The following is a 72,089-nucleotide window of genomic DNA, read 5'->3' on the forward strand; positions in this document are numbered from 1 at the left end:
TCTTGCCAATTTTCTCTAACAGGGTAAAGGGCATCCATCAGTAGGAGTAAAAGTAGTAAAGAGAGCAAAAGCCATAGTCATTGTACCAATTCAAAAACATTTCTTGAATGTCTATGATGGGGAATTTGCTATGCTAGGTTTTTGGTCTACAAAAAGACATGGTACCAAGATCAAATCAATTATAATATGTTAAGTAATATATATATATATATATATATATATATATATATATATATATATATATATACATATATATATATATCTGTAGCTGGGTGGTATAGTGAGTAGAGTATCAAGTCTGGAGACAGGAAGACCAATCTTCCTAAGGTCAAATATGACTTCAGTAGCTGTGAGACCCTTAGTCACAACCCTTTTGCCTCAGTACCTCTCTGTAAAATGAATTGGAAATGGCACACCACTTCAGTATCTGTCCCAAAAAAGTTCATATTATACTTTTCTAACCTCTCCCTGATGTTATTGTTGTTGTTGTCCATTTGTGTCCAACTTTTTGTGGTTTGGGAGTCATTAGAGGGTTTTCTTGGCAAATTTCCTTTTCCAGATCATATAGATAAGGGAAGTAAGGCAGACAGGACTAAGTGACTTGCCCAGAGTCATACAGCTATTAAATGTCTGACCAGAATTGGTCAGAAACATGAGTCTTCTTGGCTCCAGGTTACTATTTCCACCACTTGTACCTAGCTGCCCTTGTATCATAAAAAAGTTAGAAATTTCCCTCTACATATGACCTAAAAGCTAAACTATAATTTTTTTCTCCAGGGCAATAGGGAATATAATAAGTAAAAGAAAATAGGGATGTAATAAGTCAAAGAAAATAAGAAAAGTAGGACAACCTTTCTTCTAGATGGTCTAGCTCCCCTATGACTTAACCTCTTCTGGAGTGTAAGTGTAGATACAAAGCAGAGGGGTCCCTTAATGGAGTAGAGAATGAGTACAGTGACCCTGCCCTTGGATTTAGCAGCAATTCTTAATGTATTATGAAAATGCCACATCCATCAATTTGTGATGTGATGTGATAAATTTGATTTATGTACCTCCTGCAGCTTTTCTTGGCAGACATGGGAAAATTTAGGGTAAAGTCCTTAGAAAGGTCCAAAGGAAAAGCAAGTAGTCAAAATTAGTGAATTTTATCCCCCTGTCTATGATTAAGATCAGGCTGCAAGGGAGGAGACTGGCTAATCAAAAGGAAAACCTACATGTCTGGTAGACATCTGGTAGAGCCAGTGATGTCATAAACCAACAGTTGTATCAAGAGATTAAGGTCTCTACCAGAGAAGACTCTTATTCCTGATTCAAATCTGGCTTCAGTCACTTCCTAGCTATGTGATCTTGGGCAAGTAAGTCACCTACCCTGTCAGCCTCAGTTTTCTCATCTGTAAAATAAAGTGGAGAAGGAAATGACAACCAACTCCAGTACCTTTACTAAGAAAACCCCAAATAGGGTCACCAATTGCTGGACACAACTGAACAATTTTTAACTAAAAAGGAGCAATTTAGAAAGGGAAGTGTGAAATTTGTCAAATAAAAAAACAGATAAGCCAGGGTCAGACTTGGTCTGACAATTTATCTTTTGGTTCATTTTAGATAATTATGGAAATATCTTCTACATCTGCCAAACTTAGAAGTACCAGAATGCTAAAGAGGAAATCAGGAGCAGCAGCTCAAATCCTACCACAGACACTTACTTTGTGACCCTCAGTAAGTAAATTAATCTCTCAGTTTTAGATGGAGGTAATATAAAATATCTGCTATTTTATGTAAAGTGCTTTATAAACCTTAAGTTGCTATATAAATAATAGATATTATAAAAGAGCATCAAGATTCCAGCTACTGGACCCAGTCCCATATCAATAAGGCAATGGACTATTCTAGAGCTACCAGTTTGCACACTGCCAAGCCAAAAGACAGTTATCACATCATTTTAAAAATGAAACTGTCCCTGGACTCAAATGAAGAGTTAAAAGAAGGCACCTTCTACCCACTCCTTGGTGAAATTGGGAGGTCCACTGGTGCTTTATATTACAAGTTTTCAGATTTTATTCAAAACCTTAAATAATTGTGTCAATGTTTTTCCCCTCCATAGAAAGTACTACTTAATAAAAGGAATGGTTCAGGATTGGGTCAAAGGGGGTAAGGGAATAGGAATTCTATTGCATTTACAAGGTGCCAAGTTTGTACTAAGCTCTACAAATATTCATATTTGATCTTCCCAATAATCTCTCAAGTTTTAGTATTATTATTGCTGTTTTAGAGTTGAAACTAGGGCAGACTAAGTTTACCTGATAGTCAGTTTTTTGTCCTTTGTTCTTGAAGAGGACATCTTGACATCAGGAAGGTGATAACATGACTTTCAAGTGAATTGGATTTAAGTGAGGGATGATTGTGCAAAGTCTCCAGTGGCAAGATACAGATCAGAACAACTGGGGATGGCACTGGATGCAGGGGAAGGAAAGTCTTTCTCAAGTTTCAGTCTGGTTGAGGCAATGCCTGTTTAGTGATTAAGACTAGGTTAAGAAATGAAGCAAAAATGCCTTCTTTTATTTAATCAAACTAAGAAAAGGAAGGGAAGACAGACACTCAGGTTTCTGCCCAAATTAATCAAAATTTATATTCCTTTGGGCAGAGCACCTGCAGGTAAGAATATTATTCCCTGTGTGGACAGAAGGGAAGGAAGGAAGGAAGGAAGGAAGGAAGGAAGGAAGGAAGGAAGGAAGGAAGTGAAGGAGGGAGGGAAGGAGGGAAGGAGGGAGGTAAGAAATTAAGGAAATTGACAGTCACACAAATAGTAAATGTCTGAAACCACATTCAGGAACTCCTGACTCTAGATCTTTTGCTCTACTCACTGTGCCACCTAGCTGTCAAGAAATGTCAAGGGAATAAAAAAGATATAATAAAATAAATTATATTCATAGATATACAAATATACATGTGTATGAGTACATATATATGCATACATATGCTTATGTATCTACATGTATATATTTATGTAAAGCATGTATATATATATATATATATATATATATATATATATGCACGCATGTGTCCACATCTAATTATATATATGAAACTATATCCTAAAGGATTCATCAGTTAGTAAGGTATTCTTATTCCACCTCTTCCATTATGCAAACAAGAGAAAAAAGTCTCTTCTTTGGCTTTTTCTATCTGCAAAACTAAGATGTTGGCCACTTACAAGAAAAATGGTAGAAGTAATGAATATTTTCAGAGAAACTTAGATGACAATGATTAATGAAGAACTTTTCAGTCCATCTCAAAAGGATGTTGTTTCTATCTCCCCTACCCCAGACACGTATTGTTACATAATAGAAAAATGTTTTATAAAACTACCCTATAAAAAAACTACTCCTATAAAAAAAACTACCCCTATAAAGCTACCCTGCTTTCTAGGGGAAGATGATTTTTTAAAGGGACTACAAGACAACAGGATTATTTTGTGACTTGACTGTAAGTGAGGAAGATTTTGGAATGTATTTTTCAACCTGCTAGAAAGGAAAAAAAAACCCATACCTGTCATCAAGGGCTTAAATTGTCACCAATTTTGAAGATTCTTCGCAGACAAGATTTCTGTCTTTCTTTGCAAGGCTCTTTAACTTTTGTTAAAGTAATCCTAACAAATGCCCACAAGTCCGGTCTTATCCTTGAGAGATAGTTTAGGCAATAGCTTATACTTTTATATTTAATATATGCACATATATATATATATATATAAAACATATAAAATACATACCTATACATTACCAAGAAGGGTCTCTAAGCACCAAATAATTTATTTTATTTTTTTTTAGGTTTTTTCAAGGCAAATGGGGTTAAGTGGTTTGCCTAAGGCCTCACAGCTAGGTAATTATTAAGTGTCTAAGGCCAGGTTTGAACTCAGGTACTCCTGTCTTCAGGGCCGGTGCTCTATCCACTGCACCGCCTAGCCACCCCCCAATAATTTTTTAAAAATTTATTGCTGAAAATACTTTCTTTGATCTAAAAGGTGAAATTCTCCTAATGTATGAAAGTATATTGCCAAGCTATGCATCATCACAAATTCTTATTTAATGAGATTAGCTAATATGCTTAAAAAAAATACCACAAATTGTAAACTCCTAGAGATAGGAGGCTGCTCAAGTTGGTTTTTTTTTTTTTAGGTTTTTTGCAAGGCAAATGGGGTTAAGTGGCATGCCCAAGGCCACACAGCCAGGTAATTATTAAGTGTCTGAGACCAGATTTGAACCCAGGTACTCCTGACTCCAAGGCCAGTGCTTTATCCACTGTGCCACCTAGCCACCCCTCAAGTTGGTTCTTGCAACTATGGTCACAAACAGCAGGGATGGGTTCAAGTTCAAACTCTTGTCACTTACTTTACTGACCTTGAGTCAGTTACTTAATCTCTCAGGGCCTCAGTTTCTTTATAAAATGAACTAGATAAACTTTAAAGTTCATTTCAATTCTAAATCTATGATCTTATGAACTCTCAAGTGCAAATTTCATTGAAGAGAGTCATACAACATACCAGCTGCTGTTGTTCATTAATTTTCTGTAAAACTGACCTAGTAAGCTGCCTAAACTTCATTCCCAATTAGCTTTAAAAGATATATACACACACACACACACACACACACACACACACACAACAATTGGAGTCAAATATACTGAACAGCTGAAGCAATACAAGGGGAATCTTATTACCATTTTGGAACATTTGTGATCTCACCAGTGACCACCTGTCATCACCAATCTTTCTATGATGCAAAAAATAAACACACATCTCATTTCATTCATCTCTCAGAACTGGCAGTACAATTCCAGTTAAGTTTCTCCTCTGTCAGTTTAAAAATGGGTTCTCTGAGTAAGAAGAAAACATTGGTGAAATGCTTCTGGGTATGCAATTATTGAATTTGCTGGTCATTTAGCCCAGCAAGTTGTTCTCCAGTCATTAATGACACTGCTAACAAGAACTGATTCTATCTTGTTCACAGCAGGATGATGACCCCAATTGGCAGTATAAGGCTTAAACAGGCCAACTTGTTGATTGGGGGCACTGATACCATCCTGTAAATGCCAGTTCTGCTGCAAGACACTGACATTCAGGCCAAATCTATTTGCTTACTGCTGAGTTGCATAGTTGTTTATAATGACAGGAGGCAGTGGGAAAGGTCTGGAAGGAACAGCTGAAGCTCTGCTCTATGCATCTCCATCAGCTGTGCCTGCTTTACCATTTCTAAATGCTGACTCCATGACGCAATGATCATCCACGATTCCAAAGAACCAACAATTTGCATGATGTCCCCCTCCTGTCATTCTAATGGAGACCTGAAAAGTAATGGACTAATGGGAGGGACATAATATGACTTCTTTTTTTTGACATGGCTAATATGGGAATATATTTTGCTTGACCATGCATATCTGTCCCAAGTTTTCTGCTTCTTTTTCCCCAATGGAATGTAGGAAGGAGAAAAAACTTTTGTTCATTAAAAATTTTTTTTTAAAGTTGATTTTTGGGGCGGCTAGGTGGCGTAGTGGATAAAGCACTGGTCTTGGAGTCAGGAGTACCTGGGTTCAAATCCGGTCTCAGACGCTTAATAATTACCTAGCTGTGTGGCCTTGGACAAGCCACTTAACCCCATTTTCCTTGCAAAAAAAACAAAAAACAAAAAAAAACCTAAAAAAAAGTTGATTCTGGTACTTAATGTACATGTGTGAGATGCCCATAGCTACTTTTGTAGACCTCACTTTGTTCTAGACTTGTAGAGTTTTTAATCTTTCCTTCATTTAAATAAGTGAGTTGAAAAGATCACAAAAATTTTTTTATTTTTATGCATTATTCTAGTTTATTAAATAAAAGGTTTATATCTGCACAATTTGGCAATATTTAAATAAAAAGCTAGAAGCAGAAAAGTTTATGAAAATGACAATTTTATGTAAAGCTCTGTAGTTCAAACTTACAAATAAATATAAGCAGGAAACATTTTTCCTAATGACCAGCAACTTCTAACAACAAAAGCTAAATGAATCCATGTGCAAACAGAAAGCATTTTTAAAAACAATTTGGTTATAGGAGTTTTAGGAAATTTAAAACCATAAAATTTTTTTTTATACTCCAAAAATAAATTTGAAAGTAGGTGATAGAAGGCTTAATTAAGCTGTGCCCTTAAAACAATCAAGAGGGAAGGTGTGGCTCCCAATTCCTCAGTCACTCTGACTACAGTTTTTTAAAATGGTCATTAATCATTCTAAGGCCTAAAAACTAGTTAAATAAACTACTTTATGATATTAATAACTGAGCCCTTAACATATGGTACATGTGTCTTAAAAATGAGGCTTTTTAAAGAGGCTTTTTATCAACTCATTGAATTTTAGAGTAGAAAGGGCCTTAGAACTCATCTAACCAACCCTTCAGAGTTACAGTATAATGTGAACTTCACATGTAAATATTATGAAAATAGAAAAATGGAGATAAATATATAGGATGATCATATCTACATCATTTTATAATTGGTCTAAAATGTTTTGGAAAATATATACACCTTCTAAAAAAAAAAATAAAGTGTCTTGTGCAATCCAAAAAAACAAAACATCATTGAGTGATTAATTAGAAAAAAGAAGTACTTTGAATTTAAAAGGAATCCATCTTTTGATTTAACTATAGACTATTGGTGGAATGTGTGGTGGTAAAAAATACAGTATTTCAAAATGGGGTTTGGTAACATTAACAAGTGATCTAAGGCTTGGATGGGCTCAGTTGAATGATCATATACTGCTACCTGGAAAAAAATCCCCAAAGAAACTTAGGCTTTTGGCACCTAATATGAGTGCTTTTTTGGCTTTTTAAAAATTCTGTCCTATTTTCTATTCTTGATCATCAAACTCTCTGTTCATAAAATCTAAAATCTTCAGTCACAAAACAAACAATTCAATATATTCCTTTCAGCCTGCTGGAAGAAAGTACCAAGAAACAATAGCTAGGTTAAACCACCAGGAAAAGCATCCTTTTGTAACACAGCTCATCTCTTGGACTGTAACAAGTTCATACAGTAACAGCTTGCTGTAAAACTCAGCCTAGAGAGATGGGAAACACTGTCAACACATGGATTGAAAGGGGTAGAGATTGGATGACACCATTTTACAATAAATCTATCAATCAGTAGATTCCCCCACTCCTAATTTAGAGATAGGGAAATTGAAGAACTGGCAGGTTTTTAACTTTTAAAAAGTTAAATCGCAAATTAGTGACAAGGCCCAATTTCTAGGTTTCTAGATATTCAATCTAGTACCCCTTCAAAGAGTGAAATAGCTCCCTTTAAACTATTTTTGAAGCTACAACAGTGAGTACAAATGACAGTACTTGGTAGCACTTTGCCACATAGCTCAAGTTCTCAAAGCATTGCTTTCATTATGAATTATGAAGTCAAAAGACATCCAGCTAAAAATGAATCTAAAAACACACGCACACACTAAAACATTTCAGGTATAAATTCCCTACACAATATTTCCACTGATTATTCTTAAACTGACCATTCAGAACCAGTTCTGAAGTCTCTCTCCCTTGCATGGTTCTCTCTTCCAACGATGGAAGGTCAAAGTCACCAGGAGTCTAGAGACCAAGCTTTTGGGGACTCCAATAAGAAGTGACTGTTTTTGTATTAGAGCATTCTAATATTCCCTATATAAGATGCAGCTGCATGAGACAGTATGGAGTAGTGGATAGAGCGCTCACCTGGAAAACAGAAAGAACTGGGTTCAAGTTTTTCCTTTGACATCCTGGCTGTGTGACCCTGGGCAAGTCATTTCTACAAAGCAGTTGTCCAAGTTACAAAACAGTTGTTGACCTGCCTTGATAGACCAAGGTTCCTTGGCTGGGAGCCACCTATACCAATGAAATCATAGTTCCATTCCCTGTTTCCTATCACTGTATAAGATGTTGTCAGTGAAAGGCTGAGTTATATCACAGTCATCTTGCACAGAAGAAATTCTATCTTAGTTCTCACTTTTCCCCTGCATAGAGCTGCAAAATGCAGCCAAGGCAAGTCCTTTATACATCTGAAATCCAAGAGCACTTAAATAGTAGGAAGAGAAGTTCTGACTACAAACTTTGTACTTTCAGGTAATGGTAAAGTTGCACCTGAAGGATCTAGATGAATGTTTTTGCAGTGATGTTTCTGATCCACTGTCTGCATCTCAAAATTTGTGATGGGTCAAAGCACTGAAAAGCAAGAAGCATTACTGCTGTTGAAAATAGAATCTTCGTCATAGCGATGTCTGAGGCCACCTGTTAGCTGTCACAAATCCAATTTTTTTAATTGTTCATATGTCACAAAGAACTGTAATAGTTAGTTAAGGCCAACAATAATTTCATCTTGATTCCAAAAAAGAAACCCAGTCCATGAAAGTGAACATACTAATTAACCAGACAGGCATTTACTGGGAATCTAGTCTTAGATCCAGAAAGTTGAGGTCCAAGGTAAATACTATGGTTTGATGGGGCACCAAAAGGTTTCCCTTTTCCAAAAAAAAATCTCTCTTCTGCAGGCCTGCCTTCAGAAGCAATTCCAAAGAACCCCAGTTAAACCATATGCCACCTAGAAGAAGACTCCTGACTTTTCTCAACATCACCTTAGTACCAATCATTTTATGAGATTAGTTAACAGACAGACATGTTAAATACTGAATAATGAGATACAGGATAAGGGAGCTTCAGAGAGGGAGCACCTGGCATCTGAAGGGCAAGGGAATTGTAAGGGGAAGAGATCCAAGCTGCAGGGATGGGCACTGAAGAAGAAAAAGGAGTTAAGAGAGAAGAATAGAACACAAAGTCATTTTCCTGCTTCACAATCCTAGGTATGAGGTACTCACTCAGTTGTCTTTTCCCTTCTATGAAAACATGAATGTCAGCTATATAATATTCTCAACTTCTAAACATATCAGCTAAAATTTGGCTATAAGGTATCATCATTAACTCCATAATACATCCATGTCTCCCAGTGTCTAAAATGAAAATTCCAGACTTCCAAAGGAACTTAGATATGCATACAGCTCATTAAAAGGGGGGGGGGGGGGTAGGGATGGCTAGGTAGCACAGTGGATAGAGCACGGCCCTGGAGTCAGGAGTATCTGAGTTCAAATCCAGCCTCAGGCACTTAATAATTACCTAGCTGTGTGGCCTTGGGCAAGCCACTTAACCCCATTGCCTTGCAAAAATGTGGGGGGAGGGTATAATATAAAGGTTTCTTGCAATCAGAATCAAAAGAATTTTTAAAATCATTCCCACTGTATTTTAAAATAGCAACAACCAAGGATGATTACAACATAAACTAAGTCAAGAACAAAGTATCCATCTAGTACCACAATATGAACTTTTATATTGAGAAAAATCTCCTCCCACTAAATTTATTAAAATAAATAAATCAGACTAATTGTGAATTGTATGAGTTCCTGTGTAAATTCACTCATTTCTTTTTTGTTGTTGTTGTTTTAGGTTTTTGCAAGGCAAATGGGGTTAAGTGGCTTGCCCAAGGCCACACAGCTAGGTAATTATTACATGTCTGAGGATGGATTTGAACTCAGGCACTCCTGACTCCAAGGCCAGTGCTTCATCCACTATCCCACCTAGCTACCCCAATTCACTCATTTCTAAGAGCTAAAAATACACAATGAAATGTTATGATCTTGGTTCAATCACTTTTTTTCCTATGATTTTTTGCTTTCAGGGCCTGGTATATGATGTTCGTCCATGTTTGATGAATTGAATTCATTAGATTTGCATAAGAAATAGTACTAACTGTGAATTCTTGAGCATGTTAATTTCAGGTAAAACTCTTTATTAGGCTGTATCTAACAGACTTGTTACTTAGGTAAAAAAAAATCAGATTGAAAATCCAATAATTCAATGAAGAAGTGTCAATTATGCTTCAAGTTTGACAAAACTAACCTAACTAGTTAAGTCACATAATTGAGTCACATAGTTGAGTCACCAGTTAAGTCACATAATTGATTTAGTAGCTGTGTGAATGTAGGAGTTCTGACTTTCTGACAAAGGAAAAAAATGGCATATCACATGTGTGAGTTGGGTAAAAAATTTTAAATTCAGAGCCATCTATTCTACACCTTATTTTAATAGATAAAATTACTTGCCCAAGATCACACAAGTAGTAAATGAAAGAGTCAGAATTCAAACCGGGTCTTCTGCTTTCCAATTTGGTATTCCTTCCATTACCCCTTCCTTCAGGTTTACTCCAGTTTTCTATAAGCTTGGTGTAAATTCAAGGTCTAGTAATAATATCTATTCATTTTTTCCCTGTACTCCTGTCTCAAGGAACAAAATTGTTGAAAAGAGCATTTTTAAAAATTCCTCCAAAAAAGAAAAAAAAGACACATAACCAATATTTTATGTGTGAAAATACAATGGATGCCTCAAGGGAACTCCCAAAGAATATGCTTGCCAAATAAAAGCTCTGTTCTTTAGAATCAAGGGGAAATGGGCCCTGAGTGACAAGATTCTAATTCACAGTAAAATAATCATCACAATTTCAAAAACAGCATTCTTTCAATTCTATTTTTTTCAGGCGCAATGAAACAGGAAAGGATACAATAATATTCCAAGGACCAAGTCGCAACCAATTTGGCCAAAATCCTTTATACAAAGCAAAAAATCCTTCACTCTTCCACGTCTGTTGGGAAAGAAAGAGATATTATTTGAATTGTGAAATGGTCAAAAAGCATTATCAATTGCTGGCATATCCTATTTATTTACTATGAAAAGAAACTGAGATTTTTCTTTAGGAAAAATCCAGTTCTCTTTGTATGATTTTATATAAATCTATATATAATGTGTGTGTGTGTGTGTGTGTGTGTGTATATAGATAGATAGATAAGATAGATGTATATACATATATATATAGGTATATCTATCTATATATGTAGATATAACCATACATCTATATATATGTATATATAACTAATGATCTATTCTCCAGCATGGGATATTCACAGCATATTCCAGGAAATTTGGTTTACATTAAACTATCTTTGATAGTTTTTTGATTGATTTCCCCGTTGAGATACTTAAGGCCTTATACTAGAAGAGCAAGAAAGACTTATAAAACACTGTTTGCTTTAAAGGCTAACAAAAATTGGTGATGAATGAGGAAAACCTGCTGTCTTCTTCATAATTTTATATTTTTTAAAACCTGTCTCAGGGACTTAGAAATAAAACATTAGTCCAATAAAAGTGAACTACTCAAGAGTCTACCTTTCAAGGAAATTCGGTCCATCTCTCAACTTCGAATTCCAGAGTAGAACAATGTTCTACTCTGTTCATGTAAAGTCGTTTTCCCATTACTTATAACAGAGTAGGGATAGAAAGAAAATAAACTTTGCTTTCCTGTCACTTTTATAGGTTCCAAATTTGGACAAGTTGACCACAGTGAATAAAACCTTGTGAACTCTACTACATTAGATCTTTTAAATACTGCTTCTACTTAGTTTGATTTTAATGACAATACTTTTTTTTTTTTTTGCAAGGCAAATGGGGTTAAGTGGCTTGCCCAAGGCCACACAGATAGGTAATGTCTGATACCGGATTTGAACCCAGGTACTCCTGACTCCAAGGCTGGTGCTTTATCCACTATGCCACCTAGCCACCCCAATACCTTTTGTTTTTAACAGATATATATGTGTGTGTATATATATATATATATATATATATACACACACACATATATGTACATATATGTATACACACACACACATACACACTGGTTGATTTGACAGAATAAATATCAGTGGGGGCTCATAAACTATAATTTTCATTCAATGTTAACCTAAAGTTACATCTGAAATAAGTCATTCACAGAAGGTAAAATAAAAGAAATACACTAGAGAAGGAATTCTCAATACTACATCCCCACACACACACACACCCCACACACATATTTCATCCAAACTCATTCCTAGAAATTTTTTTGTACCTGTAACATGCAATCCAAGGTGCTTTTGTAACCAGAACTTGTTCCATCTTGTAAAGTTCTCTGATTCATCATACGTGTTCTCACAACATCAATAGGATTTGAAGCAAGAGCTCCAGCTAATCCACAGGTGAAGCTTGATCTAGTAAGAAATGGAGACAACTTTTGATACCATCAAATGTCAGATAATAACCCCTTCCTTCATCTTACTCAACTTCTGAAGATGGAGAAAAGTAATAGAAGGCAATGGTCAGGCTATAATTTATCAGGTTCCTGTCCATTCAGGCTCTATAACTGCTTCATCATCAATAATTATAACATTAGCTTTAAATATTAGTCAGAAATTCATAAGACTCATGAGTAATAAAAGAGATTAAGAGAAATAAATAAGATTAACATTCATTCCCCAGGAGAGAAGAATTCTAAGTATATAAGCAAACAGTTCTCAAAAGAATTACAAATTATTAACAGCTAAATAAAAGGATACTCTAATCACTAATAATAAGAAAGATAAAAAAATCAAAACAATTGTGAAAATTTACCACACATCTAACAAATTGGTAAAGATGACAAAAGATATCCCAAACTATTTATAATAATTCTTTTTGTAATAACAAAGAATTTAGACCAAAGTAGATATCTAGTTGGGAACTGGATAAATAAACTGTAGAATAAGACCAATAGAACACTACTACACTTTAAGAAAGGATGAAAAATGATAAATACAAAGAAGCATGGGAAGACATATAAACTGATTCAAAGTAAGGGAAGCAGAACCACGGATGCAACTATGTATAATGACTACAAGAATGCAAATGGAAAGAACAAAAATATCAAGAAGAAATTGAGTGCTGTGGAATTATAATGTCTGAAGTTGACTCCCAAAAATGATTATAAGAAAATAACTCCCTCCAATTCTTTTCAGAATTGGGGGGGATTGCTGGAGTAGAATACTATGCATAACATAGGACTGGTTAGTTTTACTGAATTTTTTCTTCCTCTTTTTTATTCATTAACGTAAGGGATGTTTCTCTGGGAGAAGGTAAGGGGAAGGATGGAGTGGAAAATGTAAGTTATATAAAATAGGGTATTAATAAAAATTTATTTTTAAAAGAATCAGAACCATAGGAGGGAACCTCCTTCCTTAGGCCTCACCAATCCCATCAACCACTTCCAAATCACTGCCATCAGTTCAGTTCTGGGGAAATAGGTGTCTATGATATTAATAATTGATCAACAAAGGGGGACTGGGACCTGGGACAAGGATTTCATTGGTATAGGCTTTTCACCCTAGATGAGAAAGTTCATCTGCTAGAAGTCTTAAATGTTGCAGCTAACTCAGGGCACATTTTTTTTGACATTCTAAGAAATAAAAAGGACTTGGTTTTGAAAGAAGACCTCAAAATTTTGTCCAAAATTGAAGAACTTTTCTTTTGTTTTTTGCAAGGCAATGGGGTTAAGTGATTTGCCCAAGGTCACGCAGCTAAGTAAATATTAAGTGTCTGATGTCATATTTGAACTATCTACTGTACCACTTAGCTACCCCTAAAATTTTAGAACTTCTAAAAAAAGACACACAGTAAATATCTGGAAGTTCTTATACATATATGTGATATCTCTCTTCATTATAATGATGCCAATTAAATTTCAACTTTTTTAATAAGATGAATTAACTTTTTATATGTATATGTATAACAACTTCCATACATATGTGACCAAATTAAAATTTCCATAAGTGTGTACTGAGAGGCAGGGAAGCCTAATGGGTAAATAGCTAGCTTCAATGTTAAGAAGACCTGGATTCAAGTCCTAATTCTATTGCATACTGGCTGTATCACCTTAGTGAAACTACTTAATCTCTCAATCAATTGCTCCAGGCAATTAAGTCTTTAAGTTGCAGAGAAGTTGCCAATATACTTTGGAGGGAGACACTCCCTATCACAGATCTGCTCCAAACCCCCAAAACAGGATATATTAAATCACAATTTAATCTTCAAACATTTAAAATATTTTTTAAATGATATTGCATGGACATACAGAAAGTGAGTATAGACAGTATCTCCCATCAGGCCAGACAGGATAAGATGTTTCTTGGTGATATCATAGACTGGTAATTCCACTCCAACAACAATGGCAGCTCTCTGAGCAGTAAGAGACACCCCCTGAATAAAAAAAAAAAGGAATAGAATATAGTATATTAAAGTCAATCTTATCCAATACGCTACATAATTTTATAAATGGCATTATACATAAACTAAAGAATGTGGCGTTGTTTCCCCAAACCAACAGATTCTAAACTTCCAAGACATAAATCTTACATACATCAGAACCCGCAAAATTGCAAATCCATCATCAGAAAGAGGTAGCCTCCAAAAACTGGAAAACATAATGTAGGATGGCAATATAAAAAGCTGGGAAGAAGTCTAATTTACTGTGACAATCATAAATCATCCAGAAGTATATGCATTCAACCTACATAAGAGGTATTCATTATTACTTAGCTATTCTAGAAGTTAATTATTCACAAAATGCTTTCAAATGACAAATCAGATTTTCTTTGTTTTGCAGCTCCACTTTACATAAAATTAAGAAAGAAAGCATCAATATGGGAAGGAATCATTTTAACAGTAAGCTAGGTTAAGATACAGTTTTGAAAATTAGGGGGAAAACAAAAAACAAAATAAAAATTAGAAATGACAAAATATGAACATAATAGAATGTAATTCTCATAGGGCTATCATAAAGAAAGCACTTTGTAAACCTTAAGGTAGATAGAAATGTGGATTATTACTATCATCATTATTAGAAACAGAGAGAGGAAAAGGAACCAGGCCTGTGGTGAAGAAGTCTCCTCTCCTGGTACAAGTCAGAACTTTTTTCTGCTCTTTACCTTCTTAGAGAAATACCCAGATGTTGGGTAAGTGATATGCCCAGGCAGTGTATGTCAGAGACTATAAGTAAACCCAGATCTTCCTGGCCCTGAGGTCAGGTCTCTACTCACTAAGCCATTGCTGCCTTTCATCAGTATCATTATCATTATAAATAATATGATTTCAATACTTGCCCTCCAAAGTCCTCTTGTTCCCTCTTGCTGGTAGATGTTGATGAAGTTGCCTATCATTCCTCCTTGAATCACATTGCTTTGAGCCTGCATTCTTATCTAAGGATTAAGATCCAAATTAGAAGAAATGTGTTTTCCTCCAAATACAAGAATCTGAAGACTATCAGCTAACAATTAGCAATAGAAAAAGAAAAGTATAATACAAAGAATATCCCAAGATTCTTATCAACAATATCTCCCATCCAAAGCTAAATGACTTGCAATGGGTCATATAACTAGTAAATGTCTGATGCGAAATTTGAACTCAGTTCTCCCTGCACTGTGGCACCACTTAAAGGAAAAAGGAAATAAAGGAAATCTCCTTTTGATACATTAACAACAAAATAATGAACAGTTTGGCCAAAGAGATAGTAGTTGGCATATATCTTATCAGAGTGAATCACTAGTGCAGAGAGGCCATCTACATCTATCCTGTGCCTGTGACCTCGCCCTACATTTTTAATGCTGGCATCCAACTTAGTTTGTGAACTGGTTACTACCAGCTGAGCCAAAACTATTTTCAAACTGATGCACTGAAAGGTATGCAAAGGAGGTTAACACGGGACTCCTGCATGATGCCCTTTATACCATAACCTCACTTGAACTTATCAGTGAGTTTCTCAGATAACAGGGAGTTCACAGGGCTAGGATTCCAATGTAAAGATTGCTTAACTCTGCCTTGGGCAGTTTTTTGTTTTAGAATGAGCAGAGATTTCTAATCCTGAATACCACTTTTGCCTTTCTTATGAAGCATGGGACCTAAACAAAATAATACACTGATTTACTCAAGTGCAAATGTTTTGCTTCTAATTTGGAAAAGAAATCATCATCATCAGGGGCAGCTAGGTGGCATAGTGGATAAAGCACCAGCCTTGGAGTCAGGAGTACCTGGGTTCAAATCTGGTCTCAGACACTTAATAATTACCTAGCTGTGTGACCTTGGGCAAGCCACTTAACCCCATTTGCCTTGCAAAAAAAAAAAAAAGAAATCATCATCATCATAATCTATTTTCTAAAAGATCTCTTGAGCTTCAGCAAAGGCCTTATCCCAAAGCACTAAGATATTTTATTTTATTATTATTTTTTTAATTTAAGGCAATGGGGTTAAGTGACTTGCCCAGAGTCACACAGCTAGGCAATTATTAAATGGTCACTTTTGAACTCAGGTCCTCCTGACTCCAGGGCCAGTGTTCTAACCACTGCACCACCCAGCTGCCCCCCAAAGAACTAAAACATTGTCCCAAACTTCTTACTTAAAAGGAGAGGCCATGGCAAAGACCAAATTCAAGAGATTTTTTTCCAGGAAAACAGTACTTGCCTAGAGTTAAAAATATGTTCTTTATTTTAAAGCAAAAAAGCACCCAGGATGGGTTTTAAAAAAAAACTATTCTGCTTCAAGTTTTCACTCTTTTAACTTCCTAGGATAGCATCAGAGTCCATTGCTAGCTGAAGGCACCCCATGTTTTCTTATCTCTTGCCTTTAAAGATCCTATTATTCTCTGGGTGGGATTCCCTTCCCAAACCTTATTTCCATTTACTCCATTTTGACCCTTTCAGGGTTCAGTTCAAAATCAAGCTCCTTCTACTCTGAATTTTCCTAATACTTTGTATCTCTTTTATCACATGTTCATATTACCCTTGGCAGACTTTTAATTCCTTTTAAAATTACTGGACCTTGAAAGTGAGTCTTCAGCACTTGTGACTTGTTATTTATAGCCAACCTCATGATCTGATAATGTGGTTATGGGGTTTAACTGTATAGCAAGCTGTTTTTTTTAAATACATTTATGTGTCCATATATGTATATATAATTATATATGTTATATATAATATATGTATCTTTTATTTACTTAAGTATTAGTTTGAAAATTTCATTCACTGGGCAAAAGATATTATTACTCTCTGTTGTAACCCCTAAAAATATCTGGTACATTTGCTTGCACAGATGATCAATAATATAATGATAATGTTTGTCCTTTATTCTTGAAGAAGACCAGGACATCAGGGAAGTGATGCCATGATAAGCACATGAATTGGATTTGGTGGATGCTATGCTAAATCACTAGTCTCACTTTCTCCTCCAGAGTCATCTGGGACCAGTGGCCAGATATGAATCAGGATGACTGGAGATGACCCTGGATGCCAGGCAATCAGGGTTAAGGGATTTGCCCAAGGTCACATAGCTAGTAAGTGTCAGAAGCTGAATTTGAACTCCCATCCTCCTGATTCCAAGTCCGGTACTCTATCCACTCAGTACTCTATCCACTGTACCATCTAGCTGCTCCACAGAGATGATCAATATAATTTTTTTTTTTAGTTTTTTGTAAGGCAATGGGGTTAAGTGGCTTGCCCAAGGCCACACAGCTAGGTAATTATTAAGTGTCTGAGACCATATTTGAACTCAGGTACTCCTGACTCCAAGGCCTGACTCTATCTACTGTGCAACATAGCCACCCCTTGATCAATATAAATTTGTTGAATGAATCATGATTTTTCTAAGCCCTAGAAATTGGAATAACAAATACAACATTTCACACCATTATTGCTCCAGGTAATTATGTTTCAAAACAACTAAAATTCCTTAATTAATTGGACAAATCTCCATTTACTTATCCCTTTAGTTTGAGACTGGAAGTTTTTTCTGGGATGATTATTATCAGATAGCATTTATGAGGTAAATTAACCAAAAGAAGACAAGTCTTTACAATCTCTCCTCATGAAAAGTTACTTTAAAGGGGGAAAGAACAATTCACCCCTAGTTTTCCCATATATAATGTAGGCATAGAGTAAAAAGTATGCTTCCTGAGGACAAAGGCTTATTCCTAAAACTAAGCACGATATCGGTACAGTAGACATCTAATAAATTCTTGATGACCTACTAATGCACTGAAAAATAATGCCCATAATTGTAAATATCAAGATTTTAAAATCATAGAATTTTTGAAATGGTTGAGAGATTTAGGGTTTGCCACAAAATTACAAAGATGAGTCATAGGAAGACCAGGTCGAAAACCAAAAATTTCTTTATTATCAGTAGAGATATTCAGAAAGTACAGTAAAATGCATCCTGGATTTGAGCAAAGCATACAATAAATAGTAAAATTCTCTTTCTATCTCTTGCTTCTGGGCTTTATTAGTCATGTACAGAAATGCTGATGATTTATTTGGCTTTGTTTTATATCCTGCCACTCTGCTAAAGTTGTTAATTGTTTCAATTAGTGTGGAGGATTCTGGAGAAATTTAGGAAGAAGGCAGTACCTGAGTTTTATTTTATTTTATTTTTTTAGGTTTTTCAAGGCAATGGGGTTAAGTGGCTTGCCCAAGGCCACATGGCTAGGTAATTATTAAGTGTCTGAGGTCGGATTTGAACCCAGGTACTCCTGACTCCAAGGCCATTGCTCTATTCACTGCGCCACCTAGCTGCCCCTCACTGCGCCACCTAGCCACCCCTAGCACCTGAGTTTTAAAAGAAGATCCAGGGCATGGTCAAAGGGAATGACAAGAATATAGGCAGAAAGCCAGGAAATCCCAAGACATATGCAAGGACAAAGAGAGCAACTCAAGTGAGATAAAGTATAGGGGGTGGTATGAGATAAGCATGGAAAAGCACCCTCCAAAAATAGGCTGAAGTAGACTGTGGAGAGCCTGATATGCTAAAACATGAGTTTGAACTTTATTCATAAGCAATAGGAACCCCAGAAAGGCTTCAAGTAGCAGAGTCACACAATCAGATCTATGTATAAAGAGTAGTTATGAAAGGATATGAAAGATGGAGAAAAAAAGATAGTATGGAAGCAGAAATACTAGTTGGGCAGTTCCTTTGTATATGTAGAAAACTTCTACCCCCCCAAAAAAAATCCATAAAATTATATTCACAATTGGCCTATGTTTTAAAGAAGAAGCCCTACTGATTTTGATTCCTTTTGTCAATTAAACCTCCAAGTAAATCATTTCTACTATGTGTATATAGTAGAGTAACTTTAAAATTCTCATAAAAGTTTTTGTCCATTGAAAGGAAAGCAGATGAACCTGCAAAAATATGCAAAGTTTTGTAGAATAACTTACTTTCAAAACATCTGTTGGATTGGCAATGGATGAGGAAATAACTCCAGAAAGAATCCCACAAATGACATTTATCAGCAGAGTTTCATCTAGGAATAAACAAAAGAACATCACTATCTTGTCTTTGATTTAATAAGCTCTTACCACCAGTGAGAGCTGAAACTCAGTGGATGAAATGATCCCATTTAATAAATTTAATAATTTAATAAAGATGAAGGCCTCTGAACCTCAGTTTCCTTATCTGTAAAATGAGGATCAAAGAAGCACCTACCTCATGGAATTGTGATTCAAATGAGCTAATGATGTATATAAAGTGCTTTGCTATATAAATGATGGTTCTCTTTACTATCAAAAGGTTACATGTTAGGGTGGAAAAAGAGCTGGCCTCAAAATCAAGAAGACTTGATTTAAGGGCCAAATCTGACACTTATACTGATTGGAGGACTCTAAGTAAACATAGTATTAGTTACAGAGAAAGTGAGACAGAGTTTCCTTATCTTTAGGTTCCCTATACCTTCATCATCATCATCATCATCATCTTCTTCTTCTTCTTCATCAATGTCCCTAGTGTTTCTCTCCAATAGAATTTAAATTCCTTGGTTCATGTTTGGACCATCAGTGTCTATCACATAGTAGGTCCACAATAGATGCCTGCTTAACTGAATGTAGCTGTGATAAATATTCTTGTCATTTTATAGATGAACCAAAAACAAAGTGAAAGAGCCAATTCGTGAACAAGCATTTAACATCCTGGGTACTATGTTAGACAATGGGGATGCACAGACAGAAAATTGTACCAGCTTCTCCCAAAAGGCTTATATTCCCTCTGATGATAGGGCTGAACTCAGAATTCCTCATTCTGACATATAGTTAAGCCTGCAAATTAATTCATATCAAGAAAAAATTAATAAAATCTTACAATTCTCAAGCTGGAAAGAATCTTAGTGATCCTTTTATCCAGGTCTTTCATTAAATAGATGAGGAAAACTACTAGAAATAGCTGCCCAAATTTTTCCTCTCATTCCCTAAGCCATTTACCAAAGCTGTTCAAGTGCCAGCTGTGTTTTAGCCAGAAGAACAGTTCCTGGAAAAATGTTTGTTTAACAATAGATAACCTGGTATGGCCTTGTTCAGATAAAAGCCCCATAGTCCATTGGTAAGTAACAGAAATGAATCCCCCCCCCAAAATAGCTTTGCTTAATTGCCTTGGGAGTTTTTGTTTGCTTGTTTTTTTCTTGTTAATCTTGTTTGTCCTTGCCTTGGTTTTTACTTGTGCTATCTCTGTCTCTCTGTCTCTGTGTCTCTCTCTCTGACTCTCTGTCTTTCTGTCAGTCTCTCTCTCTCTCTCATTATTCACATATTTGAATGCCTGCTTATGCTGCTGAACACTAAAAACAACTTGGGAGTCATGTCCAGACTTCTTATTTTTTCACTTTAGAAGAAAGCCAAGTATGGAAATGCCTAGGTAACAAGATAGTTCAGTAGATAAAGAGAATACTGAGTTCAAATTCAGCTTCAGATCCTTAGAAATGTGATGTTGGGCAAGTTGCTTAAACCATGTGCCTCAGTTTCCTCAACAGTAAAATGGGAATAATCATAACACCAACATCCCAGGATTGATGTGAGGACCAAATGAGATATTTCTAAAGAATTTTCTCATTTCTCATTTCTAATTTCTAAAATTCTAAGAAATTTCTAAAGAAAATAAGGCAAAGCACTTGGCATCTAGTAGTTACTAAAATGTTTATTCTCTTCCCCATTTTCAACATAAGATCATAAATATAAAGCTGAGAGAGATCCTTTAATACAATGACCTCATTTTATAGATGAGGAACTGAGGCATAAAAAAATTACATGATCTATCCAAGATCAAACGGCTCATCAGGGAAGCAATTTATGATTTTAGCGATTTCCCCAGGGAACTTACAGGGTTTAATGACTTGCCCTCAGTGACATAGCTAATATGTGAGAAAGACATAAACTCTAGTCTTTCTGACTCAAAGGCCCACTAAACCATGTTGCTTCTCAAAGCAAAACTTATATTAATATCTTTTTAAAAATAAAATTTATTTATTATCATGTTTAACTATCATATTAATATTTATCATAATAAATCATATTAATTAATAATACATTACAAATAGTATATAGTATCATTTAAGTTAAACTATACAATTATTTTTATATATTAAGGTTTATTTGAATCTTCTTCAGAGTTGTCTTTGATAATAAAAATGTCAGAAATGAACAGATGATAATCTGATACCAAACTAATGAAATCAAGAAGACAGTCAACTGAGTTTCTTCCCACTAGGAAAGAAATTTTAAAGAAGAAATTTATCATTCACCTTCTGGTCGATCAGTAAACACTCTCTTCAAGCTCTGATAAACTCCTATCTTTATGGTACCATAAGAAGCCTGCCGTAACATCGCAGGGGCAATTCTGATGCAATCAATGCATAAAAGAAATATAAAAGAAGAAATGTCAGTAAGAAATATAAAAGTCATTTGAAATTACCCTAAAAGATTCACATGGATAGATTAGGCACCTCTTAGATGAAGTCCATCAAATAACATCTGAGGTCTTTTCTACCTTGAGATGCTATGAACTCTTTCCTATGAGATAACATGGTATCAAGGCTCTAAAAACTAAACTTGGGAGTCAGGAAACCTGAGTATATTCCCAACTCCACCAAGTTACTAGCTGTGTGACACTGTGCTCAGTCTCAGATTCCTCATCTGAAAAATGAAGATAACAATACTACCTACCTCACAGGGATTGTGCAGATCAAATACATAAAGCATTTTGAAAACTTTAAAGTTCTGTAAATGTTAGCTATCATTATTATTACTATTATTACTATTATTATTATTATTATTATTATTGTCTTTCTTATAGGATAGACTTGTCCGACATTCAGATTATGGTAACCAATTTCTTAATTAAAAGTCTAAGTTCGATCATCTCAACTCAATGTAGGAAAATAGACTATTTTTGATTTTTGTTATTTGTATCCAATAAATATAAATCAGTAATTAGTTTTTCACATCATCAATGAAAATTTAAGTGAAAAAATAGTTTGAACTATGAACTACTGCCATAATTAGACCCAGGAATCACTGTGATGTTTAAAAAGTTCAAGACATAATTTCTGAGTAATTAATCATGTTAGTATATAATTAATAAAATGATTAATTACCTAGAAACTATGTCTCTTGAACTCTTTATATGTCACAGAACAGTATTCATTTAAAAAGGACTTCTTTCTCTGACTGCAAAGTATCATGAAATACAGTCACTGATTTTTCTGATCCTTTTGACAGAGATCAAAGATTTAGGACAAAAAGGACAGCAATTACTTGATTGTAAGCTCCCATTTTAAAGATGAAGAAACTGAGGTCCAAAGAGATTAAGTCATACTAAAGTCACACAATAGTTAAGTAGAAGAACTTAGATTCCAATACATACCCTCTGATTCTAAATCTGATACCCCCAATCTCTATCCATGTTAACATAGTGAAAACACTCATAAGATGTAGTAGTACTTATTTATGGTAGTGGTTCTCAAAAAATAAAATATGTTAATCCCTGGGGATACAGGAGACACTTTCAGGGGTCCAAAAAAGCAAAAATATTTTCAAAATAATGTTAAAATGTCATTTTTCTATTAGCGGGAAAAATTATTGCTACTCCCTTTTCCAATAGCATATTGTGTTAAGTTGAATTTTCTTCATATGCTTCAACCAAAACTGTGTATCACAAAAATATCGATTGAATACAGAAACAGTTAGAACTCAATTATCTTCTATTAAGTTAAGACTTTAAAGAGATTTGCAAAAATATGCAAAACTGCTACTTTTCTTTTTTGAAAATAATCATTCATTCATTAAATATGATACATATATTAACATAATTAGTTTATTATTTTCAATTAAATTAATAAATATTTTTAAATGCAATAAATCTTTATTTCTAATATATTAAAAAGAGCTCTTTGGGATTCTCAATAATTTTTAAGATTACAAAAAGAACATGAGGTCACAAGGTTTGAGAACTACCAATCTAAATAGGTCACACTCCTAAAATGAAATCTATTCAAAAGGTAAAAACATACAAAAAAACAGATTCAACATCAACTAAAAAATACTATTCATTAGTGGTCATATTCTGGTTTTACAAAGGCAGATGTAGAAGGGAAAAGTGTTGTCTCTATGCAGATCAGATTTCAAAAACAGTCCTATAATACACATTATACAACATGGCATATAGATTACAGAAAGATCTCACTAATTCAGAATAATTTAAGTTAATAAAGGCAATATGAAACTGTAATATCTGTAATTTGAAGTATTAACAAATAAGTAGTGTCAAATGCAGCAGATGACAGAAAATATGAGGAAAAAATCTTGAGTATTATCATATTTTCAAAGATCACAAAAACTCCTTTTATTTTCTCTTTAAGCAGTACTATAGAGAACTCTATCAACTTTAGAGGTTTCCCTTATTAAAATAATACACAATAAATTTTATTTACCCAGAATACAGTGCTTTTAGCCCTTCTTCTCTACATATCCTCACTAATGCATGTAACATTCCTCGATATCGAATCTCCTTGAATTTGGCATCATTTGTCTGTCCCTGAATCTGGAGACGTGTCTTGGTTAAATCAATTGGAAAAGTACCTTAAAATTTAAAATACAGAAGTTAATATCAAAACTAATTTTAAAAACTTTACCCTAGGCCATATAAAAAGAGGATAAGAATTAAACAAAAGCAGTCAAAGGATAATTTACTTATTCACATACCTTTGTATTCAAAATCAGCAAATCCCAAATCATCAAAACTAAGTTATGAAAACTCATGTGAAAACATACATGAAAACATACGCTGACATACATACACACATATATGTGAATGTGTCCCAAGTAGCCCCCAAAAGAAAAGCAATGAGATCTTAATATTTTTTTGTCTAAAGAATCAAATTAATACAGTGTCACTGGAAAGATGATAAAATGTTCATTTTTAAGAAAAAAATACTCTAACTTTTTAACCACCAAAAAAGCTTTTTAACGCTGTTCATTTAGAATGGAATAGTACTCATCAGGCCATGAATTTGTTTACTGAGTACTGAGTTAAGAAGGCAATTGGAGATGGAAAGCCCTGTTTTTAGGTGCTTGCAAGTCTAAACAGTAATACAATTAAATTTTTTTTAGGTAGTAATACAATTAATTAATGAATACAATTTAAAACTGCATGTAATGAAATACACATTGTAAAATTTTTGTTAAAAAGAAAATCAAGTAACTTCAGAAGTTATCTAGTCCAAATCAAGTCAGATAAAAATCCTTCTATGACATCCCTGTAAGTCATAAGTTTTTTATGTTGTTTGTGTCATGGACCTTTTGGTAGTCTAGTGAAGTCTATCATATCAGCCCCTTTCCAGAATATTTTTAATAATATAAAAATGAATTGCATAGGATTACAAAGGAAACCAATTACATTGAAATATAGTTGTCAAAATATTTTAAAAACAAGGTCACAGACCCAAGTTAAGAATTCCTGCTATAAGTACTCATCCAATTTCTTTTTTGTTTTTTGGGGTTTTTTTTTTTTAGGTTTTTGCAAGGCAAACGGGGTTAAGTGGCTTGCCCAAGGCCACACAGCTAGGTAATTAAGTGTCTGAGGTCAGATTTGAGCTCAGGTACTCCTGACTCCAGGACTGGAGTGCTCTATCCACTGCACCACCTAGCTGCCCTTCATCCAATTTCTTAATAAAGGCCCCTAGTGATGGTAACTCACTATTCATTTCATTTCAACCATTTAAAAAGTATCTACTGTATAAAGATGAATAAGACAGGTGTTTGTGAAAATATAAAGTTTGGCTAGAAATAGTCCTTGCTTTCATGCAGCTTATGTTCTAACAGAAGCATAAGATATACAAAAATATCTAAAACATGTACTATTATATAAGTGCATTAAGAGGTGTTGAAAGAGTATATGAAGGGGGCAGCTAGGTGGCGCAGTGGATAAAGCACCAGCCTTGGAGTCAGGAGTACCTGGGTTCAAATCCGATTTCAAACACTTAATAATTACCTAGCTGTGTGGCCTTGGGCAAGGCATTTAACCCTGTTTGCCTTGCAAAAACCTTAAAAAAAAAAAAGACCATGTGAAGAAGCCCAAAGGAGAAGATAAATTAGTAACAAAGAAGAACAGAAGAAGAGATATTTGAGACTTTAAAGGATAAGTAGCATTCAATAGGCAAAGATCAAGAAAAAAAGAGATTATTTTTATCATAGAGTACAAAAGCCAGATATGGAAAAGCATTATATGAATTCAATCCAGTTTTAACTAAAGCATAGAATGCACTATAGGGAGATCTGAGAAAAGTTTGAAGGGGAAGGGTAGCACTGAATAAGGGGTTCTGCATGTCACACAAATCTTATGATTTGGAAGGAGCCAGAAAAGTACATCAAACTGTATTCAAAGGACAATAAGGAACTACTGAAACTTTCTGAGCAAAGTTACAATATAACAAGATTTATGCAAGTTAATTTGGCAGCAGCATAACACATGGTTTGGAAGGTTAAGGAACAAAATAAGGCTACTTCAGTGAAGAGAAGAGAGAGAGATGGGATGAAAACTGAATTGTTTTACTTGAACCCAGATAAGACGAGGACCAAAAAATCCTTAATTCCTTGCCTCACCTTCCTCCAAAATACACACACACACACACACACACACACACACACACACACTTTAGTTTCTCTTCTCCAAGCTCAATACCATTAATCATCAAATAATGTGGTTTCCACTCTCCTCAATTTCCTTTTCCACTTTGCCAAAGTTCCTTTGAAGAGGTGGTATCCACAGCTGAAGACAATTCTTCCAATGGGACCAAAGCACAGTACAAATACATTCTAGGCAAAATTACAACCTGTACAATAAGATCTTCTTGGAGTCCAACTGGATTATAAAACATTAATGCATGCTCTCAAATTTCTGTCAGTATTATCTGAAAATCTGGAATCTTTATCTAACTCAATTAAAATGTTGAACCAGAGGCAAGGAATGACATTCTTGTAGAGTCCCTCATCCAAACTAACATTAAGTCCATTAATCCTTACCCTTCAGGTGGGTTTGATTATTCAGCCAGATCCAAATTCTGGAACCTGTATTATCATCAAAAACCACAAAGATTTCCCAAAATGTTGCTGTTTCCTCACCAATTTTTTATGCAAGTTAAGTAGCCCCCAAAAGAAAAGCAATGAGATCTTAATATTTTTGTGTCTAAAGAATCAAATTAATACAGTGTCACTGGAAAGATGATAAAATGTTCATTTTCAAGAAAAAAATGCTCTAACTTTTTAACCACCAAAAAAGCTTTTAACACTGTTCATTTAGAATGGAATAGCACTCATCAGGTCATGAATTTGTTTACTGAGTTAAGAAAGCAGAATGTGGTAAGGATATGACATATATGAGAAACTGCCAAATAGCTCAAATCCTACTATCAAACCAAATCAACAAATATTTATTAAGTTGTTGAAGACACAAAGTCATAAATAAAATAGTCACTGTTCTCAAGGAGCTTACATTATTCAATGATCTAGTGAATAGAGCTCATGCTTCAGCAACAGAAGAAATAGGTTCAAATTCAGCTTCTGATGTTTGCTACTGGGGGGTCTGCTTCTTTCATTTACCCTCCTTAGGTCTCTGTTTTCTTATCTTATAAAACTAGAAAGTTGAGGGGCAGATAGGTGACGCAGTGGATACAGCACCAGCCCTGGAGTCAAGAGTACCTGAGTTCAAATCTGGCCTCAGACACTTAATAATTACCTAGCTGTGTGGCCTTGGGCAAGCCACTTAACCCTATTTACCTTGCAAAAAACTTAAAAAAATAAAAATTAAAAATAAAATTAAAAAAACCTAGAGTTGAACTAGTTGAATTTTGAGATTCCTTCTGGCCCTCACTTTATGATTGTATGATCATGGATCCAGTATGTTGTTATTGCTATCATTTCAGTCTTTGTGACCCTATTTAGACTTTTCTTGGCAGATATAGGAGTGTTTTGCAATTTCCTTCCCCAGCTCATTTTACAGATGAGGAAACTAAGGCAAACAGGTTAAATAACTTACCCAGGGTCATATGGCCAGCAAATATCTGAAGGCCAAATGTAAACTGGGGAAGAGACACAAGATGCAGTATGCTATCAACAGCACCACTTGGATATCATAGTCCAGTCATTCTCTTTAAAAAGGAGCAAAGGCTCAGTTGATGTGGTTTGTTTTTGCTGAACCTACAATGGCTCAAAATCATTATCATTTTTCTTTCTAAGTTCGAACAGATCAACTTTCTTGCTGAACTATGACACTAGAAGTAGTATCAACACAGAGTACAGAAGTGGTTAATCAGCAACCGTGCCCTTCCTGCTGCCACCTCCACTCAACCAGGAAACTACATAATTCTCCAAAAATACATTCTAGTCCATACCTCCCATGGAGCTTCATCTGACTTTGCCCTAGATCAACAGAAAAGGTAGCCTGGAAACTACTGGATAAAAGAAGTGTGCTAAGGTTCAAAAGAACAGAACAGACTAGACAAGGGAAAATCGAACATGATGGAGGTCATGTTCCATTAACCTGGGCAGCATGCATTACTTATGAAAGAATATATTTGATTAAAGCAATCTGACAAGAATTAGGTTTAGATCATTATCAAACATTCCAATCCACAATATGGACATGTGATAAAGACTAGATATTTTTAAATTTAGAAAAGAAGCTAGGATTCAAAGAATGAATATTGATATCATATCAAGAATCTGTGGACAATTGGGAGCCAGTTAAGAATTATAGATAAAATGATGTATATCCTATATGCTCAAGAGTTATTGAAGTCCATTAGAGTTTCTTTCTGTATAAGCATATTGTTACTATGGCACTGAAGAGAGAAAAGGAAAGACAAATAAAGGGAGATGGCTGAGAAAGTACAGACAAATGACCCAAAATGTCCTCTGGCCCACAGATTTAACCCTTCACCCACTGGACCTTGAACCACAGCTACTAATAAATAGCCAAAGTTGCTTCTTTTGTTTAAAAGAAAATTTGTCAAATATAGAAATGTGAAGTCAATGCCCCATGACCCAATGCTTTGCCTTTGAGACTTGTTTACATTTAAACAATACTTGTTGATTTAAGATTAAAACACTATTACATGGAACTATGACGTGGAGCTTATTACGTGGAACTACTATGTGGAACAGATAAAATAACACAATTAAAACATCCTCAGTGATTATTGTCCTTACCACATTCTGCAGTGATAGAGGCCAAACCTCCATAGACAAATGGTTTCCAGCTAGAAGTGGACATTCTTCTTGTAAATGTTTTCGTCTCTTTTCAATTTATAGAAGCACATCAATGACTAATAGGGCTGTTTCCTACAGACACACAAATAAGATATTTCAGAGTTATAACTTCTCACAAGACTGAGTATTATTTTCTATAAATACTTCAGATTTTCTTTCATTTGAGAGAAGAACTGGAAAAAAAAAAAGAGGTAGGGATCCCCAAACTGTCAATGGTAAAATAAAGATCCTAGAGAACATACACTAAAATATGCCTTTCTCCTGTCAGTAGATAAGTGAGAAGCAACCAGGGCAAAAGGTTGTATACACTGTCAGATGGATTACTGTATCAGGGAAGAGGTCTCATTTCCAGATGTTATTGAGATGCTAAAAGGGCATCAATAAAACAATAAAACAAATGCAGTACTAACATATAGTTCAGGTTTGCATTGTCTTTCAGTTGCTATTCTTTTTTTTTCCTCTGTGGTTACTGATGAGTTTCGCAGGGGAACTGGACAGAGAAAAATATTGTACTTGTCTTGTGTACTGAAAACAAATTTTATAATTTTTTTCTGTACTGTTTTTACCTTCTGTATTGGTTTCTGTAAACCCCCATTTCTGGCAACAGACATCCCTATGTCTTTGCCAATCCTAAACCACTCTGACTTAACAGTAGCCATATGCCTTAACCTTGGTTCCATACACTTGCCTGTGTTAATCCCTCCCTACTCCAAGTGTTAATCACTCCTAAATCTCCAGCCCATATTGTTCTCACCTCAGATATATATTTAAGAAGAGTCTGGGCCTCAGTTTGCCCTCTTTCGAATACAACTTGAGCAGTCAGCAGGCTGCCTTGTTTATCCCTGTGAATTCTTCTCCATGTAGCTATATTTTTTCTTTTTTTAATTTTCCTTGCAAGGCAGTGGCATTAAATGACTTGTTCAAGGTCACACAGCTAGGCAATTATTATATGTCTGAGACTAGATTTGAACTCAGGTCCTCCTGACTCCAGGACAGGTGCTCTATCCACTGCGCAATCTAGCTGCCCCTGTGGCTATATCTCTAAAAAAATCCTTAACCCTCTATAAGATGCTTAACTGATTAGTTTTCTCTATCACTTTATATTATTTGTCTGCTGTATCTTTTGATAAACTTTTTTTTTTTACTCTTGCAGTCTGAGGGGTCAGTTGGTTCTGTGAATTCTTCACCATATGAACCCTAACTCCAGACTAGGGACCCAGGAACATATCTAAAAAGAAAATAAAGCTAACAGTTCCCACAGGCAAACGGACCTCCCTCCCAACTGGAAATCCTCTGCTGAACCCAAAATCAGTGATCACAAATCATAGGCTTAAAGAATTCAGAACCGGAAAAGAAAACAGATATCATCTAACTCAATCTCATTTTATAAATGAGGAAACTGAAGCCCAGAAACTTGATCTAAGTTGTACAGCTACAATAAATGGTAGAAACACAATTGTATCCTGGTCCTCTGACTTGCAAACCAGTATTCTTTCCACTATGCCATCATGAAAAACCAAAAAGAACTCATTGAGAGTATGGACATCTGGGGAATATCATGATACACATATGTCCTCCCTACTCCCAGTGATCCCTAGTCATTTCGACAATCATTTAGCTCCAATGTCAAACTACAGGATAATTTCTACATGTGCACATATACAACACTGTTTTCAATCTGTTCACCTGTTTCATGTTTGTTGATATTTGAGAAACTTCCACATGACCTCTCTATGAGGTACAATGCCACATCTCAGGTTTGTTGTATGTGAATTAATCAATAAATATTTACTAAGCAATTAAGTTCTAGATATTGGGATACAAAGACAAAGATGGAAACAGAGCTTAGCGTTAGGGAGTTTATAATTCTATCAAGGAGACATCAAGTGCACATATAAGTATATGCAAAATAAATACACAAATACAAGAGCATTTTTGGAGGGGATCAGAGAAAAATTACTAGCATCTGGAGGAATCAGGAATAGCTTCATACAGAAGGGGATGCTTGACATAAGATGTGAAGCAGAGATACACATTCCATACATGGGGGTTGGGGGGTAACCTGTCTGTGGAAAGATACTGAGATAGAATGGTATGTATAAGGAATAGTAAGAAGGCCAGTTTGGCTGAACTTTGAAGTATCTGAAGGGGAGCAGTGCATGCTAAAATTCAACAAATTGAAGCCAGGCTGTAAATATCAAATAGAGGAGCTTGCACATTACCCTGTAGGAAATGCGGAGTCATTGGAGTTTACTGAGTGGTGAAGTAACATGATCTAACCTATCCCTTAGGAAAATCATATGTACATTTATACATGAATTATCTGTCCTTCAATCCCATCCATTCAAAGGACATGTAATAATGGTAAAAAGGGGCTTATATCTAAAAATAAAGAAAGGCTTACATCAGTTAAGATACTGATGACATATTTCTCAGTTATGACTCATTAAAAATGGGTCTCAGATATTATTGATGGCTCTAGATAAATGCTTTCCTTTCACAGACAGATGAAAATTTCTCAAGTGTGCATTTGCCGCCAGGAGTTACACTTCAATATTTTCTCTGAATGACAGGTCTCAGTCACATCAAGGTCTTCCTTGATTTAATAAGTTGCTTTGGAATTACAAAGAGAAACTTTCAGGCTTCACGAACTTCCTACTATCTATTTCCTCTTCCTAGATGTTTATCAAGCTCATTTAGATGACAATCTAATAAGGCAAGTTACAGAAATCCTGATCTTGAAAACCATCCTCTAATGGTATTCCCTGATTTAGAGGTTTATAATGAAATGCCACAGTAAAAAGAGAAAAAAAAGAATTTTTATCATTATCTCCATTGACATTTTTTTTTTGCAAGGTAATGGGGTTAAGTGGCTTGCCCAAGGCCACACAGCTAGATAATTATTAAGTGTCTGATTCTGGACTCGAACTCAGGTCCTCCTGACTCCAGGGCTGATGCTCTATTCACTGTGCCACAAAGCCGCCCCCCTCCAGTAATATTTTTAAAAGAACTTCTACAGGAATGTTTCTTAGCCTCTAAAATTTTCCAAAAGGGGGAGAATCTCTTTTGACCATCTCAAAGTAGTGGAAAAATAATAAATCTAGAGTCTAAGGACTTCAAGTCTGCCCCTGCTACATTTTATGTGACCTGAGAAAAGTAATTTCACCTCACTGGACTCAGTTTCTTCATCTGTAATGAGTTAGACTAGAGAACTACTCAGGTCCTTCAATGATCTTTAGCAGATCCACCTAGACACAGCTCAACCCAGGTCTGGAGTCAAAAAGAACTGAATTTAAATTTGGCCTCAGATCTTTCCTAGCTGTCTGACTCTGGGAAAGTCAACTTACTTCCATCTGCCTCAGTCTCTTCAAATATACAATGAGTATCATGATAGAACCTACCACCCAGGGCCAATGGGAGGATCAAATGAGATAATATTTGTAAAGCACTTAGTGCATTATGTGGCAGACATTATGCACATAAAAAAATGCTTTCCTTCCTAGAGCCAAGAGCAATAGAATATGAAAAGTACATAGTAACATCCAAATCAACATCATACATTAATTTTCTAGCAGTATTTAACTCATAGAATAATCTTAAATTTTACCAATCACTTGACTTTGGGGGATTTTTATTTGGACCCATGATTTCAATATTGTGAAGAGAATTTCTTCAACTGATACAACTATAACTTAATCTTAGGGAGCTGCCTGATATAATGAAAGTTTAAATGATACTTATTTAATTTAAAATACTCTTTAGAAAATAATGTAAACCAAGCAAGATTGGGGGAAAACTGTAAAACTCAAATAATATCTTTAATAAAAATTTAAAAAAAAAAGAAAAAAAAAAGAAAATGATGTAAACCAAACTCACAGTTTCATCCAAGTCTTTCTTTTTTTTTAATTTTAAGTGTTTATGTTTGTTAAGCTTATGTTTGTTAAAGTGTTTATGTTTGTTAAGTTTACTAAAAAAAAATGCTGAAATGCACTGTGTACTGGATAAATAACTGGCCTCCAGTTAAAAAGACCTGGATCCAAGTTTGGACAACCAGGGGTGCAGTGGACAGAACACTGGCTTGGAATCAAGAAGATCTGAGCTCAAATCCAAACTCAGGTATATACTAGCTATGTGATCCTATACAAGTTTGTTAACCCCTATTTGCCTCAGTTCCTCATCTGTAAAATGGGGACATATTGAAGAAGGAACAAGCAAACCACTTCAGTATCTTTGCCAAGAAAAGTTCATGGACAAAAGGTCCGGGGCGGGGGGGGGGGGGGGGTGTCATATAGAAGCAGACACAACTGAACTAGTCAAACAGGACTGAACTAAGGAACAACAACATTGGCTATTTGACCCTTGGCACCACCAAACAACTCTGGAACTATGCATGGCGGAGCAGGTATTGATCTGTATGGGTGGAGGGAAATTCCTTGCACCAATGAAATCAAAAGAATTTTTTCAGAAGTAGTTAGGTAGTTAACTGAAAAAACGATTATAAATAGTTAAGTAACTTGCCCAGAGGCATGTCAGGCTGACTTAATTATTTTGACTCCAAAGCCAATTCTTGATCCACCTTGATCTTACTTTGCTAATTAATACTCAGATTCTACAGGAGAGCTGAGTAAGATATTATCCATTGACTGTTAAGCAGGATATGCAAAATCAAGGTTGATTAATGTTTTCTGAGATGTCACATTTTTTAAAGGTGATTAATTGCTGGTGTAGTCTAGGACCCTAAGTCACTGATTAATTTCTCATCTTCTGGGAGGTACTGTCGGAAAAGTATTTTCATCTAAATAGAAACTGTGATCCTTCAGAAGTGTATGAATAGAAACAAAAACCCAAACAATCAGGGATCCATATTTTCATGTTACTTCTACCCAAAGGTGCTTAGAACCATAAAAGATTTCATTATAAATTTCTGTTATGGCATGGAATTAATTCCATCATAAGTAAACTCAACTAAATGCCCCCCCATCCCATGCAAATATATCTTGTCTAAGGAATACCAGTCTGCAGGAAAGCACTTGTTCTTCCAGTTTTAATTAGCTGCGAAGAAATGGAAATTCCCAAAATAGCTCTGCCCTTTGTTCCTTCCTTTTCCTAGGAATAGATAAATTCCCACACATCCTAAGGCTAGAGCACTTTTCCACAGGAAATGGCTTCTAATTTCCATGACTAAATATATTTCAGAATCAAATCCAAGAGTTTAATGTTTTCAAAGATTGTGTCTCCATCAGAAAAGGGGACAGGTAGGCAGTCAACTCTCATAAATGGGTGTGAAATTTTCACTTTCTCACCTGCCCTTAGTTCCAATGACTGACTTCTTCATGTTTAATTAATAATAATATGTCTTGAAAACTTATAATAAACTTGAGAACTTTATAACACTGTTCTATAGGGATTCCTCATAAAGATGGCCAGGGGACAAAGAATGGAGAACAGAAAGAGTGGCAAATATGCAGAAGGGTTGAGTCCCACATTTTTAGTAGAAATAAATATAGGTTGGTTGCTTTCTCTTATCAGAAAAAAATTCATTTCAATTCAACAAATATTTATTAAGTACCTACCATATAAAGCACTATATGGTAAGACTGAACAAAGACAAAAACAAAACAGTCCCAGTCCTCAAGAAGCTTACATTCTAAGGAGGCTATACACTTTTTGCTTATCTATGCAAATAAGTAAAAACAAAGTAACACTTAGTATAATTTCAAGAAGAAGAAAACACTAACTACAGAGTCGATTAGGAAAGGTATCAAGGGCTCCTGGGTTATGCTTTGGAAGAAAGAGTGGTAGAGAGGGAGTGAGTATTTTCTAGACCCGAAAGATCACTTTTGTCAATGCATGGAATGAGTCAACTACAATAATACAGGGAAGCATCCTGAATTAGGATGGAATCTCTGGAAATGGAGAATTACAAAGGCTATCACGAAGACAAATTCAACAAGATCTGACAAAACTGATCAGAAAGGAAAGAGAAGAGGAAGGAGTAAGGATCTTTCTGGGATTCTAACCAGAATGACTAGAAGAATGATGGTATCCTCAACGGAAATAGAGAAGTTCAGGAAGGAATTGGTTTAAAGATAAAAGGGGGAATAGATAATGTAAAGTTCGAACTAAAGTATTAAGTGTTATGAGTGTCATTGGATAATCTTCTGTAGTATCTCTCTTTCAATATTTTATACTAAAGTAAGATCAAGGTGAATAGATAGCAGGTTTTGGAGACAGAAAGACCTAGGTTTAAATCATGACTCTGACAAGCACACCTGTATGACCCTGGGTAAATTACTTAATTTTATTGTTGTTTGGTTGTGTCTTACTCTTTGTGACCCTATTTGGGGTTTTCTTGGCAAAGGTATTGGAGGAGTTTGCTATTTCTTCTTCCACTCATTTAGCAGATGAGGAAAATGAGGCAAAAAAGGTAAAGTGACATGCCCTACAGGATCACACAACCACTAAGTGTCTGAGGTCAGATTTGAACTCAGGAAGATGAATCTTCCTGACTCTAGGCCTGGTGCTCTATCCGCTGCCCTACATAGTTGCCCTAATTACTTAACTACTGCAAGTTTTTAAAAAAATTTCTTAGGTCTATGATTTCACTGGTACAAGGAATCTCCCTCCAACCTACACAGGAAGAGATATCTATAGATAGCTGACAATGCAGAACTATAGTTCAAGAGTGAAATTAGAACTGATATACAGATTTGAGCATCATCTACACAGTACAACTGTAGATAAATCATGACAGGGACATGGGCCTTGTGGGATGCCTGAATTAAAACCCTTGACATCTATAAAATAAATATTTTAATTATTTTAAATTTATTTTCCTTAGTGGAGATGTCTAAAAACTGACTCTGAAAGGAAAAAAAATCAAGTTTAAGGAATCAAATCCCTACTTTTTTTTATAGAAGAAAAATTCCCTATTTTCTCTCTTTTATTCTTCTATTATCTTTAATTGCATTTTTCCTCCTGTCACTTTCTCATAGCAAAACTTACAACTGAATTGATAGGCAGGAAAACCCAAGTCATATATGCTTTACTTAAGTAATCTATGCTTAATCTGTACTTTTAATTTTATTTAAGTCTTTCCCCCCCAGTCTTCACTATTTTACCTAGTCCAATCATATCCCATGACTTCTTCTAATGCCCTTATCAGAAATAATATTTTCTGTTTTCTCTCCATTCAGTTCCATTAAAAAGTATCGAACCCAAAGTGAGCCAAAGCTAATCTATTTCGACTCTTATTGGATGGTTTCTATGTTATTTTCCATTTCTTCTGTACTTTTTTGATTATTTGTGGCCCTCATATAATTGGACCTGTCTGAACCACTGGTTGAATTGGCTAGACCAACAAAAAGAAACCTTACTCTATAAGCTGAGAAGACAATGGGTACAGTCTAGGCACTGAAGTTCTTTTAGAACTGAGCAATTGAATGATTCATTGTCATGGCTATCAATATCTCCTGGGCAAGGAAAGTGGGCCGGTTACTTTCATAAGACAAAAAACAAACAAAAATCCAGACTTGATCAATAAAGGCATGGATTTACTGCATACTATCACATGTCCAGCGTGTGCAGCACACTGGGGATAAGAGATACTATTCCTATCTTTAGGGATCTCATAGTCTAGCTAGGTAGGTGAATCACAAACATGGAATATTCAAGAGTGAAATATAAGATTAACTAAAGTGGAAAAACTAGAGTGACCTTAAGCAAATCATTTGTGGGAATAAATAATGGGCCAGGCATTGTGCTAATTACTTAACAAATATCTCATTTGAACATCCCAACAACCTTAAGTAGTAGGTGTTAATAGCCCCATTTTATAACTGAGGAAACTGAGGCAGAGGTTAAGCAACTTGCTCAAGATTTCACAGCTAGTGTCTGAAGTCACAATTTGAACTCAAAGTTCCTGGCTCCACGTGCAGCATTCTATGCACTGTTCCACTTGGCTGCTTTTAACTTAACCTCTCAAGGGTCTCCATTTCCTCAATAAAGATGTTGGATTGGATGAGCTCAGGAATCTCTTACAGTTCCATATCTCTAAAAATAAGGCTGTCTTGGGGCAGCTAGGTGGTGCAGTGGATAGAGCACCAGCCCTGGAGTCAGGAGGACCTGAGTCCAAATCCAGCCTCAGACACTTAATAATTACCTAGCTATATGACTTTGGACAAGTCACTTTACTTCACTGCCTTGCAAAAACTAAAAAAACAAACCAAAAAAAGGCTGTCTTGAACTGGGACCAAGAGATGGATTCAAGTTCTAGCTTTGTTACTGTTAAATGACCTTAGAGAAGTTTTTCCTTCTCCCTAGGGCTAATTTTGGGGGCATCTGATGAGGTAATGAAATTCTCTACTAGCAGAGGACTATACTTTCTACTTTATGAAATGATTAAAACTAGCCACCATAACCTATTTCATAATCCCCTTTTTGATACCTAAAAATCTATAGTCCTTCACCTAGTCCCTCCTCCTTTCTGATCTAAAAGGATGAAATAATTTCCCAACTGCCTTTGCCAGTGTCGATCCCCTATATCCTTATTCTTTTTTTTAATTTTAGAAAAGTTTTATTTATTTTGAATTTTACAATTTCCCCCAATCTTTTTTTCCTCCCCCCACTCCCCACAGAAGGCAGCTTGTTAGTCTTTATATCATTCCTATATCCTTATTCTAATCACCTCTTGCTCCCTCAAGACATTCTGCTATCCATGATACCCCACGTTTTATCCTCAATTTCTTCTTCTCTAAGGACTCCTACTCTGCCTACTACGACCACATTTAAGTCCTCCTTCAGAGTATCACCTTTCTGTCCCTTTATCCCATACTTATAGAAAGACTAGAAAGTCTACAGGGCCTGCCTCTACTTCCTCACAACCTCATTTCCCAATTCCACGAAGTCTTGCTCCACTCTATTCAAATTATCCTCTACAAAACCATCAATGATCTATTTTCAAATCCAAGGGACTTTTCTCATTTTTCTTCCTTAACCCTCTCAGTAGCATTTCACTTTTTTTGGGGGGGGGGGAATTTTGCAAGGCAAATGGAGTTAAGTGGCTTGCCCAAGGCCACACAGCTAGGTAATTATTAAGTGTCTGAGCCCGAATTTGAACCCAGGTACTCCTGACTCCGGGGCCAGTGCTTTATCCACTGCACCACCTAGCCACCCCTATTCTTCACTTCTTGACAGGGTTTCTCCTTCCTTGTCTTCCAGGATACAGCTCTCACTCAGTTTAGTCAATCTGTTGACAAGCATTTATTATGCCTTTAATAAATGTCAGGCCCAATTCAATAACTCCTTATTAAATGTTTCTATATGCAAAACACTGTGCTGGAGCTTTCATTAAAAGATGAAAAATAAAACAGCTTACCTTAATTTAACATTATAGGCAAAGGAGAGGTCCAGCAGGAAAACCTGAGGAAGGAAAGAGAAATTTCTGCTGAGATCATAATAGTCAACTCACCTCTCTGACTTCTCTTCATTTGTCTTCACCTTTTCTGTTCCTCCTCCTCCTTGCTCCCTTAGTGTGGGCTTTTCCCTTATCCCCCTCATCATCTCAGCCACTCCCATAATTTAATTATTACCTCTATGCAAATGAGAATAAATTCTCCAGGTCTAATGTTTTTTGAGACCCAATCTCCATGTAGATAATCCTTCAACTCCTCAAATTCAGGATGTTCAAAACTATTTATTTTCACCTCTAAATCCATCCTTTTCCTATTTCTGCTGATGGTACCTCCAGACCACTCAAAAATGAAACCTCAAGGCTATCTTTGACACTTATTTATCACTTACTCCAATATCTCCTCTGGTGCTCAATCCTGTTGATTCTATCTCCACAATCTCTTTTTCACAGTCCAATTATCTAAGCACTAATCCTCATAATCTCTCACAAAAGACTCTAATACATCCTACCTGGCCCTCTAGTCTCTTATTTACTGACTTCCAGTCATGGTTCTTGCCTATATGTACATGTTGCTACCCCCTTTTACATGTAGTCTTTTGGAGGAGAGGGACTGTTTCATTTTTGGGGTTTGCACCCCAACACCAAGCACCATAGCTGGCATGTGCCATTTAATAAAAGATTACTGATTGATTGTTCCTCTCAATGTACATTATGTAACTGTGATTCAAAAGCCTTTAAATGAATCAGGAGAACAATAGTGACAATTTAAACTCAACATTCCCAAAAGTGAACTCAAAATCTTGCTCCTTTCAAAACTCCTCTCTTGCAAACTTCCTATCTTCACCATTCCCATATCCAATCTTTTACTACATCTTGCTGATTTTGCCTTTCTAAGATCTTTGCCTCCCTCCTTTTCTCTCCTCTAACACATCCACCATCCTGGTGTAGGACTATCATTTTCTCAAGCCTGAACTATTGCAATTGTCTATTTGTTTTCCCTGCCTCAAATCCACTCTCCACTCAGCTGCCAAAATAATCTTCCTAAAACACAGAATTGGCCATTTCATTTCCCCCATTTAATGAAGTCCTTTGATTTGTAGTCACTTCCAGGATCAAATATAAAGTCCTCGGTTTGACAACCTGATCCCCTCCTATCTTTCCAATTTTATTCCACTTTGCTCCCCCTTCCTGCACTCTTCAATACAGTGACAATGGCCTTGCTGTTCCTTGCATGTTTCACTCCATCTCCCAACTCCAAGCTTTTCTTTGGCTGTTCCACATGCCTCTTCACCCCTTGGCTTGCCCAGTTTCTTTCAAGTTCCATCTAAAATCCCAAATTCTGTTCAAAGTTTTTTCTGATCCCTTTTTAATATTAGTGTCTTCCTTCAACCATCTTATTTTTCATATATTTGTGTGTGTGTGTGTGTCTTTGTACATAGTGGTCTTCATGTTGTTTCATTAAACTGTGGGCTCTTTGAGAGTAGGGGCTAACTTTTGCCTTTCTTTTAAACTCTGAATCTTAAGTACCTAGTATAGAGTACGCATGAAATGAATTCTTGTTGATTGACAACAGCAATATAAATGAACATATGAAGGAAATTGTTTTGAGGAATCTAAAAATCAACAAAAGTCCCAGAGAATGAGTAACATCCATCCTCTTTTGCAGTTGAGGTGGAGGAGAGAAGTGGCAAAATGTCATATATGCAGTCTCACATGTAATTTCCCATGTTGGATTTTTTCCCCTAATTTTTTTCTCTGATACAAAAAGGGTTCAATTTAAAGGAGGGATGTAAGGGGCAGCTAGGTGATGCAGTGGATAGAGTACCAGCCCTGGAGACAGGAGTACCTGAGTTCAAATGTGACCTCAGACATTTAACTACCTAGCTGTGTAGCCTTGGGCAAGCCACTTAACCCCATTTGCCTTGCAAAAATAAAAAAATAATAAAAAATAAAGGTGGGATGTAAATGAATCTCACAAACACCAGTCATCAATAAAATATAAAAAAGAAAATTAAATAAAGAATAAAATACAAACTCCTCCGCTTGACATTCTCTATCTCTACTCTACCTTATTTCAAAAGACCCATCTTTATAGTGCAGCCAAACCAAAGTACAGACTCTTCCCTATCCTGCTTCTTCAGCCTCTCTCTCTCTATATAAATAAGTACCCACCATCCCCCATGTCTAAAACAAACTTGGCATAGTGAATAAAAGCATGGGGCTGGGAGTTAGATCTGAATTCAAATAGGGCCTCATCCACTAGTGTGACTCTAAGCAAGTCATTAAACTTGTTTGCCTCAGTTTCCCTGGCTGTAAAAACTCAGAAAATAATAGTACTCTATTATTTATAGTGACTGGCACAAAATATAAAAGGTCATTCCCTCCTTCTGTGTCTTGAAATCCAACTCAATTTAAGGTCCACAATTTCTGTGAAAGTTCCCAAATCCCTCCTAACCTGATTCTAGAGTTCTCCCTTTGAATTTCTCATAGTTCTGGCCTGACTATGGACTAATAATCTACTTTGCAGCTTGCCAGTTATCTGTGTACATTTTATCCCTAAACTGGAATAGTTCAGGGACCTGTGTCATTTTTCATCCTCACATCTCCAAAGACCAGCACAAACGACATCCTCCACAAAGTTCTGTTGACTGAAACTGAACTGGCTCAGATCTCTGTCCTACTTAGGACTTTCTCAGACTCAGAGTGATCAGTCCTTTGAAAAATATAAACGATCCTTTAAATTGTGAGGCAATCTCAGATTTCTAGCAAGTTAAAATCACACAGGCTCTTTTGGTGTGGAAAGGCCCCCAGTTTGTCAATGTACACACACACATCATTACTTACAACTGCAATCTTAAGGGCCTTTTTCACTATAGAAATAGAGAAGGGATGACTTAGATCGCCTGCCTCACGGTCCTGATAAATAAGGCCCAGAAACACTGAATGACCCGGAGACCACTGCCCATCACACAGGACCGCTGGCTGCCGACCCACCTGAGCAGCCCTCGCATGCGCTCAACAGACTTAAAAATAACAAATGGAACCAGGAAAAAAATTAAAGTGCATGATAAAAACGAGCAAGAGCTCTAAAGACTGTTAATGGCTCATCTGACACTTTGGGGTTCGCAAAGTCTGTCCCTGTTTGGGGCAGGTCGTCCCCACTGTCACCCCCATTTTAGAGAAGGGGCTGAGCGAGGCGCAGAATCGGGATTAGAACTCAGCTCCCCCGACCCAAGTGCAAGGCTCTGAATCGCGGCTCTTAATTAAGACGGAACAGGGCAGATGAAGCAGGGCGGCCCCAGGGGCACCTGTCGGGACCTCGCGCTCCCCCGCCGGGGTTCTGGGGCCCGAGGTGCGGGCCCGGCGGGCCTGGTCGGCGCCGCCCGTTCGGGCCGGGGCTGCCCCCTAACCCACCCCCGGGGCCGCGGCGGGACCCCGAGCCCAGCCCGCCCCGCCGGGCGCCCGCAGAACTTACCCGGGGCCCGCTCGGGCTCGGGCTCCGGCGGCTCCTCGGGCTCCGGCGGCTCCTCGGGCTCCGGCGGCTCCTCGGGCTCCGGCGGCTCCTCGGGCTCCGGCGGCTCCTCGGGCTCCGGCGGCTCCTCGGGCTCCGGCGGCTCCTCGGGCTCCGGCGGCTCCTCGGGCTCCGGCGGCTCCTCGGGCTCCGGCGGCTCCTCGGGCTCCGGCTCCGGGGAAGGCGCAGGCGGAGAGGCCCGGGAGGCGCCGCCGCGCTGCACAAGGCCGGAGCCGCGGCCTGCGCGCCCGAGCCCCGCCCCCGGCTCCCCGGCCGGCTCGCCTCCCATTGGCGGAGCCGCCCCGGCGTGCCGGCAGGCCCCGCCCCCGGCTCGCCGGCCCCGCCCACCTCGGGAAGCTCCGGGCCGTGGGGCCGCCCTGGCCCTGCTCCGCAGCCCGCGCCGGCCCGGGACTGGCTCCTTCCCTGTCTGCGGTGGCGCCCCCAAGCTGGGCGGGTGACCCGGGGCGGGGGCGCACCCCCCCGGGGTGCCCTACCCCCTTCTTCCGGGGCCCCTCTGGGGGAAGCGGCTCTTTCGCGCCTGACTTTGCCGAGCGGGGCTGCGGAGCAGAAGCCGGCCCTGGCCCCGGCTCCGAGTCCCGCGGCCGCTTCCTGGACTAGCGAGTCCTTCAGCTCTAAGAGCTGGGACAGGACTCCGGCCTGAGGCCCGGGCCCCGGAGTCTGCACAGAGGCTCCCCGCGGCCCCGCAGTCCCAAGTAACTCCTGCTGGCTTAGCGTGTTCGGTGGCGGCGGCTTACAGACGCACAGTCGAAGGGTGCCAAGAGTTGGTGGGTCAGGGGAGGGGAGCAAAAGATGATTTGGTTCCTTTTGCTACTCGAGGATGCACGGAATGTGGCTGGGAACATCTTACCCCTCTCTATTAGAGCTGAAAGGGACTTGAAGAACCAACTTCTTCGTGGCACCTAGGAGTCTGAGATGGAATCACATCTTTGCTTACTTTGCTGCGATCTTGCTGTTAATGGTAGCAACCTAGTTACCAGAATCCTCGTGTCCTTGGCAATATATCTTTGTAACCTATCAACTAGAAACAATTAGAAACAGCTTCATTTCCCCCTCATTCCATTTGCCTCCTCCTGATGAATCAAAATACTGTAAACTTTACAGCCACCACCACAAACAGGAAATGGAAAGCTACTTTTGTCTTCTAGCTTTTGGTTGTAGCTTCCCTTTTTAAAAACTAAAAAAAAAAAATTTCCTCTGTTTATGTGTGTGTGTGTGGGGGGGGTATACTTAGTTTACAATCAGTACAAGTCAAATTGTCTAGTTAATACAAGACTAAGGAAGTATTATGATTGCCAAAATAATTGGAGCAAAGAATTACAAAACCAAGCCAGGGAATACTTTCATTAGTCTATAAAGCAAAATAAGTTAATATGGTGCCAAGAAACACTGGAACAGGCTGCCAGAGCACTACTGGGAACTGTTAAGTATAATGATTTTCAAAACTTCCCATAAAAAGATTGATTTCTTCAGAAGAGTACTCAGGCTTCACATATCAGTGATCTGGTCAACATAGTAAGAAATTAAGACTCCTGGATATTTCCCCCCATGTTAATGACAAACTCAGGAGGTCAACGATCAGTATGTTGGGAGACTTGTCCTGCCAGGAAGCAACAAGAAGACACCAGAAAGTATACAACGTTGTTAATCCTTGAGGAGCATTTGAGCAACTTAATATTGTGCAGTCTTCATGGTCAGGCCATAAAAAGAGCTAATAATTTTCCCTATTCTTTGTTTTTGTATAAAAGTCCAACAGCTTTCCAGTTCAGGTGTGGTTACTGCCTCAGTGGCCACCTCCTTAGAGATCTTAGAGAATAAAATTTAAAAAGTCTAACCTGTATATTCTCTCAATTTATTTAACTCTATATTTTAAGGTTTTTACAATTTTAGGGTTCACAGAATTAATCTACTCACCTTTCAACAGGGAGATAATGGATTCAGAATGTGAAATAAGACATAATTATGGACTCCAACAATGTAGGAATTTACTTTCTTTATGATATCTAAATGTAGAACTAGACCAAAATTAATTATCTGTAACACAATTTTTTACAAGAGTAGCATTTAAGCTACCACTAAATGCTTATTTACTACTGTGTGTACTGAACTCTGGAGGACACACAAACACATATACCTCACAGAGACACCTGGGGGTGGCTTAGCCCCCTTTTGCCAGGGGCTAGTGAGAAACTGAAAGTCACAGCAGTCAATACTCAAGAAAAATGTGTAATTATAAAGGGAGGGCTGATCCCAAATGAGCAGTAGGCAGTAATAGGGAATAATCAATCATTTAGAAAACATTTATTAAGCTCCCACTAAGTGCCTTAGCATACTGAGTGTGCAAGGGGTTACAAAAAAAGTCCATGTGATATCAATCCCAGCTGTTTTAACTCATACTTAGAACTTTGAATTCCTGTCTGTTTAGATTTTCAGCTTATTAATCAGATAATAACTGAGGTTTATCATCCAGGATGCATGACAGATATAACAGAAAGAGCATCAGACAGTCCATGAGCATAAATTTCGTGAGCCTCAGTTTCCATATCTGCAAATAGATGGTCTCTAAGGCTCTTGCCAACTCTAAATCCCAGAATCAGTTAGCATGATGTGCACAAAGTGTTCTGTATCCATAAAGTTCTATACAAATTTAAACTGTTATCAGGTTAATATTTCTGTGACTAAAAATTCAGTGAGGTGAAAAAAATCAGAGTAATCTGTTACTGTAAGAAATCATGAAACATCAGAAAAATCTGGTAAGACTTTTCATGAACTGATGCTGAGTGATGTGAGCAGAACCCAGAGAACATTGGATACAGTAATGGCAACATCATGTGATGATCAACTGCGATAAACTTAGCTCCTCTCAGTGTTCAACAATCAAAGAAAATTCTAAAAGATTTATGATGCAAAACATCCACATCCAGAGAAAAAAAATGGAATCTGAATGCAGAGCAAAACATACTATTTTCATGTTTTAAAATTTATTTTGTTTTTTTTTCTTTCTCATGTTTTTTCCCTTTTGTTCTGATTCTTCTTTCACAATATAACTAATTTGGAAATATGTTAAACATGGATGTATATGTATAACCTGTATCAGATTACTCACTGTTATGGGGAAGGGGGAGGGAAGGAATGGAGATAGAAAAATGTGAAACTCAAAATCTTACAAAAAAAATGAATGTTGAAAACTACCCTTACATGTAATTGGAAAAAAATTAAATTAAATTTTTAAAAAAGAATCGAATTGAAACCAATAGTTTCATTGAGTTTTTCTCTATAGCATGGGTGGACATGTATTGAGTCCCAGTTCAGACCTCTGAACTCCCTCAATCTTCCCCCAGGCAAGCATTGGAGGGGTGGGAGACAAGAAAGACAAGTTTTTCCCTATACACCAAGGTCTCCCAGTACTGCATTTATTGAACCAAATACCAGTGTTTAAATATCCTTCCCAGTCTCTAATCCACTCCCACTCCTGTGTCACTTAGTAAAATAAGACTCTAGTGCTCAAGGACACCAAGTGATGATAGTTTACAGTGCTCCCACACACAACAGTCCCTAACAGACATGAAGGTCAGTTATTGAAACATGCATAAAAATCCATTTATTACATTATTACTGCGTGGGATAAAAATACACTCAAGAAAATCTTCAGGGACTGCTCTGAGCAAAAGCAAGTTTATTTGGTTTTTCTCAGGAGAAGGGAAAAACCCCAAATCTCTCACCAAAGATGGCAAGGATCAAAGGACAGTCAAGCAAGGTCCTAACACAGGTCCCTCTCCCTAACCACCTTCTTCTTTAACCCATTGGCTGGGTCTCTGGAGGTATAATCTTATTTGAGGAAAAATCTACCCCAGCAACAGACACAGACACAGAGAAAAGAAATTATGGAAATAATATTTTTCCCCACCAGATGGAAAGGTAACTTGGAACCTTCATCATTATCTTAATGAAGTAAAGTCTATGGTTAACCTGACTTTCCAGTTTGCAAAAAGAGTCTTATCAAAAAGCAGATGGCTCATGAGTTTCTCTTTTGGAATGCAAGGTCTTTCTAGGAATAGTCCAATAATAATCGTTTGTTTTTCTTAATATTTCTTAACCCTGAGAGGACTTTGCTAGAAATATTAACCTTGTGAGAGTTTTGACTGAGAATATTCCACTCATTACTGAGTGCCGAGAATGTCTATATAAAATTAAATGAGAGCATGAGGTTTTTTTTTTCAATGATTATCAAAAATGTTCATTATGATTAAGAAACATGAAAAGGGTTCTCAAATCTTTTTTTGTCATGAACTCCTTTGGCAGTCTAGTAAAGCCTATCCCTTCTCAGGATAACTTGCTTATGTAACCCTTTGCTCAAAGGATAAATTTTATGGACCTCTCCTCATTAGTGGATATTAATTACTCAATGCCCCTCATCTGTATGATTGCAGAGTTGGTAAGGGCCAAAGAGAAAAGCAATTAGTTTTGTCTAATAGGACATATTGATTCCAATCTCCCTACAGGTCCATGAAAGGACAAAGAATCTGGGAAGAAGCTAACATGTAGAGAAGTTGGCAATCTCCAGTTTACTACCCTACAGCCTATAGACTCTCCTCTCTCTCTCTCTCTCTCTCTCTCTCTCTCTCTCTCTCTCTCTCTCTCTGTGCGTGTGTGTGTGTGTGTGTCTGTCTGTCTGTCTGTCTCTCTCTCAGTAAAGTTATCTCACTTCCAAAGGGAAAGCTTATTCATTCCATATTGTCTGGTATATTTTTCCCATGTATATTTTCACTGATTTGTTTTGCCACCAATGTGGAGAAATGAGTATGCTTACTGTGGAACAGATTAGAATCTGTTCAGAAGGGAATCAATCCTTGGCTATATAGCAGGATATATATTTTTTCTCAATTTAGAGATAGAGATCAGGAGTATAGCCTAAACCCAAAAATTACTTACCTAAACTAGCAATATTATAGGAAGCAGACGTATAATTCTAGCCCAGCATCTTCTCTCTCTGAAGAATGCAGAGTGGTCAGCCTCTGGTTTCAACTTTCAGCTTTTCTTCCAGGCAGGAGTCAGTCTTCCTTTAAAAAGGGTGGGACAGGGGCGGCTAGGTGGTGCAGTGCATAGAGCACCAGGAGTCAGTAGTACCTGAGTTCAAATCCGACCTCAGATACTTAATAATTACCTAGCTGTGTGACCTTGGGCAAGCCACTTAACCCCCATTTGCCTTGCAAAAACCAAAAAAAAAAAAAAGGGTACGAGGAATTTATTAGCACTATCTATTCTTTCCTCCTTTCAAGTGGCCACACACAATCTACATGGATAAAAAAAAAAACTCAGCACCCATACATATAACTCCTTATACATAAAATAAAATATTTAAGATTATAAAATAAATCAATTACACAAAATGTCTATCAAATTATTTTTTTAAAAATCCAGCCTAAGAACTTCTGAGGCTAGAGGGATACATATCTACTCAATGCTGGTTATAGTTTTCAATTTAAAATGTGCTCTGAGTTCAACTCTGACTAATTTAAATAAAAAATAAAACACTCCTTCCTTCCCCCAGTAAAGAAAGAAGAGATCATGGATCTACAAAGTAGGCATCAAGTGCAGTCAAGATGACAGTTGATTTTTCTTAAAATTTTTGTTTTTCTTTTCTACAAGGTAAGGTTGGGGAGGGATGGGGGAAAGAGGGTAAGACACTGATGCATAGGCAATTGACTTTGACATAAAAGCATAAGGTAGGGATGACTAGGTGGCGTAGTGGGGCGGCTAGGTGGCATAATGGGGCGGCTAGGTGGCATAGTGGATAAAGCACCGGCCCTGGAGTCAGGAGTACCTGGGTTCAAATCTGGTCTCAGACACTTAATAATTACCTAGCTGTGTGGCCTTGGGCAAGCCACCTAACCCCATTTGCCTTGCAAAAACCTTAAAAAAAAAGCATAAGGCAACCAAAAAAAGGTAAAAAAATTAAAAATTAAACTATATGTTTTGAAATTAGTGTGCATTCATAAATTAATAAACAATTAGTTGACTTGGGAAATGTACTGGGAGTGAAAGAAAGGAAAGATGGAATACTAAGATATTTCATATCAAAGATTTTTTTTTATGATGAGCTTTTGCAATGATATGGAAAGTGGGAAGGTGAGGGGGAATGAGGGAACCTTCACTCTCATCAAAAATGACTCAGAAAGGAAACAGCATACACACTCAATAGTGTATAGACATCTAGAGTCAAAAAGAGAGAAAGGGGACAGGAGGAAGGGGGGGATGTAGGTGATAGAGGAGAGGGTAGATCATGGGAGAGAATAGTCAGATATAATACATTTTGTTTTTTTACTTTTTGCAAGGTGCTGGGATTGGGTGGCCTGTCTGGGACCACAGGGCTGGGTGGTTGCTGGGTCTTTGGGGTGGTATGTGGGGTTGGGATCTCTTGGCCCCAGGGCTGGTGTTCTGTAAGCTACCCTATAGCACATTTTAGAAGAGGGACAGAGTGAAAGGAGAGAGATATAATATATGGTAGTGGGGAGGAATGGATGGAGGGAATTACAATCAGCAACAGCAACTGTGGAAAAATATGGAAGTAACTTCTGTGATAGACTTATGATAAAGAATGTGATCCACCCAAGACAGAGCTGATGGTATCAGAACACATCAGAACACACATCACAACACAGATTGAAACACATTTTTTTCTCTTTCTTTTACTTTATTTCTCATGAAGTTCTATATTTTTGTGGGGGAGAGGATATTATGTTTATTCTTAAACAAGAATATTTTAGTAATGTATAAATAAGGTCATATTAACCAAAAAAAGAAAGAAACCAGGAGGGATGGGAATTCAGGGAAGAATGGAAGGATTTGCATGAACTGATGTTGAGTGAGATGAGCAGAACCAGAAAAACATTGTACACCCTAACAGCAACAGGGGGGTGATCATCATCCTTGATGGACTTTCTCATTCCATCACTGCAACAGTCAGGGACAATTTGGGGATATCTGTGATGAAGAATACCATCAGTATCCAAGGAAAGAATTGTGGAGTTTGAACAAAGACCAAAAACTATTAACTTCAATTTAGAAAAAAAAAAATTCTTATTATGTAATTTTGCTACCTCTTATACTTTATATTCTTCCCTAAGGATATGATTTCTCTCTCATCACATTCAACTTAGATCAATACATACCATGGAAACAATTTAAAGACTAACAGAATGTCTTCTGTGGGGGGATGGGGGGAGGGAAGCAAGAATAGATGTAAATTTGTAATACTCAAAATAAATAAAATCTTTCATTACAAAAAACATTAATTGACTTACTGGACAAGATTAGGTCAGCTAGCAGTTAATCTGATATTTAATAATATCATGTGCATACTTTATTTACTGTTAACTGGGAGTGAAGAAAAATGAGACACAGGATTTCCCTGATAATCTTTGTCCTTCATCCACAGGTTAAGGTCAATTACTGATGTCTTGATGCCCTGAGTAACAAGGACATAAATTCTCCATGGAATTGATTAATGCCTAACTTGTTCTGCAAAACAGACAATGTCTTGGTAGTTTACTACCGAAATAGTCATAGCCTAGGGAAATGAGCAAACAACAAAAGAAAAAAAAATCTGACCATAGACAATTACTTTGATCCTATGGAGGATCAAAATACATTATCAGAACATAAGTCAAAGCTTCTGAATCCAAAGCCTCCAAAAAGAAAATTGAATTGGTTTCAGACTATGGAAGAGCTTGAAAAGAAAAATATTTTGAAAATCAAGTAAGGGAGGTAGAAGAAAAAGTGGGAAGAAAAATGAGAGAGATGCAGGAAAGTCATGAAAACTAAGTCAGCAGTTTAGTGAAGGAGATACAAAAAAAAATCCTGAAGAAAATAATATCTTAAAAACCAATTTGGGTCAAATAAAAAAACAGCCCAAAAAGCCAATAACGAGTATACCTTAAAAACTAGGTGAAAAATACAAGAAAATAATTCCTTAATATGTAAAATGTAGACTTCTGGCCAAGATGGAGGAGAGAAGACAGGTCCTGTGCTAAGGTCTCCTGCTCTTCCCTCACATATAATACGAAACAAATGTCTGAACAGAAACTGATCAACAAAACTCAGAAAGAGAAGCTAGGAGAAGAACACCTACTTCAAGGTCTGTCTTTGAGGAACGTGGGTGAGGTAGGGGCAGGGTGGGGGACAGGGTGAGAACCAGAATAGCCTAAGATCTTCCCTGGAGGTTTTCGCTGTGGGAATGGCTTGGAGAAACAACTAGAGGGTGGAGGTGTGTCAGTGGGGCTGACAGTCTGGGGCTTACAGGAAGGGCTGGAAGATAAGTTCCAGCTTCTAGCAATGTCTACTGGTCAGAAGGAGATATTACACTCAGTAAGCAAAGTCTCTAGCTCTCCCTACTAGCCAGCACTCATGGAGTTAATAAATCCAGTGAGTAAAGCCTCTAGGGATCCCAACACCAAACCTCTGTGAACCAGCCCCTCCCCAACACAAGGTCTTAGGAAAATGGAGAAAAGCTAGAGGAAAGGGGGGATCCATAGAAAAATTCCTAGAAATAAAAGACCCTAACTCAGAGAGATGTAGAACCTTTGAGGAGAATATGATTTGGTCTCTAGCACAGAAAAACTTCCTTAAAGAAATCAGGAAGGAGTTTAAAAATCAATTGGAAAATTTGGGAACCAAGAGAAGATTAACACCTTGCAACAAGAAAGCAAATGCTTGGAAAATACAATTGGACAAATGCAAAAAGAAAATAATTCTCTCAAAACCTCAGTTGGTCAAATGGAAAACTCTCACAAAAATTGGAAAAGGAGTTGCAAAAGGTAAATGAAGAAAATTATTCCCTAAAATAAAATGAATGGAGTCTGTGGAAACCAATGACTTCATGAGACAACAAGAATCTGTTAAACAAAACCAAAAAATTGAAAAAATAGAATAAAATGAAAGCTATCTCATCAGCAAAACCACTGACCTCAAGAATAGATGAAGAAGAGATAACCTAAGAATTATTGGTCTTCCTGAAAACATTGAAGAGAAAAAAAGAAAGCCTGGGCTCAATATTACAGGATTTAGTGATGAAAAACTACTTTGATATCATGATCAGGCGGCAAAATAGTTATTGAAAGAATACATCAATCCCCTTCAGAAAGGGATCCCAAAAGGAAAACACCAAGGAATATTGTAGTCAAATTCCAGAACTATCAGATAAAAGAGAAAATCCTGCAAGCAGCCAGAAAGAAAGAATTTAGGAGGCACAGTAAAGATTGCACAGGACTTGGCTGTATCAAAATTAAGGGATCAAAGGGCCTTGAATGCAATATTCTGAAAAGCAAGGGAGCTTGGAATGCAGCCAAGAATCCATTATCCAGCAAAACTGAGCCATCGCTTCCAGGGCAAAAGGTGGACATTTAATGAAATAGGAGACTTCCAACTTTTCCTGATGAAAAGACCAGAGCTTAATAGAAAATTTGGACTTCGAACAGAAGACTCGAGAGACACATGAAAAGGTAAATAAAAGGAGGCGGGGAGAAAATATTTGTTATCAAATAAAGACGAAACTGGCTATACCCCTACCTGGGAGAAAGACTGTAATGATTCTCAAGAACTGTAACTCTATTAGACAGAATTTAATTAGCCAGAAGAAATGGACAATGATGACTTATTCAAGAAACTGCTATTTAATAAGATGAAACTGGCTATATCCTTACCTGGGAGAAAGACTCTAATAACTCTCAATAATTGTAATTCTAGTAGAGAGAATATATTTAGCCAGAAGGGAAGCACACTCATGACTTTTCTGTGATTCAGATAGAATGATTTAAAAACAATACCTCCTTAAAAAGGAGGGCAGTAAAGAGGTGGGAGGATGGAGGAGTCTGAATGGGGTAAATCTCATTACAGTAAAAGTTACAAAAGACTTATTGCAATAGAGTGGAAGAAGGGAGGAGGTGAGAACCACCTGTATCTTACACTCAACAGATTGGCTTAAAATTAACTTGCATACACTCAGTTAAGTTAACAAACTTCTCTTACCTTTAAAATAGTAAAAGGGGGAAAGGGGAGGGAAAGAAAAGGGGGGACCAACAGAAAGAAGGGAAGGAAGAAGGGACAAAGGGAAAGGGGGAAAAATGTGGAGGGGGGGTTTGATAAAGGAGGGCAAACACACTGAAGGTAGTGGTATTCAGAAACAAAATACCAGGGAATATGGATAAAGGGGAAAAGGGGGAAAATACAAACAGAAGGAAGATAACATGGAGGGTAATAAAGAGTTAGTAATTATAACCTTGAATGTGAATGGGATGAACTCTCCCTTAAAATGTAAGCAAATAGCAGAGTGGATTACAAAACAGAATCCTACAATATGCTGCTTAGAAGAAACTCATTTGAAGCAGAGAGATACATATAGAGTAAAGGTAAAAGGCTGGAGCAAAACATACTTTGCTTCAAGTGAAGTGAGAAAAGCAGGGGTAACAATACTTATCTCAGATAAAGCAGCTACAAAAATAGATCTCATTAAAAGAGATAAGGAAGGAAACTCCTAAAAGGTACAATAGATAATAAAGTAATTTCAATACTAAATATGTATGCACTGGGGTGGCTAGGTGGCTCAGTGGATAGAGTGCTGGCCCTGGAGTTAGAAGTACCTGAGTTCAAATCTGGTCTCAGACACTTAATAATTACCTAGCTGTGTGTCCTTGGGCAAGCTTAACCCCAATTACCTTGTAAAAAACCTAAAGAAATAAAATACATATGTATCCAATGGTATAGCATCCAAAATCTTAGAGAAGTTGAAGAAGTTACAGGAAGACATAGACAGCCAAACTCTACTAGTGGGAGACCCCAACTTCCTGCTTTCAGATTTAGATAAATCAAACCATAAAATAAACAAGAAGAAAGTTAAGGAGGCAAATAGATTGTTAGAAAACCTAGACATGATAGACTTATGGAGGAAATTGGGGATAGAAAGGAATACACTTTCTTTTCTGCAGTACACAGAACTTACACAGAAATTGGTCATGTACTAGGGCATAAAAACCTAATAATTGCAGAAAGGCAGAAATAGTGAATACATCTTTCTCAGATCATAATGTGATAAAAATCACATGCAATATTGGGCCAGGGAGATATAGACCCAAAATTAATTGGAAACTAAATAACCTCATTTTAAAGAATGAGTGGATCAAACAACAAATTATAGAAAGAACTAATTATTTTATCCTAGATAATGACAATAATGAAACAACATACCAAAACCTCCAGCATATACTCAAGGTGGTTGTCAGGGGATATATTGTATCTTTAAATACTTACATGAATAAATTAGAAAAAGAGGAAATCAATGAACTAAATATGCAATTAAAATTAGAGAAATTAAAACCCCCCAGTTAAAAACCAAATTTGAAATTCTAAAAATTAAAGGAGAAATTATTAAAATCGAAAGCAAAAAAAAAAAACTATTGAACTAATAAATAAAACCAAGAGCTTGTTTTATGAAAAAAAACAATGAAATTGATAAACCTCTGGTCAATTTGATTTAAAAAATGAAAGAAGAAAAACAAATTGCTAGTACCATAAATGAAAAATTCACCATCCCAAAGACAGAGCTGATGGTCTGTATACAGACTGAAGTATACTTTTTTTCTTCTCACTTTATTTTTCTTGAGGTTTTTCTTTCTGTGTGTGTGTGTGTGTGTGTGTGTGTGTGTGTGTGTGTGTAGGGGGGTACACTTACTTTTGCAACATGACTACTGTAGTAATGTTTTTCATGGCACACGATTTTAACCTATACCAAGTAACTTGCTTTCTCAATGGGGGAGGGGGGAGGGGAGTAGGAAGAAGGGAGAGAATTTGGACCTAAATATTTTGAAAGTAAACATTGAAACTTGTTTTTGCATGTAGCTGGGGGGAAATTTTAAAAATAAATAAATATAAAAAGAACATAAAAAAATAGTTAATAGCAACCTCCAAGGTCAATGGAATTTAGGGCAATCAGGGTTACTTCTAGAAAATAAAAATAGTTGGTTTGGCCTTAGGCTTAGGCAATCATTTTGTGCATTGATAAGTGAGCTCTACCCATGCAGTTCCTATGATCTATAGAAATATTAGTCCATTAGATACCCTAAAGATGGCCCTTTCTTCAGAAGGAAAGTTCTTTTCCAAGAAGGTCCTGATTCTTGGAAGTCACCAAGTAGAGACTGAATTATTGCCAATTAGTAATATATCAACAACAAAATTTGTATAATACTTTAAAAATATGCAAAGAATCTAATTTTATCTTTGCAACAATCCTAAGAGATAGTAGTTATTATTTCTACTTTGAAAACTGAGGATGATAGCAGTTAAAGGAGGTAACAAGCATATTTGCCCAAGGTCACCCAGTTAATATAAATTTAAAGCCAGATTTGAACTTGATATTCCTGAATCCAATTGAGTGTTCTATATACTGTGCCACTTCAGATACAGATTCTATTGGTGATTTATGACACCTATGAAAACAAAAACAAATTAAATAAAAATCCAATTAAAATATTTTAAAAGGCTACTTAGATAATTCATCTGTGTAGGCTTCACCTCTGTTTCCAGTCAAATGTTCTCATATCAAGATTTCTGAGATAATTTTTAGATCTGTAAATCCAATGTTTCACAAACTACTTAACTGGATATGGTATCAAGAGGATATTAATGTCTTTGATACTTGAAAAATGTGTCATTTCACTGGAGATGGTGTCCCCTTCAAATACATGAGTTTTGCCCCCGTAGCTCCTTTCTAGTAGACTAGAAGTCTTTTTTGTTCTCTTACTATCTCGGGGATACAAATATATCAACTCTTAGGCTATATTTCATTCTCTCTCCTTTTCCTGACAGATATCTAAACAAAAAGTCATACAGATATGTATATATATATATACATATATATATATATGTATATATATATATGTATATATATATCTCAATGTTTATTTTTGCAGAAATTCTTAAATAATCAATAATGCCCAACATGTTATATCCTGGATAGATAAGCATTTTAGCATTGCATTTTGGGTCAGTAATATTTATAAACTTCTCAAAAGTATGCATTAAGGGGGTAGCTAGGTGGCTTAGTGGATAGAACATGGGCCCTGGAGTCAGGAGGACCTGAGTGCGAATCCAGAATCAGATACTTAATAATTACCTAGTTCTGTGATCTTGGACAAATAACTTAACCCCACTGCCTTGCAAAAAATAAAAAATAAAAGAATAAAGCACATGCACTAAGAGAATATTACTAAGAATATCACTAAGAGAATACTGGTGTGAAAGAAATTGGCCTTTTCAGCATCTCTTTGGGAACACTTAGCAATTCCCCAAGTGCATTCAGGACTGATCTTCTACTCAATCTAAGGCCAACTAATTACTAACATTTGTGGAAGGTGCTGGTAAATAGGTCAGGAGAATGGTCTTTCCAACTCTGAGCATATCATAATCTAGTCAATATGTGTCATTCATTCACTTGGATTTTTAATTGTTTTCTTTTACTTTTCATTAGGGACTGAACAGTCATCAGTATACTAAGAACAAAGAGAAAGGTGTATGAATCTATGAAATTTTATTACATTCAATATAATATGTGTATATTAAATTTAATAAGTAAATTTAAAAAAGTCCTGATTAAATAGCTTCCTTTAGTTTAGCAAGCCTATCATGAAGGCTTATTTGAAATGGGACACCATCACAACAAATGGCAAAAATAGCATTTATTTTTAAAGGTAAGTTATTCAAGTCGTTTTTATGCAATTATGTGAGCCATATGTGGTATGATGGATAGGGACCAGCCTTGGAGTCAGAAAAGATCTAGATTCAAATACAACCCCTGATAACTATTTTCTGAATGACCCTAATAGGCCAAGTCACTTAATCTCTCCATCTCTTCTTCTCCGCACCCCATCAATTGTTTAAACCTCTAAATTTTGGATGAATAACTCATTTGCAACAAAAAAGTAAGTTTCCATATCTGGAGAGCTTCACCCACACAGGTAAAATTATTGGTTCAGATTCAAAAAAGGAAAAAAAACCCTCTGTTTTCTTCACATGTAAACTCAAATGTGCAGAAAGACAGAATCACCTGGCTATTCCAGTTGTGAAATATGTCAACCCTAGGAAAATATGGGTAACTTGAATATATCATATACATTAGATAACAGTAATGCTAGCATTGAAAATTACAAGGTCAGTGGGTTTATGGGCAGTTTGGTCCTTTATTTTCTGAAGATATCATGGAAATGCACAATTATGAGGTACAATGAATGGAATGAAAGCATGTCCTGAACTTCAAGATCTTTTGGCAAAAAAAACTAGCAGTAATTAGAGAGATGTAAATTGTGTAATTGTACTTTAATAGCAATCCAAAATGAGATGAGATATATAGACTTTGGGATTAGAGGTTGTGGTAAATTATAAATTTTACGAAATTATGCAAACCACAGCTCTACAGTCCCTATATTCTCTGCTGCAGAGTTCTATTTTTATAAACAAGGATTTTTATAAGCAATAACTGTATCTACAAATCTCAAATTATTTGATTTTTGAAGTTAATTGTTTAAAGTATAGGCATAATGGATTCCTGGTTAGTATACCTAGCAATGGTTGATAAAAAAAATGTATTTGCTTGAATTTTGCAAACCTAAAATAAGAGGATTTTAAACTAAAAGAAAAGGGAGGAGGTAGGGATGGAGTTTGAAGGTGTGGAATATTTCAAATATGGTCAAGGTTTTTGAAGTATTGATCAGTTTGCTAAATTTTTTATCCTTCTTAAAAAAATTTTTTGTTATAAAGGATCATTCTCTGTAAGGGGAGAAGGAAAGAATAAAAGAGGGGATTTAGACAATATACAAAAGCTATCACTAAAATGGTTTTAAAAGAAATGAAGAAATAAATAATAAGAAGAAAAGTCATAGTCTCATAGATTTAGAGTTTAAAGGAATCTTAGGTAGAATATAGTCCAAGGCCTTCTTTTTACACATGCATGTAAGAGAAAGGGGGAATTGTTCCCTAACCAACTCCTCATTCCAGAATAAGTAGAGGCAGATAATGAAGTATTAAACTAAGTATCTATGCCCTATCATCTCCCTGGAACTATAGAATTAAAGAGCAAAACTACAAGTACTTTTTGCAGATCCTATGATGTTTTACTGAAAAGAATCCTAGAAGTGTCAATGAAAATTTCACTTAGAGAGATATAAAATAAAAATCACAAAAATAATTAACCTTTCTGTATACTACCAATAAAACATACAAGAAGAGATAGAAAAATTAATTTCTTTCAAAATAACTACAGAATGTATAAAATATCTAGAGGACTACTAGACACATGGAATATATTAGTACAAGTACAAAATATTCTTTACAAAATGAAAGAAGATAAAAATCAAAACAGATTTTTCATAGTTGGGCCATGCTAACATAATAACAATGATAATACAATTAAAAGTGATTTACTTAGTCGATGTCATATTAACTAAACTTTATAGAATTAGAAATTAATAACAAAATTCATTTAAAGAAACAAAAGATCAAGATTTTTTTGTCTTTTTATGTAATTTTGCCATCTAATACTTTATTTTTCTTCTTTAAGGATATGATTTCTCTCTCATCACATTTAACTTAGATCAATGTATACCATAAAAACAATGTAAAGACTCTTCTGTGGGGATGGGGAGAGGGAAGCAAGATTAGGGGAAAAATTGTAAAACTCAAAATAAATAAAATCTTTCTTGAATGACATAAAACCCTATACTTGCAGGTAGTTGGAAAAATAAATTAAAATAAATTAATTAATTAAATTAAATTTTAAAAAAGACTTTTTTTGAGGGAGAGGTGGTTTTTTTTTTGGGGGGGAAGAGGAATTGCCCAGGATCATACAGTTAATAAGCATATGAGGGTAGATTTGAACTCAGGTCCTTCTGATTGAGGGCTGATGCTCTATACTGTGCCAACTAGCTGCCCCAAGATAAGACTCTTAAAGGAAGTGATGAATAAAAGTTGGAAGGAAAGGAACCTAGCACAAAGCATCACAAAGATCAACTATTCAGCTCTGATTAAAAAGCAGAAAAGTTGGTAAAAACCAATTAGAGTTATAAGTTTTATAGCACATTATTTAACAGATGCAAAGATCTCCATTCCTGGAGTAAGAGCAATATGACAAAACTAGAAAAACTGGAAAGCGTTTGGACAGAAATTAGGACTAGATAAACATTAATATCATATACTAATAAGTTTCAAATGGATATATGATTTAGATATAAAAAGTCACATCACAAATAAATTAGAGGAATAGAGAATTCACAAATATAGATGGTGGAAGAATTTTTAAAAATTGTTAATAATATTTTGTTTTTTCCAATTACATGTAAAAATAATTTCTAAATTTTTTTCAAAATTTTGAGTTCCAAATTCTCTTCCATCAATTCTACTCCTCCCCTCTCATAGAGAAGGCAAATAATTTGATATAGGTTATGCATATGTAATCATGCAAAACACATTTCTATATTATGTTATGGAAACTAACCAAAAAACCCACACAAAAATAAAAAAATGAAAAATAGTATACTTCAATTTACATTCAAAATAGATCAGTATGCTTCATTATGATCCCTTTGGAATTGTCTTGGATCATTGTATTGCTGAAGGTCATTCACAGTTGGTCATCGTACAGTATTGCTATCATTCTGTGCAGTTTTCTCCTGGTTCTGCTTATTTCACTTTGCAGCAGTTCATGTAAATCTTTCCAAGTTTTTCTGAAAAGATCCTGCTCATAATTTCTTATAGTACAAGAGTTTTCCATTACAATCATAAATCACAACTTGTTCTGTCATCCTCAATTTTCAATTTTTTTGCCACCACAAAAAGAGCTCCTATAAATATTTTCATATAAATGGGTCCTTTTTCCTTTTTTAAATCTCTTTGGTATATAAATCTGGTAGTGATATTGCTGGGTCAAAGGGTATGCACAGATTTATAACCCTTTGGACATAGATCCAAATTGCTCTTCAGAACCATTGCATCAGTTCATAATTCTACCAATAGTACATTAGTATCTCAGTTTTTCCAAATCCCCTCCAACATTGATCATTTTCCTTTTTTTGTCATATTAGCCAATCTGATAGATGTGAGGTGGTATCTCAGAATTGTTTTAGTTTGCATTTTTCTAATCAATAATGATTCGGAGCATTTTTTCCATATAACTATTTTTGTTAACAGTTTTAATTTCTTCATCTAAAAGTTACCTGTTCATATTCTTTGACCATTTAACAATTGGAAAATGACTTGTAATCTTACAAATTTGATTCAGTTCTCTATATATATTTGAGAAATGAAGATTTTGGTAAAGCTGGGCACTGGTCATTTGGAACTAATCTGCAAAAAACGTCATTACATTGTGCATTCCTTTGAGACTGTTACCAGACCTAATATGAACTGAGTCTGATTCAGGCCAATCCCCTTGTAATTTGAGCTTGATACTAGAACAAAATAAGGCATTTCACCATATATATATTAAAAAGTGGTTTACTTACCAATACCAGGAAGATATTTAATAAGGATAGGCATTGACGTCACCTCAAATTGATTCATCTGAATGATACTCCCTTACCTGAGTTACCCAATCATAAGAGTGCTCCGAAGCTGCTTTGTACTCAGATGACCAGGAAGTGATGCTGTCACCCTGAAATCTTAATCTCCTAAATCAACAGAAACTCAAGAATGGCCTCATTAATCTTAAAGGAAAAATTAGCTTGCCCTGGAGTGTGGTATAATAATGTTCCTATTCCATACTCCAAAGAGGTCAAAGGACTGAAATGTTCAAAAATATTTATAGGAATATTTTTTTGTTTCATGAAATGCCATTCTCTTTATCTGTTCCTTGACTATGGAAACAGCCATGTTTGTAGATGCTTGTTCCATTTATAATAAAGAACAAAATGAATCTATTTATATACAACTATTCATAATTGCTTTAATTATAACAATAACAAAAACCTGGAAACAATCTTTTATGTCCAACAATTGGAAGACAGCTGAATTAATTATGGTATATTAGTATACAAAATGGTATATTGGGGATTCAACATATCACCATGATGAAATTTAGACCTTGTAGTCAGAAAATCTTGGATTTAAGTCCTACTTCTGATACATGTATGCCACCTGTATGATGCTGGACAAGTCATTTAAACCTTCTAAACCTCAGTTTCCTCATTTGTAAAATGGGAATAATAATACTTCATAGAGTTGTTGTGAGGGTCAGATGAGATAATATTTGTAAAATTCTTTGCAAATCTTAGAACAATATATAATGCTAGCTATTGTTCTATCATTACTACTGTTATTATTACCACTGCTATTGTTACTATTGCTTCTACTGCTGCTACTATTACTACTACTACTACTACTATTACTACTGTTGCCAACTGCTACTACTACTGCTCTGCCATCATTAGTACTATTACTACTACTATTATTACTGCTGCTGCTACTACTACTGCTACTTCTACTACTACTACCACCACCACCATCATTACCAATACTATGCTTCTCAGTGCCCTAGTCATATTATAATATTTTGAACTAAAGTTCTAAATATGAAGAATACAGGGGAAATCCAGAAATGGACTTCAGTATGCTATACTGGAAGAATTCTGACTCTTGAAAATAGAAGTTTAGGGTTCAAATTCTACCTATGATCCTTACTATATCTGAGAGGTTGAGCAAATCATTTCACCTCCCAAATTTCCACATTTGTAAAATGAGAGCATTGTTCTTGGTGGCCTCTGAGGTCTCCAGTACTAGAGTCATGATCCTCAGGGATACAAAATAAAATCAATACCACCAGAATGGTGTACATGGTGATTACAACTACATAGAAAGGAAAACAAAGCAAAGGTAAGGTGGAATGCAATCAGAGTTTATTTGTGGCTAAATGCACTATAGGATTTTTTTTTAGAAGGAATTTCAATGACAATTGTCCTCAAATTGCCATTTGGCTATAATGTCTTTCATAAGAGCTAATTGAGACTATTGACTGATTGTTACCAGCCACCTTCTGGGAAACTCAATCTGTAAGTGTGAATTGCTAGGGAAGTTTTCCAAAGGAAATATTAAATTATCATTTTAAAAAGTTATTTTGCATATTTCTTTTTTAATATATTATAATGCTTTAGATATAATTTTATTCTTATTTTATGAGCTTATTTTATTATTTGTACTTGTGGATGGTTATAAAGTTTATAATTTTTAAAAAAGGATGTGAGAGACCTATGATCCCTGGCACTGTGCCTCTCAAGAGAACAGGAAACGAATTTAGGTAATTAAGGTTGCAATTGCTGCTGACCTTGCAACAATATTGTTTTCTAATCTTTTAGTATATTAATATCATACACCCAGAGATTGAAGGACCTCAGAAACCATGTTGTCAACTTTCACTTTTTATAGTGCAAAAAATTGAGACCAGGGCTAAGTAATTTATCCAAGTTCACAGGTGGGGTGAAAAGTCAAAGTAAGGATTTGAACCTAAGATCTTAGACTCTAGTATTACCACAACCATTCCACTATACCACAACCAATATCTCTACTATGATACAAAGCAAGAGACTCTCCCATGGGCCCTCAAAAGTAAGGCGTATAAAATAAAGTCATTGGCAGAAGCTGATTTTCTTCCTTTCTTTATTGTAGAACTTGAAGTTTCCCCTCTCTGAGGCCCATCGTTATCATTTTCCATCCATGGGATAGGGTCTTTGTCTTATGTGCCCTTAGAGAAGCACCAAGGTGGGCCTTTAGAGTTATCTCTTTGATTGTCATTCTAGGTTGATTCTAGTTTAGAGCCTTTCATACTAGTTATATGATCTCAAACAAGTCACTTAACTTTTCCAAAGTTAATATCCTTACCTGTAAAATAGGAATAATGCTATTTACTCTCCAGACATTACAGAGTCATTGTGAAGAAAGCTCTTTGTAAAATGTAAAACATAAAAATATGCATTATATTTTTAAAAGTATTTTTAAAATAATTTAAAATTTAAAAATAATTCTCCTTGAGGCAGTGATTCCTTATATGCAAAGGTCATTATTGATCTCAGACAGTGCATACTTATCTAATGTTTTCTCTTTTTTGGTGGTTAGTCTTTCTTTTTATCCTTTTTTTTACTAATGGACACTAATTATTCTTTTTTTTTTAATGTAAACACAACCTCAATATTTATTTATTCTTTTTTTTATTTTTAGGTTTTTTTTTTTCAAGGCAATGGGATTAAGTGGCCCAAGGCCACACAGCTAGGTAATTATTAAGTGTTTGAGGCTGGATTTGAACTCAAGTACTCCTGACTCCAGGGCTGGTACTCTATCCACTGCACCACCTAGCCACCCCAACACTAATTATTCTTCATGTCCCTTTTGTACTTTAAAGATTCCACCCAAAATAGAGTAGTATCTAGAGATAAAGTCAAGGAATATTAACTGCATTTAAATCATAACAAAAGGTGGCCCAACTCATCAAAATGTCAGAATGTTTCCCTGCTTGAAAATCCAAGTTGGTTACTTTAGAGAGGAATTTTAAAAATAGCACAAGTTTTGTTTGTTTTTGCATCTCCTTTGAAGCTTCAGTGAGTTTTTTTTTTATTTTCCATTTCTTGAGCATGAAATAAAGGTTGTAACATATCACATATGATTTTGTTATCTTGAATGCTTATAAAGAATTACTCAATATATCTTACTCATTTGAAGCAACTTAGAAATGAAAATATTTGGAGATTTCGCAAAGGAGCTTCAATGCCTTTGAATTTCTATATGTAAAAGGTAATGAGGAGGTTCTCTGAACAGTTTGATGAGTTTTCAAGAATGTGAGCCTTTGTTTGGGACTTTTGAAGTCCCCAAACTTTTAGGAGTCCTTTGTTCTCAACTAAACTCTGCCACTAATTACCTGGGGGATCTAAGTCAAAACATATTTCTTGGATCTTTAGTTTCTTCACCTGCCAAATGAAGAGTTTTTTGACTAGGTGTTTTCTCAGATCTCCTGCCAGCTCTAAATCCTTCAATTCTTATCCTAAAACTTAACATTGCAGATTTTTGCCTCACAGACCTAACTTTCTTCCCAGCTTGCTTTCTCAAAGTTTCCAAAAACCCTGTATTTTAAAGAACTGAGAAATTTAAGGTTTATGCAAATGAAAAGAATTTGTCCAGACTTCAAAATCTCTAGAATTTTTTTTGCCTCCTAGTTATACTAAAAATTACTATCCAACACAATCTCTCACACAAATAATTAGACAATTCTATATGAGAACATGACCCAGAGATTTATACAAATTGATTCGGAATGAAAGTAGCTGGAAGATGGAATGATGGAAGAACAGAATTAGCCCAATGACTACAATATTGTAGCTGATACTAAAATAAAGTCAAATTCTAAGAAATTAGTAAGTTAATGAACGTTTCAGAGAATAAATAATAAAACCTCTCACTCCCAGGAGAAAGTCAAGGAACAGAATATTATATGCATAGCACATGTAGTCACTATTTCAGATGGTTTTTTTCTTATTTTTCTTTGTCATAAAGGAGGATTTTTCTAGACATGAAGAGTCAAGTCAATGAACATTTTTAAGTGTTTACTATCATCAAGATACTATTAAGAGACACCTTGTTTCCCAAAGCTAAGGTCCAGGAAACAGGCTTAGCATAGCAATGATCCTTTATACTCACCTTCTGAATTTGATGGTCCCTGAGTGTGGGCAATCACAGACAGAATCAGATATGAAGCCCTGCTATGGATGGACTTCTTGTCAGCAGATAACCTTGCCTTATTCTTGCTCTTGTGCCTCACTACTCTTGCTACATAATACCGTTTGACTCTTTGTCTAATCACAAGTGTATAAATCAAGTTCTAAAGTGGGTCCCCGGGGCGGCTGGGTGGCGCAGTGGATAGAGCACCAGCCCTGGAGTCAGGAGGACCTGAGTTCAAATTCGGCCTCAGACACTTAATAATTGCCTAGCTGTGTGGTCTTGGGCAAGCCACTTAACCCCATTGCCTTGGGGAAAAAAACCCTAAAAATTAAAAAATAAAATAAAATAAAGTGCCCCCCCCCCAGTATGGGTGGGGATCCAGTCCAGCACATGTATCTAATCTTTGCTTGCAAGATGCAATTAAACTGTTTGACTCTTCACCCTCCTATCTCTAGCTGGCCATCCACAGGTTAGAAGCCAGTTAGGTCTAGTTGATGCTATCTACCAAGCACTGGGTATCATGTGGAGCAATGATCAGGGTCTAAGATGACTATGGGGTAGGAATGAAAGGCTTCAATTAAAAAATATTCTCATTTTTTCTTTTTTCAATGTGACCCAGACCAAGTTGTTGCTATCAAAGCTATGGCTGAATCTAGTTTAAACAGGTCAGATTTGGTTCCCACATTCTTTTCTGTATTTCATAACTGCTCCAAAAACAGGCCCAGGCATTTCTCTAGGCCAATAGTGACCTTTCCTGATCTCAAAATGAAAGCTGCTGACCTCATTTAGGAAAGTTTAAAGTGGCTAAATTAAAGATTAAGCCTCCTACTTTGTGTTTTAGCAACAATGATATTAATCCTGTTGTCTGATTACCTCAGAAGAAATAACTTTCATTACTGAATGCATCTCTCCCAGCAAACTGATCTATTTGGTCTTTGGTTTTGCCTCTCCCTCTTGGGGCCCTTGTTCACACCATTCCCCCACACCATCTCATTTAGTCTCTTCTTCCTGCCTTATCATATATTAGAGGACCTTCAGAGAATTCCTGTTTCATCTCCAACAGGAAGCCTTCCAAGGCTACTTTTTCCCTATGCTCTTCTTTCCTTAAAAAAACTGGACTTGGAGCAGCTAGGTGGTGTAGTGGATAAAGCACCAACCCTGGAGTCAGGAGTACCTGGGTTCAAATCCAGTCTCAGATACTTAATAATTATATAGCTGTGTGGCCTTGGGCAAGCCACTTAACCCTGTGTGCCTTGCAAAAAAACTAAAAAAAAAAACTGGACTTGGAGTCAGAAAAATACCTCCTACACTTATTGCTTATTGCCGTATGTCACCTAACCAGTCTCAGTTTTCTATCTGTTAAATGGAGATAACAACAATACCTACTCTACAGAGCTGTTTAAAGTACCTTACAAACTGTAAAGTACTCTATATAAATGTTAGCTGTAGTGATAATAGTAGTTGTTATTCATCTTTCATTTTCAATTTGGACTTCAAGAGTGGTATCTTGAATTGGATTTAGGTGAGGCAGAGTTGCACAGTTATCAGCCTCACTCCCTCTTCCTGAGACACTGATATCCAGTGCAGCACAAAAGTCAAAATGACTGGGGATGGCCTTGCTATTTGTCCTTTGTTCCTAAATAGGACCATGACCTCAGCAAGGTGATTCAGTTGCAAGAGAATTGGAGTTGTGACATCAATGTTATTCATTATGTGCCATATTGCTTTGAGATCTCTCTTGTATTACCATCTTACATTATTCCTCAACTATTAACCATCTATTATGGTAATAGTTACATCCTAAGTATAACCCACTATTAACCATCCTTACACATCAGTAAGACTCTGGAGTACAGTATCTTCCCTGCATGCTCTCAGATCTAAAACAATATCTCCTTGGCAAAAAGCCTAGGATTATAGAATGGTAGATTTAGGACTAGCAGAGATCTTTTAATTCCTGTTGATCAATGGTGAAGAAACAGAAATTTGAAAGAGTTCACTTCTATTACTCTCATCGGAAGATAAAGAAAGCTCAATCTAGGGATTCAGCTACACAAATCTGAATTATAGATACTAAGGGAGAACTGTTGGAAAAGAAAAAAGAAGAAAAGAAAAGAAAAGAAAAGAAAAGAAAAGAAAAGAAAAGAAAAGAAAAGAAAAGAAAAGAAAAGAAAAGAAAAGAAAAGAAAAGAAAAGAAAAGAAAAAAGAAAAGAAAAGAATTCTCTGTTGCTTCCTGTCCTCATATATGCCCTGGCAAGTCTGCCTCCAGAGTGAACCTCAAAAGAGATGTTTTGGCCTAACTAAGCCTATAGTAATATTCTTGCTTCTTTCTTTTTAACAATTAATATTTTATCTGTTTTCCAATTATATATAATAATAGTATATACCCATCATTTTCTGTAAGGTTTTGAATTTTACAATCTTTCCTCTACCCTCCTTACTGCCCCCCCCCCCCCGCAGAAGGCAGTCTGGTAATTTTACATTGTTTCTATGCTATACATTGATCAAAATTGAATGTGTTGGGAGATAAATCATATACTTAGGGAGAAAATAAAATATTAGAGAGAAAAAATGATGTAGTACATAAGATACTTCTTTTATTAAAAAAAATTGATGGTAATAGACTTTGGTCTTTGTTTAAACTCCACAGTTCTTTCTCTGGGTACAGATGGTATTCTCCATCACAGGTGCTCTAAAATTGTCCCTGAATATTGCATTGACGGAATGAGCAAATCCAATAAAATTGATCATCACCCCCATGTTGCAGTTAGGGTGTACAATGTTCTGGTTCTGCTCATCTCACTCATCATCAATTCATGCAAGTCTTTCTAGGCTTTTCTGAATTCCCATCCCTCTTGGTTTCTAATAGAACAATAGTGTTCCATAACATACATATACCACAGTTTGTTCACCATTCCCTAATTGATGGACATTCATTTGATTTCCAGTTCTTTGCTACCACAAATAGGGCTTCTATGAATATTTTTGTACAAGTGATGTTTTTACCCTTTTGCATGATCTCTTCAGAGTATAAACTCAGTATTGCTGGATCAAAGGGTATACACATTTTTATTGCCTTTTGGGTGTAATTCCAGATTGCTCTCCAGAAAGGTTAGATGAGTTTGCAGCTCCACCAACAATATATTAGTGTCCCAGATTTTCCACATCCCTTCCAACATTGAACATTATCCTTTTTGATCATATTTTCCAATTTGATAGGTATGAGATGGTACCTCAGAGCTGCTTTAATTTTCATTTCTCTAATAGTAATGATTTAGAGCAATTTTTTGTATGACTGGATAACTTTGATTTCCTCATCTGTAAACTGCTTTTGCATATCCTTTGGCCATTTCTCAATTGGGGAATGGCTTGTTTTTTTTACAAATTTGACTCAGTTCTCTCTCTCTATATATATATATATATTTTAGAAATGAATTCTTTGTCAGAAATACTAGTTGAAATCATTTGTGCAAAAATATTCATAGCATCCCTGTTTGTGGTGGCAAAAAATTGGAAATCAAGTAAATGTCCTTCAATTGGGGAATGGGTTAGCAAACTGTGGTATATATATGTCATGGAATACTATTGTTCTATTAGAAACCAGGAGGGAATTCAGGGAAGCCTGGAGGGATTTGCATGAACTGATGCTGAGTGAGATGAACAGAACCAGAAATACACTGTACACCCTAACAGCAACATGGGGGTGAGGGTCAACCTTGATGGACTTGCTCGTTCCGTCAGTGCAACAATCAGAGACAATTTGGGGCTGTCTGCAATGGAGAATACCATCTGTATCCAGAGAAAGAACTGTGGAGTCTGAACAAAAATCAAGGACTATTACCTTTAATTTAGGCGGGAAAAAGCTGATATCTTATTGTCTGATCTTGCTATCTCTTCTACTTTACAGTTTCTTCCTTAAGGATATCATTTCTCTCTCACCACATTCAATTTGGATCAATGTACAACATGGAAACAAAGTAAAGACCAACAAATTTCTTTCTGTGGGGTGGGGGTGGGGGTGGGGGAGGGAAGTAAGATTAGGGGAAAATTTGTAAAAGTCAAAATAAATTCTTTTTTAAAAAAGGAAATGCTACTTGTAAAAATTGTTTCCCAATTTACTACATTTCTTTTGATCTTGTTTACAGTGGTTTTGTTTGTGCAAAAGCTTTTTAATTTAATGTAATCAATATTATCTAATTTGTTTTTAATGAAATTCTCAATGTCTTCCTTAGTCATAAACTGCTTCCTTTTCCATAGATCTGACAAGTTAACTATTCCTTGATCTTTTAGTTTGCTTATAATATTGTTTTTTATGTCTAAATCCTGTACCCATGGTACAGGATGTGGGATGTTGGCCTAATCCAAGTTTATACCATACTAACTTCCAATTTTCCCAACAGTTTTTATTGAAGAGAGACTTCTTATCCCAGAAGCTGGACTCTTTGGGTTTATCAAACAGCAGATTATTATAATGCTTCCTGTTGTCTCTTTTGCACCTAATCTCCTCTTCTTTCTTTAAATATCATTATCTCCCAGTCAATAAACATTTATTAAGTGCTTACTTGGTACCAAGTACCATTCTAAGTACTGGGAATAAAACAAAAAGGCAAAAATATAATCACTTCAGGTCCTCAAGGAGCTCACTTTCTAATGGAGAAGACAACACACAAAAAAGGAAAATAACTGGGCTCAGAAGTGTACCAGGAAGGCATCTGGGCTTCTCTGGAACTATTCCATCCTTACAGGAGAAATTGCCTATGGGAAATTCTTTCAACATTGAAGTCCTGAGGCAACATGACCCTCATGTACTATAAAACAAATAATGGGGAACTAGTTATTAAAAGACTGCCTTTTTCCTCCTCCATGACCTTGACAGAAGTGGATAGAATAAACAAATAGGAGCAAAGGTTGAAAGATATGGTGAGCTCATGGAAAAAGGACCACTCCCTGGAATTCTTTTAAATATTTTTCAAGGTACCAAGAAGAAAGAAATGTCACTGGGAGACAAGGCTAAAATCCCAAAGCCAGTATTTCCCTTTTACCCTCAATTTGATTTTTCTCTTTCCTGTTCCCACAAATATAAAAAAATGACCCATGGAGAAAACCAACCATCCCCCTTAAACAGCAGACAAGTTCTCCTGTCATCTATCCAAATGGGACATGGTTTAAAAGCCTCCTCAACAATAAAGGGAACAGGGAAAAAAAAAAAGAAAAAAAATTTAAAAGAATAGGCAACGAGGTGGTGTAGTAGATAGAGCACCAACCCTGGAATCAGGAGGATCTGATTTCAAATCCGGCCTCAGACACATAATAATTACCTAGTTGTATGACCTTGGACAAATCACTTAACCTCATCACCTTTTAAAAACAAAAACCAAAAAGAATAAAGTGAAGAAGGGGCAATTAGGTGGCACTGTGGATAGAGCACTGGCCCTGGATTCAGTAGGATCTGAGTTCAAATCCGGCCTCAGACACTTGATACTTACTAGTTGTTTGACCCTTGACAAGTCACTTAACCCTGATTGCCTTGTAAAAGAAAAGAAAAAGAATAAAGGGAAGAAATCAACTCAAACAAAAGAAAATAGTCATAGAAGATAAAATATGTAATTTATTGGCAAATCCTATCAATTTTACATCAAGTAGTCTGGGGGGAAAAGAAATATCATAGAGGTTTGGTTATTTTGCATGGGAAGGGAGGTCATAATGAAAGAGAAGAGAAACATAGCAATTTCTCCACCTTTTGCTTGAGAAACTGGAGGCTTGGGGTTGGCTATTCTGTGGACCTGGGGAAGGCCAAGAGGGCATGAAATTGGAGAAAATGAGGGAGGAAAAGTCTCCTGCCTCTCAAAAGATATAAAGTAGTGAGCCATGACTGTACTTGTAGGAAGGAGGGTTTGTTTTTTTTAAAAAGAATTTATTCAAAGAGCAGACTGCCTTTTTTTTTTATTCCCAGACTGAGGTGAAAATTTGGCTTCATGTTACTGAGAGTCATAATGCATAATAATAATAACTAGCATTTATAAAGTCTTTTTTTTTAGGTTTTTGCAAGGCAATGGGGTCAAATGGATTGCCCAAGGCGACACAGCTAGGTAATTATTAAGTGTCTGAGGCCAAATTTGAACTCAGGTACTCCTGACTCCAGGGCCAGTGCTCTATCCACTGTGCCACCTAGCCACCCACATTTATAAAGTCTTAAAGTTTGCAAAAGCAAATATATATGTGAGTGTATTCATAAAATCTCATTTAATCATCAGAAGAATTCTGCAAGATTGAGCCCATTTTACAAATGAGGAAATCAAGGTTGAGAGAGTTGAAGTGACTTGTTGAGAGCCAGTAAGCTTCTGAGGTGAGACATCATTGTTTCCTTGACTCCGCATCCAGCCCTTTCTCCAGTCACCTACTCCCTGAAGGTCTATATTTGCCCAAATTTCCTGAATAGGGACAGCAGCCTTTCCAAATAGGAAAATCCTGCCAATGGATCATGAGAGTGTCTGACATAAGGGTTACACTTTTGTCAAGATAGAAAGAAATAACCCCCTCACTTACCCTCTCTATCTCTCTGTGTGGAGACACATCCCAACTGATGTTATGTACAGACACAAAGTAGGAGTATAAATTGTTTGATAAAGAACACCCTTCTACTGGGAAATCTGCATGCCTACAAGAGATAAATTTGTCCCACAGCTGGTAGACACCTATAGAGTCTGCATGATCCAATCTGCCTTTAAGGTAAACATCGATTGAAGAAAGAATAAAAGAAAAAAAATGTTGACAAATCACTCCATCACACCAGTTTTGGGGAAAATGTCCATGGAGGTCTGGATCCAGAAGGGATCTGGAGCCAGGGACATAAATACTGCATCAAGAAAACCCATTATATAAAAGAAGTGATTACAGGGCCATGTTACTATAGTTTCTGTACAGTTTGTTGCTTTTTGCCGAATACTAAACCCCTCCAGCATCAATCTGGGTAAGGATGCCAATTTTTCTCCCTTCTTATTGAATCAGCTGGCCTGGCTGCCAAACTTCCAGTTACCCTTTTCTTAGCACAGAGCATATGACTCCTCATATCTTTATTGGAGATATTATTATGCAGGCCCTGCTCAGGATCTCATTCTATGGTCTACAATCAATTTATTTCACACAATGCAGAAATTGAGGATTATCAGGGTTTCCTTGGGTGACCTCTAAACTAAAGCATACAGAGAATCAAGATTCTAAGCTCAGACAATGAATAGTAGGGAACCACTAGGTCATTCAATGAGCAAATATTTACTTACTCTGCAAATAGACAACACTGTGCTGTGTTCTGAGAGAAAGAAGAGGCAATCTTTTTCTAAAGTAATTTATAGTCTTGGGGAGATAAGACTTTTCTCCCCAAAATAATTAGAGAAGAATGACCATAGAGTGCATTCTAGGATCTTAGAAAAGTTGATAGAATCTCAGAATTGAAAAGCCTTTTAGAGGTCAATTAATGCCACCTGTTTCCTCAATGGAGGAATCTTTTCTACAATATTATTGATGATGATCTTTCTGTCTTGAATACTTCCAATGAAAGAGATCTCAGTACTTTATAAACCTTGCTGTTCTGCTATAATAGTTCTAGTTGTTAGGAAATTATTTTCCCTTACATCAATTCTAAATCTACCTTCTATTTCCACTCATTGAGCCCTCTAAAGCCACAAACAAATCTAATCCATTTCCCACATGTCAGTCCTTCAGATATTTGGGGACTCTTCTTTGGTAGAAACATTTCTTTTCTTTAGATGCTCCTTGATTTGTTGAGCGATCTGTTTCAATGGGTTGATCAAAAACAGGGCCTTGGGATACCACACTAAAGAACTTTTAATGGGTTGATATAAAAACACTAATGAAGATGTTTTACATGTGATGAGTTGTTCAGATTTACAAATCCACTTAAATGCTCTTTCATCTGACTAACATTTCTCTTGCCCACAAAGATAATATATCTATATCAATATAACAGATACAGATATATTATCTATATATAATATATAGATAATGATAGATAGTCCTGGTCAATGAAAGCCCATTCATTAGAAGCAATACCTTCTGCCTTTTATCAGTCCACATGCAGATTGGGTGGGCCTGTTTTTGCAAATTCATGATAACAAGTAATGGAGGGGCCCACTCCGATTCAGAACATACACAGGTATTATGAATGTTGCTGTTGGCTTACTTTATACTGACAAAAAGTTTTAATTGATTGCTGAGTTGAAATTGAATGTGTACATAAAAGTCACAAATCCACAAAAAGTTCTCTGCCCCTGGTAGTTTTCCAATGAGGAGGAAGAAATGCTGTAAAGTCTCTAGGTAGAAAAGAGCAACAGAAATCCTGCTGGTGGCCCAAGTAATAATATCAATGGTCAAAGAATATGTACAGTTTAAAACATTTTGGTCATAATTGTAAATTGTTTTTCAAAATAGCTGGACCAGTTCACAAATCAACCGAATTATATTAATGTGGCCTTTTTCAATAGCCCCTTCAAATTTGTCTTTTTTTTTTGCTTTTGTCATCTTTGCTAGTCTGATGAATGTGAAAGAGAACCTTAGTTATTTTAATTTGTATTTCTCTTATTAATATGATTTGGAACATTCTTTCATATACTGTTCATAGCTTGCATTTTGAGAGCTGTCTGCTAATTTCAAGGAAATCATTGGGGAAAAAAATACATAAAGAAAGGGGACCTAGTAGTATCAAATCTCAAATTATACTACAAAGCTGTAATCATCAAAAACAATTGAGTACTGGATAAGAAACAGTGGTTATTAATTGAATAGATTAAGTCCACAATATAGAGAAGCAAATGAATAAGCAACCTGGTGTTTGGGAAACCTAAAAATCTCAACTATAGGGGCCAGAACTCACA

General features: G+C 36.3%; 1 protein-coding gene and 1 long non-coding RNA gene across 5 annotated transcripts; one reads left to right on the forward strand and one right to left on the reverse strand.

Moving 5' to 3' along the window:
- The first annotated feature begins 1,309 nt into the window (after positions 1–1,309).
- On the forward strand, positions 1,310–29,917 carry LOC141491098 (uncharacterized). Its single transcript, XR_012469458.1, has 3 exons — positions 1,310–1,355; positions 1,603–1,716; positions 29,672–29,917. It is a non-coding gene; the product is annotated as an uncharacterized LOC141491098 (long non-coding RNA).
- On the reverse strand, positions 3,056–41,620 carry SLC25A30 (solute carrier family 25 member 30). 4 transcript variants are annotated; one of them, XM_074191702.1, is made up of 11 exons: positions 41,406–41,617; positions 37,895–37,938; positions 28,459–28,590; positions 23,685–23,832; positions 21,498–21,592; positions 19,153–19,238; positions 15,052–15,147; positions 14,025–14,149; positions 11,991–12,129; positions 10,611–10,691; positions 3,056–8,345 (listed from the first exon to the last, which is right to left on the reverse strand). In XM_074191702.1, the coding sequence occupies exons 3-11, from the start codon at positions 28,520–28,522 to the stop codon at positions 8,304–8,306; spliced, it is 876 nt and encodes a 291-aa protein (XP_074047803.1). In that variant the 5' UTR covers positions 28,523–28,590; positions 37,895–37,938; positions 41,406–41,617; the 3' UTR covers positions 3,056–8,303. The 4 variants fall into 4 exon arrangements, with proteins under 4 accessions (XP_074047803.1, XP_074047799.1, XP_074047802.1 ...); XM_074191698.1 differs by lacking the exon at positions 3,056–8,345 and having other exon boundaries at positions 8,352–10,691; positions 41,406–41,620; XM_074191701.1 differs by lacking the exons at positions 3,056–8,345; positions 37,895–37,938; positions 41,406–41,617 and adding an exon at positions 37,988–41,226 and having other exon boundaries at positions 8,352–10,691.
- Between the last annotated feature and the right edge of the window lie 30,469 nt (positions 41,621–72,089).

The sequence above is a fragment of the Macrotis lagotis genome, chromosome 6, assembly GCF_037893015.1.
Source record: "Macrotis lagotis isolate mMagLag1 chromosome 6, bilby.v1.9.chrom.fasta, whole genome shotgun sequence".
NCBI classification, from domain to species: Eukaryota; Metazoa; Chordata; class Mammalia; order Peramelemorphia; family Peramelidae; genus Macrotis; species Macrotis lagotis.

Coding starts and splice junctions, on each gene's coding strand:
- SLC25A30 (XM_074191698.1), bottom strand. CDS start 28,522: ATGTCCACTTCTAGCTGGAAACCATTTGTCTATGGAGGTTTGGCCTCT. Junction 23,833..28,458: donor CTCTATCACTGCAGAATGTG/GTAAGGACAATA, acceptor TTAAATTTTAAG/GTACTTTTCCAATTGATTTA. Junction 12,130..14,024: donor ACTGTCTATACTCACTTTCT/GTATGTCCATGC, acceptor ATTTCTTACTAG/ATCAAGCTTCACCTGTGGAT.